Source organism: Malania oleifera, chromosome 4 (assembly GCF_029873635.1).
Source record: "Malania oleifera isolate guangnan ecotype guangnan chromosome 4, ASM2987363v1, whole genome shotgun sequence".
NCBI lineage: Eukaryota > Viridiplantae > Streptophyta > Magnoliopsida > Santalales > Ximeniaceae > Malania > Malania oleifera.
In genome coordinates, this window is record NC_080420.1 from 104,195,353 (window position 1) to 104,267,441 (window position 72,089).

General features: G+C 35.3%; 2 protein-coding genes across 2 annotated transcripts; one reads left to right on the plus strand and one right to left on the minus strand.

Moving 5' to 3' along the window:
* Positions 1-21,655: 21,655 nt before the first annotated feature.
* On the plus strand, positions 21,656-25,674 carry LOC131152649 (GDP-mannose 3,5-epimerase 2). The gene is made up of 7 exons (XM_058104434.1): positions 21,656-21,805; positions 22,957-23,367; positions 23,588-23,681; positions 23,784-23,913; positions 23,998-24,130; positions 24,539-24,746; positions 25,195-25,674. Exons 2-7 carry the CDS (start codon positions 22,958-22,960, stop codon positions 25,348-25,350), a joined length of 1,131 nt encoding a protein of 376 aa, XP_057960417.1. The 5' UTR covers positions 21,656-21,805; position 22,957; the 3' UTR covers positions 25,351-25,674.
* Positions 25,675-30,400: 4,726 nt separating this feature from the next.
* On the minus strand, positions 30,401-46,319 carry LOC131152650 (uncharacterized). The gene is made up of 4 exons (XM_058104435.1): positions 45,926-46,319; positions 45,429-45,623; positions 32,215-32,396; positions 30,401-30,949 (listed from the first exon to the last, which is right to left on the minus strand). Exons 1-4 carry the CDS (start codon positions 46,215-46,217, stop codon positions 30,635-30,637), a joined length of 984 nt encoding a protein of 327 aa, XP_057960418.1. The 5' UTR covers positions 46,218-46,319; the 3' UTR covers positions 30,401-30,634.
* Positions 46,320-72,089: the final 25,770 nt, after the last annotated feature.

Below are 72,089 nucleotides of genomic sequence, written 5' to 3' on the forward strand. Positions count from 1 at the left end.
GAGCCCGCCGTTTTCTTCTTTCTTCTTTCCGATTCCGGCGGCCAGCGTGGCCACTGACTTGCACAATTTGCCACAGCATCAGCGAATCTTCCAGCGAGTTTTCCTTAAAAATTCGTTGGACCATCAACGAATTTTGGTACGTATCAAAATAGAAAAAAAAAAAAAAAAAACCTCTTAAAAGGTGGACACCAAAAACAAAAACTTAGTGGTGAAATTAGAAGCGAAGCCAAGCGAAGCGAAGCCAAGGCCAGCACTTTCCAAGCAGCTTCTGGTGGGCCCAAACCAAAAAGGCCAGTGGCCCACGCGCTCTTTTTCTGGGAAACTTCTCACGAGTGTCAGGTCCACACGTGTGGACCCCACCGAGTCACAGCCCCATCCGTACCTGCATGAATCGGTCGATGAGTCCACGACTCGCTAGGACAAACAAACGCTATAAGTCAAAAATAAAATAAATAAAATTATCTATGTATATATGCTATTATGGTGGGGCATACTTTGCAGAAAAAATTATATAAAATTAAAACAACATAAAACATGAGGAAAAATTTTGTTGATTGCTTGAAAAAATAATAATGGATTTCTTGTATTTTTAAAGTGCATTTAAAGTATATATATATATATATATATATTAAAAGTATTATTATTCATAAAAAGTAGATTTTATAGTATAGTAATTATTTTTAAATAAATTTTTGGGAGTGTATTTTGTGAAAATTTTTGAAAGAGATAAGATTAATAAGGACAAGATTTGTAATATCATCAAAATATTCTTACAGTACCAATTCACTATTAGTATTTACTCAAATTATAAGCACAACTAATCATGCATCTAAATCCAACTTAGAGGATTTGAGCCTCCGTGTTGCTTGTCAAGTAGAAAAAATGATTGTAAAGGTAAATCTTTTCTTTAATTACTTGCAAATCAAATAATAATAATTTGAAATGAAAAATATTATGCTAGAAAAAACTTATTAGGTTTCAAAATTATTTGTCTAGGACCTATTTTTAAAATAAAAGTTATCATATTGCTAGACTTGAACGAATCTTGAAAGGGATTACGTCCAACGTGAATCATCTTTCTCGTTCCCAAATCCTGAATAACAACAAAATAAGAAAGTATGTTACATAACAATTTGATGACCTTGCAATCTTGTAGAGGTACTTAAACTGGATCTGTAGAGACCTAGAAAAATAATAGTAATAAAATAATAAAGGAAAAGAAAAGAAGGAAAAGGAATTTTATTAAGAAGCATCAGTTAGAGTTCGTCGATGAACCCAGGGTCTCGTCGATGAACGTCCTTCTAGATCTCGTTGATGAAGTACACATGTTCGTCGACGAGAAGATACCGAGAGCAAGGAATTCAGGCTATTAGGGGATAATCGACGAACTCATTATCTTTGTCGACGAAGTCACATGACCAGCCGTCTATATATATATATATATATATATATATATATATATATATGCAGAAATCACGTGTTTCAGCAAGGGTTTTAATTTTTCGCTGCTTCTCTCTCTAAACTTATAAAGCACAGTACAGAAAATACTCACAATCTTATTCCCTACATACCTACCAGATTAGAATTGAAAACCGAACCTTACCTCGATTTCGAGTCAAAACTCGAAGTGCCTGGAACAAAGATTCAATTCCTAGAACTTGTAAAGAATCCTTCACCGATCCTCGTGGTAACTTTGGATCATTGATTCCAGCAACGATCGGTGAAGAAATATAGAGAGAGAGAGAGAGAGAGAGAGAGAGAGAGAGAGAGAGAGAGAGAGAGAGAGAGAGAGAGAGAGAGAGAGAGAGAGAGTCGGACACTCTTTCAGTACCTGGAACAATTCAGAACCTAGTTCCTATTGCATTTCAACGAAAACACAACTATGCATGCTCATATAACCAAACAAACCATACCTATTTGGTAATCTAAAATCATGATTTTCAAAACACATACAGTTTAAACAAGTCAAGGCATGACCATCCTTATAACACAATATATATCACAATATATTTATGGTTTTCCAACAAAACCAGGGATGCAGCCCGTCACCCCCTTTTCCCAAAATTGTATCATGAAAAAACCATAATTTTTACCCTCTAAATTTCTCCAAATGAGTAACCAAAATGCATACAGGACTGTGAACCACAGTTCTGCCGAGTCTGATTTCAAAAATAACCAATATAAACTGAATGCCCTTACCTTTCCCCAAATGGTCAATCCTGAACTCTACGGCCCCTAAATAGCGAACCGAGTTCCCAAAACTTATAAAGCACAGTACAGAAAATACTCACAATCTTATTCCCTACATACCTACCATATTAGAATTGAAAACCGAGCCTTACCTCGATTTCGAGTCAAAACTCGAAGTGCCAGGAACAAAGATCCAATTCGTAGAACTTGTAGAGAATCTTTCACTGATCCTCGTGGTAACTTTGGATCATTGATTCCAGCAACGATTGGCGAAGAAATATATATATATATAGAGTGTGTGTGTGCGTGTGTGTGTTATTCTAGAGAGATAGAGAAAGATTTTAAGTTTTGTTAGCTGAGAAGTAATGAAAATATCTATTTATAGGCCTTTGACTCGGCCGCTCCTCGTCGACGAATGGCGTCGTCGTTAATGAGCCCATGTAGAGAGCTTGTCGATGAAACGGTGACCTCGTCGACGAGCCTGAGATTCCCGATTTCCCAAAACCTTTCGGCTTCTCCTCGTCGACGAACACCTGAAATTCGTCGCCAAGAAACTTGGGCCTTCAACGACGAACTCTGGCTCTGTCGATGAAGCCTGCTCAATTACCATTTTACCATTCTCTTAATTAATTTATTCCACATATCACTATTCGAGTTCTTACAACGTCCCCTCCTTACAAAAATTTCATCCTCGAAATTTGCTATCTCTCATTCACAAACTCATTCACACACACTCAACTCTAGAAAGAACTGGCGACTACTACAATCCAGCCCCATCACAACACATACATACCCTCACTTGTGGTGGAGGAATACCATGGTTACATACATAAACCGTCTCAGGAGTTCATATATACACACACTCCCTAAGACTAACCACCTATTCCAATACAAAGTAGGGTAATGTACACATACTCAGAACAACTGTGGATACTTCTGGCATATCTCTGCTTCTAGCTCCTAAGAAGCTTCCTCAACCTCATGATTTTGCCACAATACCTACACCAAAAGTATTTCCTTGGACCGTAATTTCTGAACTTTACGGTCCAAAATCTGAACAAGTACCTTCTCGTATGCTAAAGTATCCCTAATCTCCAAGTCCTTATAACTAACAACATGCGATGGATCCAATAAGTACCTCCTCAACATGGATACGTGAAACACATCGTGGATCCTTGAGAGTGTTGCGGGTAGTGCAATCTTGTATGCTACCGGATCCACTCGCTCAAGAACCTTGAATGGTCTGATATACCTTGGGCTTAACTTACCCTTCTTCCCAAATCTCATCACCCTTTTCATCGGAGCGATCTTAAAAAATACCTTACCCCCCACCTCGAACTCCAACTCACGGCGGCGAACATCTGCATAACTTTTCTGCCAACTCTGAGTTGACTTAATCCTATCTCGGATCAAACCTACCTTCTCAGACGCCTGCTGCACGAGTTCAAGTCCTAACACCTGACGTTCACCAACCTCATTCCAATACAGAGGGGATCAAAACCTCCGACCATATAGAGCCTCGAACAATGTCATCCCAATACTAGCTTGGAAGCCATTGTTATAGGCGAACTCTACCAGTGGCATAAACTGTATCCAGCTACCACCGAAGTTTAACACACAAGACCGTAACATATCCTCCATGATCTGTATTGTCCTCTCTAATTGTCCATCAGTCTAGGGATGGAATGTTGTACTGAAAGTAAGTTTCGTTCCCAGTATTTCCTACAAGCTCATCTGGAGTCAAGAAGTAAACCTCGGGTCTCGATCTGACACAATGGACACCGGTACCCCATGCTTTTATGCACATACATGTCTGCTAGCCTACTCAAAGGATAGCTAACCTTCATCGGTAAAAAAGTGAGCAGATTTCGTCACCCTGTCCACAATCACCCAGATAGCATTCTGCCCGTGAAGTGTTGGCGGCAATATGGTCACAAAATCCATGGAAATATGCTTCTATTTCCATTCCGGAATAGCTAAGGGTTGTAACGGTCCTGCTAGCCTTTGATTTTTAGATTTCACCTGCTGACACGTCAGCCACTGCTCCACGAACTAAGCAATCTGCCTTTTCATACCACTCCACCAGAAGGTCTGCGCAAATCCCGATACATCTTTGTACGACCTGGATGTACCGTATACAACAAACGATGCACTTCCTCCAGAATCGTCCTTCTAATCTCATCGTAATTTGGAACACATAGCCTAGTCCCAAACCTCAACACACCTCCCTCAAAGATTTTAAATTCTGCAGCCAAGCCCTGCTGTACCTTCTCCACAATCTTAGCTAACTCTACATCACTAGCCTGCGCGGCTTTAATATGCTCTGACAAAGTCGGTTAGATCACCAAACTAGCAATGAAAGCATGATGGTCACCGGCCACCAACTCTATACCCGAGCTCTCTAGATCCTGTCTGATATGATGCTGAGCTACAACTACAGATACTACTACATGATCCGACTTCCGACTTAACGCATCGGTTACCACATTAGCTTTTCCCAAGTGATAACTGATGGTGCAATCGTAGTCCTTGATCAGATCAAGCCACCATCTCTGCCTCATGTTTAACTCCTTCTACGTGAAAAAGTACCTCAGGCTTTTGTGGTTAGTAAAAATCTCGTACTGCACACCATATAAATAGTGTCGCCAGATCTTCAGTGCATAAACAACAACAGCTAGTTCTAGATCATGCGTAGGGTAGTTTTTCTCGTATTCCTTTAGTTGCTGAGAAGCATACACTACTACTTTACCCTACTGTACAAGCACACATCCCAAACCCTTCAGAGACGCGTCGCTATAAAACACAAAACCGCCATCCCTAGAAGGAATGGTCAAAACTGGAGCAGTAGCCAATAGGTGCTTCAACTCCTGAAAGCACTGCTCACAATCACTAGTCCACTCAAACTTCACCCCCTTCCTGGTCAATCAAGTCAGAGGCTCAGATAACTTTAAGAAACCCTCCACGAACCGAAAATAATAACCCGCCAATCCTAGAAAACTCTGAACCTCCTGCACACTCTTCGACCTCCCCCAGTCGACCACAACTTCGACCTTGCTAAGATCCACTGAGATACCGTCCTTAGACACCATATGGCCTAAGAATGTAACCTGATTCAACCAGAATTCACACTTCTTTAACTTAGCATACAACTTCTTTTCCTGCAGAATCTGTAATACTAACCTCAGATGATTCTCATGCTCTTCCGAACTCCTCGAGTATACCAGAATATCATCAATAAATGCTACCACAAACTGGTCCAGGTACTCATGGAAAACCCTGTTCATCATATCCATGAACACTGTTGAAGCGTTCGTTAGCCCAAAGGACATGACTAAAAACTTGTAGCGGCCATACTTGGTTCGGAAAGCAGTCTTCGTCATATCCTCATATCTAACCCTCACATGATGATACCCTGGTTGTAGGTTGATCTTCGAAAAGACCTGCGTCCCCTTCATTTGGTCAAAGAGATCATCTAAACGAGGCAAAGGGTAACGGTTCTTCACAATCACCTTATAGATCTCACGGTAGTCAATGCACATGCGCATCAACCTATCTTTCTTCTTTACAAACAAAACTGGAGCTCCCCAGGGCGAAATACTATGTCGAATGAATCCCCTGTCCAGTAAATCTTGTAATTACTCCTTCAACTTCTGAAGTTCTACTGGAGCCATCTAGTATGGGGCTTTAGACATCGGTGCCCTGCCAGGCAGCAATTCTATCGCAAACTCCACCTCGCGATCCGGAAGTAAACCGGGTAAATCCTCTAGAAACACATCCAAAAATTTGCTGATTACCCGAATATCCTCGAGCCTCAACTCATCCTGCAGCGGTTCCCTCACGCAAGTTAGGTACCCCTAACATCCGTCCAAGAGTAACCTCCTCACCTGTAGTGCCAATAGAACCTGTGGCGTCGAACGCACACACGATCCCACAAATTCATACTCTTGCTCCCCAGGAGGTCTAAACACTACCACCTTCCTACAACAGTCGATCACAGCATAACTGGAGAATAACCAATCCATCCCTAGTATGATATCAACCCCCGACATATCATACACCACAAGATTCGTCGGTAGCAACTTCCCCTAAATTACCACTAGGCTGTCTTCTAACATCCTCCTACAGAATGATACGCTCTCAGATGGTGTAGCTACAGACAATCCTTCATCCATGACTTGGGTCTCCACCCCACACAGTTTTACAAAATTAACAGATATAAAGGGGTGGGTTGCACCCAAATCAAATAAAACCACAGTTTTATTTAAAAGCAACATTATAGTACCTGTCACCACATTCCCCGCATGTTCAGCATTCGCTGGAGTAAGTGAGTATACCATTGCCGGAGTTGTGTTCGCCTGATACGTCCTCTAGGATACCTAATTACTTCCCCGATTCTGACTCGAAGAAGGCATACCCCTCTTTGGCGCGTGACAATCCCGAGCCATGTGACCTGACTGGCCATAGTTGTAGCAATTACCCCCAAACGACTGGCATTCACCGTTATGTCATTTGTGGCACCTGGTACAATAATCACCTAACTGACTCACCTGAGAACCCTGATACTCGGTATTCTGACGATAACCTGAGCCCCTATTCCTTTTCTTCCATGATCCTTGGCGAGAATTCAACTGAGAACCAGAAGGTATTGGCCTCTTCTTCGGATGCTGGTCTCGATCACCGTAGAGTTATCCACCAAGACTGAAAACTCACGGATCTGAAGCATCCCCACTAATTTGTTGATGTCCTTCCTTAGGCCCTTCTTGAACCTCCAAGTCTTCTCGTACTTGTTCGAGATCAAACACGGTGCGAACCGGGATAGCTCTATATACCGAGCAGCATACCCCTGCACCGTCATACTTCCCTGAGTTAGAGCAGAAAACGCATCCGCCTTAGCGTCACGTGTGGAAGCTAGGAAGTATCTATTGAAGAACACCTCCTTGAAACGGCTCCACGTCATCTCTGCAGAACCAGCTCTCTACTTCTCCAGCAAACTCATCATAGTCCACCATCGCCCTGCCTCCTCAAACAACTAAAATGTAGCATAAAGGACTCTCTGCCTATTCGTGCAGTGTAAGACCTCCAGAATCCTCTCGGTCTTCTCGACCCAATCCTCTACTATCATCGGGTCATATCCTCCCGAGAACGTCGGAGAATGCAAGCGTGTGAACTTCTCAATGGTGCACCCCGCAGACGTAGGAGAGCGTTCGCATCTCTTGACACTCCGCCCAATCTCCCGTAGGACCTTCCTCGTCAATCCTCGAGGCACGAAAGGAGACTCATCGCTCGCAGTCTCCTCGGAGCAACTTTCCAAATTGTTATCCTTAGGCTCCATTCTAAAAAATGATAGGAACCTATTAATATTCCTAAAACACGTACAGTTAACACAATTATCTACAATTAATCATGTTAACTACCACCTCACGGGTTCATGTCTGTCCTATCACACTGACACGAATATCATATGGTTTGTCATGTCTTTACTCAAATCGTCATTCCAGGAAAAACACAGAACACCGCCAATGAGTCCCTATCTAGCAACAAAACAACCCTTGCCCTACTTTACCATAACCAACATCTTTGTACATACAGCTATGCCTAATCAAGTCTACAAGACCTAACAACCTGGTTAGCTCTGATACCAAGCAGTCACGCCCCAAACCCGGTAATGGGACCCAGGGGTGAACTAGTAACCTAACTTGTCCCTGTGCCATACAAAACATCCATACACAGGACAATGAATGAGGGTCTGACCCCGTAGGGTTCTCAAGCACCCTCTACACATTCGTAAATAACAAAATATACGCAGTGAAAAATGGTCTTTCTATACATATCCTGTACCATACCAGAGTCTATACAAAAGGAAATCTAGGTCCATAATACAAAACACAACCCGGGTGTCAGCCAAAACCACAAAGACCACCCGATATAGTCCTAGTACTTACCCAAGTACCTCTCGCAGTACACCGACCACTATGCTCCCAACTCAAAGGAGGCTAGTTCCGATTACTCGAAGGACCTGAAAAATATGTACATACAGAAGGGGTGAGACACCTCTTAGTAAGGGCAGATACAGGTTATATCGGTGTATGGCATATGAGTGTTATCATGATACATAAAACATACACAGTTAAATGCAATTCTAGTATTTTCATAAACAGTTCCAGTACAGTGCATACATGTACGCACACATGAGCAACCCGGTGTCGTCACACCCTTTGGCCCGAAGCCGGCCTGTATTACACAGCATCCCCGGTACATGGCTACTTTCAAACTCCCATGGCATCGTACCGGTACAAACTGGTGGATCCACGCCCTTCAGTGATCAGCTAGTAAAGCTCACACCCTCAGATATAGAGTCAAACACTCTTGACAAACATGGCCAGCGATTTCATACGCCTTCGGATATAGAGCCGGACACTTTTTTAGTACCTAGAACAATTCGGAACCCAGTTTCTATTGCATTTCAACGAAAACACAACTAAGCATGCTCATATAACCAAACAAACCACACCCATTTGGTAATCTAAAATCACTATTTTCCAAAAATGTACAATTTAAACAAGTCAAGGCACGGTCATCCTTATAACACAATATATATCACAATATATTTATGGTTTTCCAACAAAACCAGGGATGCAACCTGTCGCCCCCTTTTCCCAAAACTGTAACATGAAAAAACCCATAATTTTTAACAGCTAGATTTCTCCAAATGAGTAACCAAAACGCACTCAGGACCATGAACCACAGTTTTACCGAGTCCAATTTCAAAAATAACCAACATAAACTGAATCCCCTTACCTTTCCCCAAATGGTCAATCCCGAACTCTATGACCCCTAAACAACGAATCGAGTTCCCAAAACCTATAAAGCACGGTACAAAAAATACTCACAATCCTATTCCCTACATAACTATCAGATCATAATTGAAAATCGAGCCTTACCTCGATTTCAAGTCAAAACCTGAAAGTGCCCAGAACGAAGATCCAATCCGTAGAACTTGTAGAGAATCCTTCACTAATCCTCGCGGTAATTCCAGATCATTGACTCCAACAACGATCGACGAATAAATCTAGAGAGAGAGAGTGTGTGTGTGTGTGTTGAGTTTCTAGAGAGATAAAGAGAGATTTTAAGTTTTCTGAGCTGAGAAGTAATGAAAATATCTATTTATAGCCCTTTGACTCGGCCGCTCCTCGTCGACGAATGGCGTCCTCGTTAATGAGCTCATGTAGATAGCTTGTCGACAAAACAATGACCTCATCGACGAGTCTGAGATTCTCAATTTCCCGAAACATCTCGGCTTCTCTTCATGGACAAGCACTTGAAATTCGTCGCTGAGAAACCTAGGGCCTTCGTCGACGAACTCTGGCTTCGTCGACGAAGCCTACTCAATTACCATTTTACCCTTCTCTTAATAAATTAATTCTACATATCACGATTCGAGTTCTTACAACGTTGATCTTGAGGAAATTCTCTACAACTTAATCGGAGCAGATTGTTGGTTTGGAGTTCTTGGGCTCCATACCAAAAATCAGGGTAAGTGAGTTATTTTAGGATTTATATGATAATTAGGTATTTCGGAGCCCAAAAAATGTATTAGATGATTTTATACTGGGGTTTGAGTTGATTGAACTAGAGTTAAACTGATTTCAAGATTTGGAGTTTTGGGATGTTGTACGCGTGGCTTAGGATTTTAGCAGGTTTCCCAAGAATTAGGTAAGTGGATAAACTAGGTCAGGTATTTTTGGAAAAGCATTATTCAATATATAGTATTTAATTCAGAAATTATGTATAGTTTTGGGAATACTGAAATGAAACTGAGTAAACTTTGAAAAACAGATTTAATATTATTTTTGTCAAAAAGTATATGTTTTCAGGCCAGATAATATGTTATAGAATAGTACTCGTTTATGTGTGACATGAGTATAAATTTTTACTGCAATTAATAGCATGTTAGAATATTTCATAAAAAACATAGAACAAGTATGTTTTAGCAATAGTTTTCAGAAAGGTTATAAATAGTACAGAAATTATATTTTTACGTGTATTATGAAACTTCAATCGGCGCAGATATCATAACTTTCAGTCGGTGCAGATGTTGTATTATTTAGCCGGTGCAAATGCCGGGATATTCAGCCGGCGCAGATGTCGTGATCAATTTTAATATGATAGTTTATTCAGAAATTATGAAATGACGACTTTTATTCAAAAATATGTAAAAGGTAGATTTTATTTCAAAAATATGAAAATGTTATTTAAGAACAGAATTATATTATGAGAAATGTATTATATGATAACAGAGGCCGGATGGCTTAGTTTAGATTCAGAGCACGATATCGTAGCTATCAGTTCAAGCAGTGCTACCACACATCTTAGATAGAGTGTGGAAGTTTGAATAGTCGATTGTGCATCAGCGTGGGAGTAGTTGCCCCCTGGCAGTTCGGACCGGGCTAGGCAAGCCAATCGTACTTACAGAATTATCAGTTTGACTTAGTGTGGTAGGCCAGCCATTGTTAGGTCCCACCTGCGGGCTACCTAACCCAGTTATGTGGGGGTAATACATGACATCAGCTAGCTATCCATCCAGGGTGTAACTTTAATATTATACAGATATAGTAGATGATTTTTATGTATACAGAAATTTAGTATGTTACAGTATGTTATATGAAATATGATTTATTCAGATCTTTACAGAATGGTTTTATCAGATTTATCAAATGCAATTGAATTATGTATAGGTTTCCTTATTTAATAGATATAGTATACCATGTTCAGTATATATTTATATTACAATGATACTCACGTTGTTTTTGGGGATGACTATATGTGTATTTATGGGCTTAGTAGAACTCTGGTATTGTATATATTTATGGTTGTGTAAATTATAGTTTTCGCTGCATAGATGACATGTATATGTAGACAGGTACATCCCTGGTACTTATAGGTCTGGGTGAACTTTGACTTTGTTAGTATATTATGGTATCAGAGTTATTATGATAATTATTATGTGAAAAAAAATATAGCAGAAATTTCGGGTCGTTACAGGATCAGTGATCATTTTCTAAGTTTCTTCGTAAACCTAATTGGTTACTTCCAATTACGTAAATCAATAGTTCAAATCATGCTCAAAGGTAGGGCATTTCCCATTTTTATAGAAACTTTTGTACTATAAACAATGGTATCTCCAATTAAAGCCCCTCTAAGATGTAAAACATATCTCTTCTTACCATCCCCATAGTGCATGAGACAAATGTTAATAGACATGAGATTGAAGGAGTGAGATAACCTAAAAGAGACCTTGGTATTAAACTCGACATTAACTTATGTAAGACCAAAAAATGAAAAGACGTCGAGAGATTAATGAAAAAGAGGTGATATTCATTAATTAAAACAAAGGATTAGCACACCAATCTTTACTCCCTAGTAACATATCTAAAATGTAACCCCTACAATTTATTAGTAAGGAAATCAATACGAAGGAATCCTGAATGTCTATAAAAAGGACCCCCTAAGGAAGGTAAGGTATCTCATCTCATTCTCACATACTCCTTTATTGTTGCGATCATATAATTCTTCCAAACTCCCTGATTTAGGCATTAGAGTGATCCCCCATAGTACATCCCGCGTCCTACAAACCGTATTTTTTTTTTCTTCTTCTTATTCTTAGCAGGTAATCAATGTTGTGATTGATCCAAATTCTTTCGGAAAAATTTTGGCTACAACAATTGGCATGGTCAGTGAGAAACTTGGAAGGATTTCTTTCTCTCAATCACAGTTGCATCACGCAATTTCAAGTTCGAACTTATTGTTGGGGATTAATTGCCTTAGTAGATTCACTCCCCATAACTAGACAACTCATCACACATTGTGCCTTCAGACTAATTTTTAGCCATCCAAAGGAGGGTGGAAGAAATGTTTGGTATGATCTTACAATAGAAAAAAGATCATGTAAAGCATGGTTCAGGAGTTGTTCATGTAGAAATGACACCTAAAGGTAAGACAGTGGTACCACATGATGAAAATTTCAGATTCGACAAAGAAAGTAGAAGGAGCCAATAGTTTGGGCATTAACGAGCACCGATCCCAAGAATTGAAAGATAAACTCAAGAAAAATGATTAACTGTAAAAATAGGTAAAAGAAGTTTGTAACCAACCCTTAATAGGGGAAATGTCAGCTAGATCTTTTGATCCCCCCTTTACCAAGGAAATAATGAAGATCCCTCTACCCAATAAATTCAAGATGCTCGACTTAGATGGATATGATGGGTTGTCAAATTGATGTGTCCTTAAAATGCACTATTTTAGGCTCTTATTTACCTTTGTTTTGTCTTTATTTTTTAGGTAAATACCCTTTGTTATCATAATTCAAAGTTATGCAAGGTTTGTTCATGTTTCAGGAAAACAAGTTTAAATCGAGGAGTTAGGCAATACGAGAAGCCAAAGGAGTAATTGGAGTGCACAAAGCTCAAATCGGATGCTCAATCAAACCCCTAGAGCCTCAACTCATCAAAGGAAAGAAGACTCTGCTCGATCATGTGATACGACCAGCAACACAAGGGATGACTAGGTCACAAGCTGCAGACTCTAAGGTTCGGACTGAAAGTGGATTGCTGCAAGGTTCGACCAAGTGACCTCTAAGGGGCGACCAAGTAAAAAACCTAAAGCCTACCGAGTCAAAAATACTAAGAGTCTCGACCAATAGCTCTACCAAGGAGACCTTGAGGGGCGGCCAGGTCAAGATCTTGAAGCTGAACTGAAGTTGAGATCCTGCAAGCCTCAACCATCAGCTCGACTAGCAAGACCCATTGGCGCGACCAAGTCGATGATGCTAAAGTTTGTATTCTTAATTTCCTAGGAGCTTCGACCAAGGCGCAACCAAGAAAGAACAAGGATGCGACCTGGTCGACAGCGACAATCTTCTGCGCGAGATTTGCTGCAAACTTTCCTGTTTTGAATTTTAAACCTTGTAAATCCTTTTGGGTATAAAACTAAGTTTTGTCTATGTACTTAGGGTTCCTCTTTGATCTCTTTTGGGTTAGTGACATACCTAGAAAGCCATTGAAAGCCAAGTATAGTAGATTTACTGCTTTTGATTTAAATTCCTGTTCTGATTCATGCTTAGATTCACGAAGGCCTGTGACAACCTTCTCATTCCTTGTCTTGCTGCGTAGATTAGGGTTTTCTATTGTAATATTGATTGTTAGTTACAGACTTTTGAATTTAATTGAAGCCATCTTTACATGTTTTCCTTTCTACTTTCCTTTACATGCTTTCATTTACTGCTTTCATTTCAATACCATGCAAGTTTACAACGTTAAGAGTGATGATACCCTAGGGGATAGGATAGTCTAGTTAGGGATTCAGTCACCTATACGGATTAGGATATAACTCATGTACGGGGTGAATTCATGATCATTGAGATAGAGCATACACTGGTTCCCGATCGTGCTTCGAACGATTGGTGCACCTTCTCTACTCTATGCCCTTGAATGGTTCACTTAGCCATTAGCCTAAAACGGATAGCTGACCGAACATAACTTGCGCAAAATGACAGTCTTGGATTGATTCATGATCTTAGATATGCTTTGTATGAGTAGTGATAATATAGAATTTACATGCTTTTTATTAGATTGTTAGAAAAACCTTTTCAAAATCTCTCATTTTTACTTTTTTCTACACAGTTATAGTAAATTAGGCTGGAAATAGTAAATAACTGCACTTTAGTCCCTGTGGATCAATACCCGACTTACTCACTATTCTACTGAACTTGGGAGTAGTTAGGTTTATAAATTTTATTTTTGGTAGTTGAGGACTCAAGCCTTGGCAAGCCTACCACAGATCTCCTAGCCCACCTCAACACCTTCAAAATGCTGATGCAATTGCAAAGTGCACCTAATGCCATTATGTGCCGAGCATTTGTACAACCTTGAAGGGGAAGCAAATGCTAGAGCATAGTATCCAAAATTCAAGTCTGACTTGGTTGGTTTTTTCACTGAGATAGAGTAGCAGTTTGTGGGGTATTTGGTTAGTAGCCAAAAAATGGCGAAAACCTTATAAGTCTTGCTCAAGGAAAGGAAGAGACACTGAAAGAGTTCATGCATCATTTAATCAATGCAACTCTAGAGATCATGTTGGAATTGGTGTATTTCCAAGAGGGGGGTGAATTAGGTATTAAAAAATTTCTCCAGGTCCAAATCTCAATTCAATATTTCACAACCTAAGGTCCACCTAAGCAATTGCAAAACCCAACACAATTTAACTGAGCGGATATTTAAAGCTCAGTATTTCCTAATCATTCACAGTATTTAATTCATGCACACATTCAAAATAATTTTAAATATGAGCATACATGTGCAGGAATTTAAGTGCGAAAAATAAATTGCAGAAAATAAAGAGTATAAGGAAGAGAGAGCGCAACACGATATTTGTTATCGGGGTTCGGCCAATTTTGCCTACGTCCCCGCCTCGAGCTAACAAGCAAGAGGATTCCACTATGTGCTCTCTTAATGGGTGGAGCGTCACCAATACAACACCCTCTCCTTACTAGGTAAGGCAATACCCCAGGTCAGATTCACAGGGTTGACCCCAACCTATACAACCACACCTTAGAAAGGTGTACCTAGTTTCCTTAATCGGGTCTAAACCATCTGGTGCTTTCTTAACCGGATCTAAGAAATCTAGGACTTTTCACAGGGCAAGTCTCCCTCTTTCGACCACACATCGAGAATACAACAAACATGAAATTTTGTACAAACAAATGCTTCTTAACAAGTAGATGTGTACACAATAAAGGTCAAATACACTCACGTATGACATGAAATAAAAGCTCAATGTGAGTATGTGTGGTATTTCTCAAAATGATTTTATAGCCTTTGAAAATGATGTATATGATAATGCACTTCAAAGATTTGAACCCAAATAACTTTTTCCAAAAATATTTTCAATAAAAATGATACGAGAACCTTTGGATTTACTCTCAAAATATGATTTGAAAAATGAATAAAATATGAGAGTAAAAGATATATGATTTGTAAAAAATAAATGCCCAAATGAATGCTCAAAAAGAATGCTCTCTTGTAAGATTTATCAAAAGAATAATAAAAGATAGTAAAAAATTAAGTATAAAATTTGAGAGAATTTTTAGGTTAATCAAATCTCTAATCTCATGCTAATCTAGACAAATGAAGGGGTATATATAGAATTCCCTAAATTTTGGATCGTCGGGGACACAGAGGGAATTTTGGAAAAGTTTAATTAAAATTAACCCCTAGTTAATGTGGTAAAAATATGCAAACCCGAGAGGTTCGGTCACCCGAACAGACTCAGAGATTTTGAAATAACTTTTGGGTTCGGTTTGCTGTGAGATGTGTCGGTCGACCGAGGCAGGGCGATTTTCCAAACCTTCATAAGTTCGATCCCCTGGCCAACAGTTCGGTCTATCAGTCTTTGAAGGTTGGTCGACCGTGGACGCTCAATTCAAAGTTGGGTCGGTCGACCAAGCTATGGTCAACATTTTGACTCCAAACAAACAGTGGTTTGGTCAACCGTTGGATTATAACCCAAGGGTGGTCAGTCGACCGAGGACATTTCAATTTACAATTTTGCCCTTAATTTGACCCCAAAAACCAACGTTGGTCGACTGGTTTGGTTCCCTACGGCCAGTCTATGGCCTTTGAGCTTTTAATCACATCATGCATGTCATGCATTATTACAAACCAAAACTTAAATACTAAATGCATTTACAATAAAAATAAGTGTCTTCTTCTTCTTCTTCTTCTTCTTCTTTTGCTCTTCCCTTCTCCATGGAATGCGTAAGTTGATATGAGCTTTAAGTTTCCACTGGCTTCCATTTTTCAGTATCTTATTTCTGTGCTGAAATGAAAATCTATTCACGTACTAAATGCACACATAAGACACTTGTATTTTATCAGCATTAAAATAGGGATCAGACTAAAAAAGTCAACAAATTAGAAACTTGGACAACATAATATATAACAGTAGCTACCTTGACAACAACTTTGCATCCTTGTGACTTCTTGAATTCCATCGAAAAAAAAATCCCCAATCGATACGGGAACATTAATGGCATGAGCCCAAAAATATATCAACCTGGAGGAGGTTATCACCATAAAAGAAGCAGATCATATTTAAAGAGAAAACATACTAGAGACACTAATGAAATCGTCAAGGAAGGAGTAAGGAAGCATACCTAAAGGCTTTATGAGATGTGAATAATGTTGGGAAAATCTACCAAGAAATTGGACACTACTCGACAAAAAAATTTGTCAATCTTTTAAGAACCGCTTATGAGGCCCAAAAATGTCCATCTCGCGAACACTGCTCATGAGGCAACAATAAATGGGCACTACTTAGCTAAAAGTTGACTCCTATAATGAGCATTTCTCATGAGGTCTAAAAATGTCGATGTGATGAACACTGCTTATGAGACAATAAGAAATATGCACTATTGAAAAAAAAAAATGTTGCCTATCTGATTAGGACCACTTGTGAGGTACAAAAATGCCCATATAATGAGCACCCCTAATGAGGCAACAAGAAATGGTCACTACTCGACAAAAAAAATTGGTCCATCTAATAAGCACTACTTATGAGGCCCAAAAATTTTCATCTGATAAGCACCATTCATGAAGTAACAATATACAGACACTATTTAGCAAAAATTTGGCCCATGTGATGAGCACCGCTTATGAGGCAATAATAAAGACACTACTAGAAAAAAATTGGCCCATCTGATTAGCACAACTCATGAGGTCTAGAAAATGCCCATTTGGTGATAACCACTCATGAGGCAACAAGAAAAAAACACTACTCAGCAACATATTGGCCCACTTGATGAGCACCACTCATAAGGCCCAAAAATGCATATTTTATGAGCATTGCTCATGAGGCAACAAGGACGAGCACTATTCGATAAAAAATTCCCATCTGATGAGTATTGCTCATGAGGCCCAAAAATTTCATTTCATGAGCACTGCTCATGAGGCAACAAGAAACTGGCACTGCCACTACTTAGTAAAGTATTGGCTCATCTAATGAGCAATACTTATAAGGCCCAAAGATGCCCATCTGATGACTTAATCTGAATCATCTGATGATTTAATCTAAATCTCATGATAATAAAAGGACTTATAGTAAAGGCAATATACTCTCAAGTCAAAAAGGTAACTCTAAGACTTGAGAGTAGGGGAAAACCGATATGACCTAAAAGAGACATTGGCATTAAACTTGGAATTAACTTATGTAAGACTGAAAAATGAAAAGACATCAAGCGATTAATGGAAAAAGAGGTAAAATTAGCTAATTAAAGTAGGGGGTTAGCACACCAATCTTTACTCCCTAATAACATATCCAAAATGTAACCCCCATAATCCATTGGCAGGGAAATCAATAGGGAGGTACGTACCCCAATACCTATAAAAAAGACCCTCTAAGGAAGGTAAGACATCTTATCTTATTCTTACTCACTCCTTTACTATTACGATCATATAATCCTTCCAAATTCCCTGACTTAGGCATCGAAGTGATCCCATGGAGTACAACTTGGATCCTCCAAGCCATTTCTCTCTTATTCTTGGCATGCAATCAAAGTCGTAATTGATCCAAATTCTCTCGGATAAATTTTGATTGCAATAAGGGGATTTAAGAATATACAATAGAAGAAAAGAGATTAAAGGAGTAGGATTTACTATTCCTATCCCTTTAACTATGGTAGTAGACCCATTAGTACAAGTAACTAATGGCAAGAAAAAGAAAAATAGTTGGTTACATCTATCATATGGTCAGTGCAATAGAAACGGTGACCTAAGGACTAGTGGGAGAGGCACTTGATGACATGCAGGTTATAGGATTTTTAAGCAAAAGATGTAGTGTGATGATATGCTTGTTGTGATTTCTGATATTGTAAGAACCTTGATTACTACTCAATAATCACCAATGGTTGAATAAGTGAATAAAAAGGCAAACATATACTTGGGATTTATGGACTCCATCACAACGCACACAACCTTAACATTGGAGCAAATCACAAACAAACAATAAACAAGATAAACAATAAGAACTAATCATAAACACATCAATATAACACTGTCTCAGGCCAATGAACTCAATAAACTCTAACATGCAGCCTTAAGCAGTGCCACATAATCATTCATGGAGTGCTACATATGAACAACTAAAAGGTGAGATATTTGGACAAAAATCCATTGTTCAAAACAATAATATGGTTTATTAAGGGATTTGAACAATATAGGATCAAATCATGAAGCTTGACGTGCTACACATGGGGTCGGCAATGCCAACCTTCAACTAGTATAAGAGGGTGTGTGAGGGCAAATTCAGCAATATAATTTCATGGGTTTGTAGGTCTACTGTGTTTGTGAGTGTCTACGGTGTTGGTTTTGCAAGATATAAAGGGTTTTAGTGTTCTAAACTAGCAATGTCATCCAAGAATTTCTAGCTGCTTTGTTTTTCGGCAACTGCTTTAATAAAAAGTTTTCAAGTTTTGCAAAGTTTCCAATCAATTTTTGGAGTCATACATTCATGAAGTGTCTTTTAGATATTCTCCAAATCTTTTATAAACATATTTCAAGGTGGGCTTGTGGTTCTCCCACCAAAAATCCACACTTTTTCAAATTAGATTTTATGATTTTCCTTCCAAAAAATCAAAACATGTTTTTAGAAAATATAACTTTTTAATAAAACATCCATCCATGATGTGGCTATAGATGGATTAAAAATTTTCTTTCCTAAAAGACAAAAATCACAGCTTTCAAGTTAGGTTTAATGGTTTTCCTCTCAAAGAAACTAAATCATTCAAATTCAATAGTTTTCATAAATCAATCCTAAAAAATATTTTGAACTTTGAAATTTAAAAATATTTTTTTTGAAAAAAGCTACAGATGACTTGATTCCTCTTGACAAGATATGTAAGTAGTTTACTTTCAAGATCCAACCATACCAATTGAAACCCAATAAAGTCTCTTTCTTTATTCTTCTCTTTATTTTCAAGTTTGTGTGATTGTATGTTCGTTTTAAAAAGACATTAAGTAATGGGATTTTCATGAAGTTAAGTCCTATATATAGACCATACAAAAACATTTTCAAAACGAGTCAAGAGTTGAAAATTTTCTAAAAGTAATAAACAAAAGAGAAGAAAGATTGTAGGGGGGGGGGGGGGTAGTCTGCATGTAGTTGACCAGCTGATGTTGCAAGTTGACTTTTTTCATGTTAACTATTTTTTTAGAAAATTGCTTTCAAAAAATGGGGAGATATACACACGTAAGATAAATACAATAGTCATTCATAGAATGGGTACTATAGGGTGCTAGTGCTAGTTCTTTAAGTCCTATATATAGACCCTACAAAAACATTTTCAAAAAGAGTTCAAAGCTGAAAATTTTCTAAAAATAATAAACAAAAGAGAAGAAAGATTGTTGGGGGCAGTTGACTGACCTCTGCAGGTAGTTGACCACATGATGTTGCAAGTCGACTTTTTTCATGTTTAACTATTTTTTTAGAAAATTGCTTTCAAAAATGGGGAGATATACACACGTAAGATGAATACAATAGCCATTCATAGAATGGGTACTATAGGGTGCTAGTGCTAGTTCTTTGAGTACCAACAAAAAGGAATTTAAAGAATTACCTTTCTTATTCACAAAAGTACTCTCGAACTAATATCTTCAAAAAGAAGTTTTCCTTTATTTTTCCTTTTCAAAACTAAAATGAAGTTGCAACTCTATTTTCTAAAATAAATGGACAAATTAGGGAACTAATGGTTTGGTTATCTATACTTATTTGATTTGTAAACTATCATCAAAATATTGATAGCTAAAACGAACCATCTAAACCCAATGTCAACAGCTTCCTATTATTTATATTATTATTTGTTATTATTAATTTTTTTTTTACCTTTCGGCTATGAAGAATATTACGATACCTTCATTGTCTACTTGGTACAGAGTAATTTCTTGATCGATCATATTAGTTGCAAATGATGCCTCCCAAGCATATTGGACTTATAACTTATTTTGACTGACAAAGAGTGGAAGATAGATGATGGTCACCTGTACTAAATTTAAGCCAAGATAAATGATGGTTCTCACCTAACTTAATAATTTATTCGATGAATTCATTGATATCCAGATCATGTTAAAGACCATTTTCATTCTAAAGATTGCTAAAGCTTTCATCATTAATAGACTTTAAAACCTCGACCGACATGGAGTTTTTGGAGTCTTCATATTTAGTTGGGTCAAAATTATCCTCCTCAATATAATCGGCCAATAAGCAGTCCTCAAAATTTTTGGGCTTTGCCTCTTCATCTTCTTCTATATAATCGGCCAAAATATTGTTCTCATGATATTTATAACCAATATTTTTTGTATTGTAAATTATTTTCATTTACATTAAATATTTTTTGTATTGTAAATTATTTTCATTTACATTGGATGTGTGACATATAAGAGAATTAGCTTCACGTCTCGAATTTTACAATGTCGCTCACCTAGAGTTATGAACTATCGGCTCTGATACCACTAGTTAGCACCGGAGGAGTTCTTGGGTGGGCTTGATACACATGGATGAACACCAACTTGATCCAAAAGTTTAAATCTATTGGGTTTTGAGCCCAACCATGTATATAAGTACCCATCATCCACTCAATTTTTTCAATGTGGGACAAACTCAGAAGTGAAATTCATTACAATGTTTATGTGTGAGTGTATATAGTTCAAACTCCATAATATATTTAGTATTAGCTCCTTCCCACCTTTTTGCCGAACAAAACATTAAGAACCTCTCAACTTTAAGAGTGAAATGCTACAAAAGAATTAATCTATTAGTAAATATATCAGTAATGCGACTCAGTGAGGGATCATAAACTCGTTTATTTATATAATAAATAAGTTTGAACAAGTATATTAAAGTTTAGTTTAAACTTCATTTGAGTTTATATTCGATTAAAAATTTAATAAACATGATTAATCATTTTCTTATTGAAGGAGAAGACCTAATCTAACCCATATAGTAAATTATAATAGGACAAGATAATACAATAGGCTATTATCATTTAATATTTATTCAGTGATACATTAAAATATAATACAATATTCCACCATGTATAAAAAGACAAGCAACAATTTATAGATATTTTATTTATAATTGGTACCAAACCTAAATTTAAAAATGTATATATTAATCTCGAAATAATAATAATTGACTGAAAAACAAAATTCTGAATTTGTTCCCAAAAAAAATGTCATAATATAATTACACTCATGTGTTCAGATTTGGATCCAGATTCTCAAGAATCTGCCAATTTTTAAAATTTAATTGCTTTTTTTCAGGAATTTTTTTAAAGAGAAAACTGTTTGTGGTATTATCGTCTCTCTCTCTCTCTCTTCATTTTTCACGCTGTGATTAATAAATCAATAAGTGGGGTTTAATGGCCGCGGTGGGTCTATATATAGAGACAGGAGAGGGTCATTGGTTCTCGCCACTCAGTAGTCAGTACTCCCTTTTTCGTCTCCCAGCCACAGCCCTTGCGTTATCTTCGTCACATTTCTCGTTTCAAGAACTCAAATTCCAGGTTCTGAAGGTAACAATCCAATCTGGGTCTCGTTACTTTTTAGTTTCTGTCTTTCACTTTATCTTCGATGCTCTGTTTCACATCTCAATGTCTCGCCTAGCATTTTCTGATAATTTGCTTGTGGATCTCTGGTTTCTCTCTCTTGTGCTTTTACTTTTCGTGGTCGCCGTTCAGATTGTTCTGTTGATGATTGTATACGTCACATTAGCGTCATCTTCCTGCTCTTCGTGTTCTACGCTCTCTGCTTTAATGGGTTCATGCCCTTGGCTTTTGTAAAGACATGTTCTTAGTCTTAGATGTGTTTCTTGCGTTGCCTGGAGTCATTTTTGCGGCATTAAAAGGTCTTTTTTTTTTTTATATAAATGTTTTTCTGTTTCTACTTTTGGTTGTCGTTTGGAAAGTTAGTCTGGTTTGGTTTGTTTAAATTAGATTACTTGTGAAATTTACTTAATTTTGCTGCTTGAATCTTCTCCTTTTGTGATTTAATTGCAGAATTATTCCGTGTTATCGAGCCTTAAATTTTCAGTTTACAATTTCTTAGTCAAAATATATATAAATTTTGGTTCTCTGCCCTCGTTTATGCTTGTTTTCCAGCTAGATTTATTATTTTTATTATCAAGGCTATCTCCTATTGATGCTTCTGGTCCATAATTATGATTTGTCTGCTTTAATTTGTTCTAACTGTTTCAAAGAAATGCATGCAGCTACTCTCCTCTGTATTTCATTAGTGGGTTTGCTTCCATTTTGATTTTTGTCTTTATTGCTTCGATTTTGTGTTGGGTTTGTAGTTCTGTAGTTTTGACAAGTTTGGCACAGGACCTAGGTTAAATCCGGATGGCTATTATTATTAATTTTTTCCCCAGTTTAGATCTTATTAGTATTACTACTATTGCTGAGATCCAATTTACTGGTGTAACCAAAAGTCATGCTTGTGATTCCTTTTTGCTGGCATCTGTTTGTCCTTTATTTTTCTACTCACATACATATAATTTTTTTCAAAGAAAGAACATCACTTTATCATTTTTTGTATTGGAGTTAATAATTGTTATGTATCTCAATTGTTTTCTCTGCCTGAAATAATGCGTTTTGTAATATTTAGTGCCTGGTTGAGACTCAGATGATAATCCTTGCAATGCTCATAAGCTCTTGATGTTCTGCAGAATGGGAAGCACTGATGGAACCAGCTATGGTGCATACACCTATGAGAGCCTTGAGAGGGAACCGTACTGGCCATCTGAAAAGCTCCGGATTTCCATAACAGGGGCAGGTGGATTTATCGCCTCTCATATTGCACGGCGTTTGAAGGCTGAAGGCCATTATATTGTTGCATCTGACTGGAAGAAGAACGAGCACATGACAGAAGATATGTTCTGTAATGAATTCCATCTTGTTGATCTGAGGGTCATGGATAATTGTTTGAAGGTCACCAAGGGAGTTGACCATGTCTTCAACCTTGCAGCAGACATGGGTGGGATGGGTTTCATTCAGTCCAATCACTCTGTCATCATGTACAATAACACAATGATCAGCTTTAACATGCTTGAGGCTGCAAGGATCAATGGAGTCAAGAGGTGTGTTTTCTTCAGTTTAGCCTGTTTTGGTCTTTGTTTATTTAGCTTGCCCGTGTGATTTAGAAATGGGGTTCTTGGCCTAGACTATCTGTCTTGGAATAGTTTAGTGATGATTTATCATATTTTCTCAAGGAACCTTTTGGATTCTAGAGCAGAAAATTCTTTCATTGATTATCATTTTGGAAAATGTTCAAATCTAATATTTGACCACCACCTGCAGATTGTTTTATGCCTCGAGTGCTTGCATTTACCCTGAATTTAAGCAATTGGAGACTAATGTGAGCTTGAAGGAATCTGATGCATGGCCTGCAGAGGTGTGTGCATCTTCCTTGGTCTACAGTGATCAATCTACTTGCATTTTATTCACAACAGTTTAGAAATAGTTGATGAATTTCTTTTGGCTGATTTGCTTATAGCCTCAAGATGCTTATGGCTTGGAGAAACTTGCAACAGAGGAGTTATGCAAGCATTATACCAAGGACTTCGGCATTGAGTGTCGGATTGGAAGGTTCCATAATATTTATGGTCCTTTTGGAACATGGAAAGGTATATGTTTGATTGCAGTAAAACTTGGGCATGCATCATAAATTTTAAATTTAACTCACATTTGTAACTTCTTATTCATCATAGGTGGCAGGGAGAAGGCTCCTGCTGCTTTTTGCAGGAAGGCTATCACGTCTGTAGACAAGTTTGAGATGTGGGGTGATGGACTTCAAACCCGATCTTTCACTTTCATTGATGAGTGTGTAGAAGGTGTACTTAGGTAAGCATTTTATGTTTCTAATGCTCATGTATGTTGTAAGATTCTTACTCTTTCTCTATTTTGTTTTGGGGAGCGACCCAGGGGGTGGGGGGTGGGGGGAGGAAGTGGAGAGGTTGTGGTTGTGGGGGAGCTGAATAATGGAAGAAATTTTAAGGCAATTTACTGACCGACTTTCTTTCACCCTGATGCTAGAAATTTTGTTAAGGCGGAAGGTGTTCATCCTAAATATTTTTGGTTTAAGAGAACAAGTAAAAGTCTTACTGTATTTCACTGTTTCAGCTATTGTCATTTATCATTCCCCTTTATGTATTGACCTTGTTGGAATCAAATTAAGCATAATTATTTTAATTTTGAAGCACTCTGTACCATTCTTATTGATTTACCATGTTGGAATGAAATTCTGCTTAGATTGACAAAGTCAGACTTCCGAGAGCCAGTGAACATTGGAAGCGATGAAATGGTCAGCATGAATGAGATGGCTGAGATAGTTCTTAGCTTTGAGAACCAGAAACTCCCTATCCACCACATTCCTGGGCCTGAGGGTGTCCGAGGTCGTAATTCTGATAATACTCTAATTAAAGAGAAGCTTGGTTGGGCTCCCACAATGAAATTAAAGGTACGTGGGTGCATGTGTGGGTGTAGCAAGATCTGGCCTGTTTGTTTATCAGAAGCAAGATGTAACTTGTTTTGCATGGTTCTATTGCCATATTTGTTTTAACTTAAAAGTGATTTCGAAAGTGCAATGAACATGCATAACATATCATTATTCAAAACCAGAATCTGAACCCTACCCTTTGAAACATAAGAGTTGTAGACTTCCAATTTCAGCTTGATTATCATTCACTCATGCTGAACTAATGCATGAACTTAATGGAAATTCAGAGAAGTTTATAAGCATGCCTTTTTCAGGATTGTTGACGACTTGACTTCTTGTTTATGACCTAGCTGTTCTACTAATTAATGGATATGCCTTTTGATCAATCAAATCTCTCTCTCTCTCTCTCTCTGGGGGGTATCAACTAGCTGCCTGACTTACTGTTGTATCTGAATTGTCCATTTTGTAGGATGGGCTGAGAATTACCTACTTCTGGATCAAAGAACAGATCGAGAAAGAGAAGGGTGAAGGTGTTGATCTGTCGCTTTATGGATCATCCAAGGTGGTGGGAACCCAAGCTCCTGTTCAACTAGGATCGCTCCGTGCTGCTGACGGTAAAGAATAAGGCAGTTGAAGCCTAGTGACTATTCTACTTGCATTGAAGAAATAGACGTCCTATTTTTGACATGCTACTATCTTGCATTCCTTAGGAGGATATCTATGGGTGTTGACTATATTATTAGTCTATTTGGATCAACGTCTGCTATTTTGGCAGCCTCATGTACCATGCGGAGTGTTTGTAAGAGAGGCTTTTATGCTCCCTCTGTATTTGCTTTGTGTTGGGTGGATATCTGCGAGTCTTTTAGGCTCCCCGTTGTGCTTCTAGCTCTTTCCCCTGCAAAAACTGTTTGTATGATGTAATTGTTTAATGAATTCCATTTTCCTTCCAGTGCATTGATCCAGAATGACTTGGTTTCTCGTTTGCTTGTGGTGTTTGATACTAAAATTTTAGATTATCCTGTGATGTTCGTAAATTTTGAACCAGGGTGCCTTGGATGCGAGTACCGCATTCTTAATGAAGTTTGGTATTTTCTCAGAAAGAAAATTTGGAATTTTCCCAGCAAAAAAAAAAAAGAGAAATTTTTTTCTCTTAGAATTCAGCTTAATTCTACAAGGGTGGTTGGACAATACTTGTACTCCACCAGTGTATGTGGGGCTTTTATTAAAATATTAATGGAGTTGGATGGTAGAAGTTTTTTGTTTTCTTAAAGAAAGCTAATAGAAGTTTTTTGTTTTCTTAAAGAAAGCTAAGGGAGAAGATAGAGAAAAATTAGAAAATACTGCAGTCAGAGCAAAGAACAAAAATCAACTAAGCCAAGTTTATGCTGAGGCAGCAAAGAAGGAAAGCTTTTAAGGAAAGAAAATCAGAGACCTTATGATTTGTTTGGCCCATGAGAAAAACTTTCCTTTTCTTCTTAAGCATACAACCCACAATCAAAGGATTGTTTGGGAATATGATGCTTAGGCTAAAGGGTAACATGTCATTGAACTTCTGATTTTCTTGCCCTAATGTGATCTTAGGCAGTGAAAAAAGAGAGAAGATTATTTTTTGTTAGAGCTCATCTTATCATTCTTGCATGGTGGTTGAGATGTGAACAAATAAAAAAGGTAAATGATGAATAAAATTAAATTTTTATTTATTGATTTACTAAATATAAATTTTTTAATTGATAATTAAACACAAAAAATTAATTTTTTTTTAAATATATTTTCCTTTAGGGTCAGTTTGGATCAAAGATTTTGCTTGGCAAAAGAAAAGAAAAAGAAAATAAGGAAATCAATTTCCCGCTATATTTTCTCTCTATATCAAATACCATTATAAATGATTGAGAATTAAGAAAAATTAAATATTAACAATGTGTAAAATTAAAATTTTATTCATTGATTTGGTATATTTCTTATCTTCTTTCTTACTTTTCTTGAAAACCAAACATAAAAAAATAAAAATCCTTCATATTTCCTTTTTTTAGCCTAATACTTCCCAAGTTCCAAACGGACCATTAGGGTCAGTTTGGATCAAGGATTTTGTTAGGAAAAGCATAAAAAGAGAGGAAACAAAAGTCGAGAATTCATTTTTCACTATATTATTTATTTATATCAAATATCATTTAAAATGAAAAATTGCTCTAACACGATTAAATATAAAGAAATGTCAAATGATAAAATGTGTAAAACTAAAATTTCGTTCATTAATTTGGTATATTTTTTATTTTTTTTTTATCACTTTTCTTGATAACAAAATAAGAAAAAAGTGAAAATTTTCCTATTTCCCTTTCCTTTTCCCAATATTTTTCAAGTTCCAAATGAATCAAATAATATTTATCATTTAACCTCTAGGAGCATAGGTTTACCTAGATTTGTATGAATATGACCGGATACTTATACTTAGGTTTTGTTTGGAAGCATGGATTTGAGTTCAAAATTTGAACTTGGATTTACTTTAAATTTTGAAAAAAAAATTTAAAATAAGTTTATACTACAAATTATCTAGATTTAATGTAATTTCAAATCTAAGGTCCATACTTCAACCATAAAATTATAATTTTATATTTATACTTGGTTGAATTCTAAACACCTAAACTTAAGAATAACCTCAAAACTCTTAAACACGAAAGAAGATCAGACACTGAAATCTTGTATTTGTGTCCCACAAGATTCATGGTGAGGCTGGAAGGGCCCACTTGTTATTTTCATGCGGTCCGCATGTTACTGTCTTTCAAGATCACAGCCATGCCCATCACCACAAATAAATATATAAAATTTTAAAATTAAATTAAATTTAAAAATTTTATTTAAATTTGCATAATTTAAAATTATTATTTCCAAATACTACATATAATATAGAATTTGTTAATGATACGGCAGCTTTCCTTTTCACATTAACAAATGAATTCTATGGGGAATATTTTAGCTACTAGAATATTTTCATTTCATATTATATGGTCACGGAGAATATGTGTGAGATACTACTTGTCAAACATGTACCCCATTTTCTACTAAATACAAATTCACCTTTTTCAAAGGATATGATTAGGGCACATTTATTTTTTGGGTTAAATTTTTTTAGAATTCATTAACTGAGTAGTATTGGATTGAAACTCAGTAGTATAATCATCCTGCTTCCATCGCCTATTTGATGAAAAAAAATACTATAATAAGTCAACTAATGCTCAATTAACCTGAGTTGAGTTCTTCAAAGAGACAAAGGTGAGTGATTTTTATATCTTGGAGTTGAGTTTTTAGAAATTAGCCAACCCTAGGACGTAAAAAGAGGTTAAGAAGTCTCTTTCGAACTTGTTCTACGCCAAGGGGTACTTAACTAAAACCCTAATGCACGAAACAAATGCACTACCTTAATCGAAGTTGAGTTATTCAAAATCGGCCAATCCTATCACGTATAAAGAGGTTAGGAAGTCTCTTTTCGAACCTGTCCTACACTACACTAAGGGATACTTTAACTAAAACCCTAATACATGAAACAAATGCACTGCCTTAATCGAAGTTGAGTTTTTCGAAATCGGCCAACCCTACCACGTATAGAGAGAGGCTAAGAAGTCTCTTTTCGAATCTCTCCTACACCAAAGCGTACTTAACTAAAACCGTAGTGGGTGAAACAAATGCAACTTCAGGCAATTGATGTCATGTGGTGGAGAGAAATAAAATAAGGATAAAGAAAGGCTGTTGGTGGGAAGGGGCAGAGGATGATCAAAAGGGAGAGCTGGGCGGAAAAGCCCTCAGCCCCTTAACATTGTACCCTCTTGTGTACTACGATGAGCTCATCCTTAACCATATCTCGGCACACAGATACTGAGTTGGCATTCTGCAATTTGCATTTCAGTAGGACACATGACCATGTGAAGATGTGGTCCTTCATGAAAATGTACCTTATGCAACCAACCAGGCAGGTGGTAATTCATTATTTACTTTTTTCATAATTATTTTTATGATTAGAAAAAACAAAATTATGTCTGAGATTTTAAACTTTATTAGTAGAATTCGAGGCGGGTATATATATATATATATATATATATATCAAAAATTAATTTGAATAAAAATATCATAATTTAACACATTATTTTATATTATTTGTTCAACATATTGACAAGTATAGATAAATTTATATGAATAATATAATATTTATAAAAAAAATGCATGTAGTGCATAAAATTTTAAAAATATTATGAACACATACATTTGATGTAGGGGGTGAAAATAGAATAAGTTTGGCAAATAAAAATATCAAGCCAGCCAGTTTTCCAATCCCTATTTAAATCTTGAAAGCTAATCCTGAAAGTTCCAAATCAAACCGACCATAAAGAGGTAAAAGATTAATATTTCCCCACACCAAAGATGAATTCAACTTCTTCCCAAAAATATCTGCCACATTATATGTTTGCAGCACTTCAATAGAGCTGCCCTATCCCTCCTCCTTCCAAATCCAGCAAAAGAAGTCACTAACAAGTCTTCCACTAAACAGGGGCATAACCAATTCCCTTCCATAATACCGCACAATTTATTTCCAATCCTCCATGCAAACTCAGAATTGAAAAAAGAGATGATGGGTTGTTTCAGAATCCCAACAAAGAAGCATGCAAACATCTATAAAGAGAGCTTTCAAAGGTCTCCTAATCTGCAACAGATTATTGGTATTAACTTTGGTAAGCAACAAAAATCAAGCAGTCAGCTGTAATTTTTGGACAAACTTTAACCTTTCAAATAACAGGATAAAGAGGAAAAGGAGAGTTTGAATAAGTCTTAAAAGAATGATTTGCAATCAGACACCCCCAAAGATAATTTGCAATTGTTCAAAATGAACGAGGAAGACAACTCCACTATCTTCCTATCATTTAGGATCTCCTAAAATGAAGAATCCAAGAGACCAAAAAGCTACTTCATTGTCCACATAGAAATCTTTTCAACTCGAAGCACAATCTAAAAAGAAACGGAAAAGTGAGGGAAAATAAATAAATTATTCACACGTAATGAGTCTTTCCAAAAACAAATCCGGGAATCCCTCCCCACTTCAAATAGGATAAGTTTGGCAAACAGACCTCCACGAACTCCCCAAAGAACTTCTCAAGCTGGCATTGATTTCCTAGCCATTCTCAGTCAACCCACATACAAATACAGGATTTCTATTTATCATACAAATTAAAATCTATGATCAGCTCCCAAATAAAAAGACAGACAGCTAATTACTTCCTCTTGTTTGGGTGCTTTGTATAATTTCTAAAGACATTACTTATTCTCTTTTTTATTTGGGAGTTTGGAAGGTGCGAATAACTTAAGACAATTATAAAACTCATTCTGTTTCCTTTGAAATAAGCAAGCATTTTAAGGAAATGGCAGAAACTACACAAACACAATATCCTTTCTCATTTCCTTTCACTATTCAAAAGCACCCCCAAATTCAAATGGTAACCGCACATCAAAAATCAGTAATTGGTAAGTCTAAAATGCTACTCTAGCCACGGCACTTTGGAGTCCACCAGTACCCACTTTGATGGGTACCATTCCTATTCTATGGAACTATTCAATGTGATAGACATATACTTAATATCACATTGAAAAAACATCATTAAATAACACAGCCAATATTGGATTGAACATCAAAATGCACCTAAAAATTGTTCAAGTTTTATTTAAGGGACAAATCGACGTAATATTTTTTTTTTTTGGGGGCGGGGGGGGGGGGGGGGAGGCAGTGTAGTGCTGTAAAAAAACCAAAGAAAAAAATTCATAAAACATAGAAAATAAAACAGAAAAACAAGAACAGGGACAGAAACAGTAACAAAAAAGCTCGCTGAGCAGGTAAATATAATAAAATATGCCACATTAACTTGCCTCCCTCAATTTTCAAGATCATGAAAAATTGGATTGGCTTCAAGCTGCTCTGCAAATTTTTGAAGGATCTCCTTCACAAGAACTGCAAATTCAGCCTTCTCTAATTCTCCACTTTTTTTATTATCAATTTCTGCAAATACAGCATCATAAAGGAGAACCACTGCTTCATTGGCTTCCAATGGTGGCAAACCCAGCTCCCTACCCTTTTTCTCTAGGAAACCCCTAATCAGCTGTGTACTCTGTTGTGCATCCACTCCATTATGCTCTTCGCGCAATATACTCTCTACAACATCATCCAATTTCTTCTCATCTGCTAAAAGCTGCATTAATGTAGAGACTTCAGAAATTGTAGAAAACAAAAGCTACATTTTAGCATTGAATTTTTCTATGTTCCATTGACGCCCAATGAGTAAGTTATCAGATTTCCTAGAGAAAGTTCCAAACTATACCCCAATTTTAATTTGAAAAACTAATGTAGCTTTTTTTTTCCCTACAATTTAATAGTTAATGAATCAACAACCATAAATATTGTAAATATTTACCAAACAAAACACAAAATTTCTTGGATCATTCCAAATAATTCAAGAATGACAGCATATTCTTTCTTTACAAAAATAAATAAACACTGATACCCTTTCAGACTTGTGTTGGAATTTTACACTAACAAGTTACATCATCATTATTCCCAGTTTATATAAAGGAGCTACAATTGCAATTTTCCTAAATCCTCAACAGATCTCCATCAATAAAAGTGAAGTAGCAAGGAAAGATAAAAAAGAAGGGGGAAAACAAGAAACGCAACACATTATCAAATATCAAGTATAATAATAATAACAACAACAACAAAACAAGAAACTCAACATATTATCAAACATCAAGTGTAATAATAATAATAACAACAACAACAATAATAATAATAATAATGCAGCATCCAATGCAAAAGAATAATAACAACAACAACAATAATTATAATAATAATGCAACATCCAATGCAATAGTAGTAACAACAATAATAATAATAATACAACATCCAATGCAAAAGAATAACAACAACAACAACAATAATAATAATGCAACATCCAATGCACTAGTAATAGTAGTAGTAGTAGTAGTAATGCCCCAATGCACAATTTTGTGCATCATTAATCAGGGGTGTGGGGAGCATATGCACAAAACCTTACCACCAGATTTGGGAAGGATGTTTCCTTTAACTCTTCAGGTTAGGGCATAATGCCCTCACTAGTAGTAGTAGTAGTAGTAGCAGCAGCAGCAGTAGTAGTAGTAGTGTAATAATGCAATGCCCTAATGAACAAGTTTTGCATCCCGTATCGGGGGTGTGGGGAGCATATGCACAAAACCTTGCCACCAGATTTGGGAAGGATGTTTCCTAAATTCTTCAGGTTTGGGCATAATGCCCTCACTAGTGGGTTAAGGCTCACCATCGAGATATCATCAAGTGTACTATTTAAAAAATTACAGTTAATTAGCTCACAAAACAAAGTGCACTTCAAGGAACAGGTTGCCCAAATTGATATTTGAATATAGATAATTACTTAAGAGACCAAAATAAAGATAGAAAAACTACCTTTCTCAGCTTAGAGCCATTAATGATCTTGAGGTTCTGGATGACAAGAATGCGCTTCACGGACAAAGTGTCTGCTAATTCTTGTAGAATAGGCTGAAGCAATTGTGCAAATTGTGCTTGACCTAATTCTCCTCCTTCATCAGCTCCATGTTTCTTTATTATGTCATTTAACAGAGGAAATTCTGTTCCACCACACATTGCATGTCATAAACTTCATATCACAGACTACACTTTTGAACAACAATGGAATTTAAAACACGCTGAAGTATCAAGTAACCATCGAGGGTTGAAGGGCTAAGCTCTATGCAGGTATCTAGATCTTGGAACAACAGGTAGGGAAATTGACAATGGAACTGAACCTGATTCTAAAGAAAAGTAAAAAGAAAGGGATACTGAGCCTTTAGTTTTAGTTCATGGTTGAACTCAAAGGGCGTCCTCCGGCCACAAGACTTCCCGCTTTGCAAGGGTAGGGGGAGGATTGTCACAGTGTATGCAGCCTTACCCCTGATTTTATGCAAAGAGGTTTTTTCCTTGGACTTGGACCTATGACCAACTGGTCATAAAGGAGCAACCTAACCGCTCATGGTTTAACTTAGACACCTGAAAATCATTTAAGACTAACAATTTCTTGATGAAAACCAAAATATTCATGGGAAGCAGTGAATGCAAGACGTATTAAAAATAAAGACATCATCTTCAATGACGAAAAAAGAGGAAGAGAAATAACAGAAGGTAAAAATTCAATTTTGAGAATCTTTATTTCTCAAGCCTTCACAGCCACATAAAATCAATGCAACCAATAACTGCAAACATAGATGAAGCACATGCAGCTAGAAAACTACAATGATGTAAATGAGTTTGATATGCATGCATGGTAAAGACAGAAGCGATTCATCGAGCATAATCACACTGCAGGCCTGACGTGCCCACATACTAGGAGTGGACCTAGGCGACAGTGCAAGAGGATAGAAGAGTCCTGATTCTATGGGCTTGGCCTGTGGTTATTAGCATTTGTCCCTGACTGGCATGTTTTGAAGAACATTAATTTTGATAACATCCTGCACTGCATGCATAGTTGGTATTGGTATGAAATGTGCCACATCAGGGACCTATAATTTTTTTCTCTATCAGCAAAAGGGCAATTTAATAATGAAGGAAAAAGGCATCAAGGGATGCCATCCAAGCACAAAGCAGAATGGAAAAAATGAAAACAATACAACATCAATGTATGGTGTCAAGAAAACCAAGATTACATAAATGTCCCTCCCAATCATCTTAGTGTGTCAATTAGAAATCATAGCTAACCAACAATCTTTGATACCTGCAGAGGGAAAAATGTTTCCTCAAAAGCACTACCATTCCTTTCCCTCCAGACCATCCAGAAACAGCAAGGGGGATGAGGGAAAGGGACCTATAGTGATCCTCTTTAACAGTTGCAACCAACCCCCCCCCCCCCTCCCAAAAAAAAAAAACCATTGTCCGAAGACAGACACAAAACTTCCATAGATCTATTTGAACATTTGATTTTAGAGATACTAATACCCACTTAACAAGTTTTATTATCAAGTAGCCAAACAAAATCTGAATTATGCATTAAAAAAAATTGACTATTTAGCACTCTTGTGCCCTTGACACTGTTAAGGTTAAAGAGAAGGCACTTAATTAGGCTTTCATGGAGTGCCACAGTTGTCCCACCTCTCTATCTCAAAAGTGTGGCCATAACTTGCACAACTATTCCAACATGCTAAAACACGCTAATTAATAACATATGTTTTACCATGCCATGATATGTTACCATGCTTGCTCCAGGTGCTTTACTTTTGGATTTGGTGGGGACTCTCAAATGCAACATGAACAAATTGTTAGTACCATGCTTACCAGTGGTGTTTACAACCGCCAACCATGCCCCATTAGCAAGCATGGTACCTGTTAGATTACCACTTTACCTAAAAGCTCAAGCTATTAAGTTGTGGGCCAACAATGTATATCAAGCTTTTAACACTCCCCTGCACATGCAACCCAACAGCAATGGAGAGATAAACACATAATAAATAATACCCATGATAGGTAACACAATAATTTTTTTAAACACCAAGCAATAAACGCGAGCAACAAAACTAGAACCCAGGACCTCATGGTGATCAGCTTTGATACCATGTTAGATTACTACTTTACCTTAAAGCTTAATTTGTGGGCCAACAATGTATATCAAGCTTTTAACAGTACCATATAATTTTCATGGTACCAACATTATATTAGACGCATACAACACTAATCAATGTATTATTTTTGCTGGAAACCTCATTTACATATATGTGCAGAATGCAGATCAAGAAGAAATTCCTGACTGTTCAAAGTGAATAATTGATTATGGAATATAGTTTGGAATAAAAAATGGACTTTCATTTTCTGCATGAACAGATCTGGATTATGCAGTATAATCTGCATGAACAATTATGGGCATATAGATAGAAATGGACTTGAAAATTGGGATGTAAGAACAAGTTACGGAAATATTATGAATAGAATATAGATAGGTCATAAGTCAATTGCTGTTGTTTGAGAAAAAAATAACCCTTGGATTGTTCAAGGAAGCAGCCATTATTGGAAGCCATCTTCTCTACTAAAGGGAGCACTGTCAAATCCAAAGCACTTGAAAATTGTTATTTAAGAACAACTTAGGAACATAATTATGAATAGATTATAGATAGATGATAAGTTAATCACTGTTGTTTGAGAAAAAAAAAACCCTTGAAAATTGTTCAAGGAAGCAGCCATTATTGGAAGCCATCTTTTCTATTAAAGGGAGCATTGTCAAATTCAAAGCCAGTCGCTGAACCACCAACCTTAGTCCTTGTGATTCAAATTGTTCTCATAGTATATGTAATCTAGCACTAGTTCTGTCTGGAGATTATTCCTTCAATATTGCACTGCCTTCAGATTTGGGTCCACTGTTGGGCACTAGTATTTTAGCTATTCAGCATATATAATCTATGTTCAGAAATATTGTTCTTTTCTAGGGGTGTAATCGGTTCTCATCAGTTTCGTTTGACCCTAAACCAATAACTAAACCGAATTATCGGTTCTAAAAATTTCCAAACCAATATCCGCAGTTCGGTTATAAACAGTTAACCTGTTTTACCGATTTGGTTTGGTTTTGCAACCATTTAATAAAGTATTTTTAACTCAGAAATTGAAAAAGATAAATAATAACTTTGGGCTTGAAGGGGAATTCTAACTTCCCCTTAAAACACAGTTCCACAGCCCAGCTGAAATTGTTACCTCCACCCAACCCCATGCAGATGAAAGAAGCGTGCTCAAGTTTTCTATTCACTCAATGTGGGACAAAAGAGGATTGCTGCAGTGCACAGCTTACACTGCCTCGTGGGTTGTGGTTTGTGAAGATTGAAGACACACGGGAATGGGAAAGGGAACTAGGAGTCTAGAAAGTATGGAACCACTTTTGCCACATCGTTTATGGAAGAGGAAATGGCCCTCATCCACATCTATAAATAGTTAAATGCTCCTTTTCAAATTTTAAAAATTGTTGAATGCAATTAATTATATTAATAATACGAATGCAAAAAATAATCTATTTTAGTGAATAATGTTCAGAACTAACAGAAATAATTAAGTATTATTGTACTAATATAGAACATAATATTTGAAATATAACTAGTACATTAATATTTTGGTTTTTGGTTTTTTTAGTTCGGTTTACTAGTAAAAAAGAAACTGAAAACTGATTTTCAAAAATTGACAAACCCAAACCAAAAACTGTAACCAGAAAACCGAACCAAAATATCAAATGGTTCAGTTTCAGTCCAGTTTTCAGTTTTTTGGTAATTTTTGTACACCCTTATTCTTTCCTGAAATAAAGAAATGGAGGTAGGAAGATCTATGGGCCGTGGGAGCTCCCACGTCTTTCCAGCAAATCATAGGGAATGTCAGTTTCTTTTATTGGCTGCTTGACAGTGAACCGGTAAACGGGTTATAAGTGTCCGGGAAATTATATGCCCAAGGAGGTCTCTAGAATTTTTAAAATGCTAGGGGTGGTTTGCATCTTTTTGGCAAACCATAGAGGAGGTTAATGTCTTTCAAAACCCACCCCCCCCCCCCCCCCTTTCACCCCCCAAAATAATTAATAAATAAATATTAAAAAAAAAGTTACAAATGCCCACAAGAAAACATAAAATTGAATTGTGCCCTCCATTCCCATAGAATGGCCTTACTCTATAATTTTGTGCTTGAGTTTGATCTTGCCTCATTTGAATTAAAAATCCTAGATCCATCATTGCCATCCATATGCATCATCTTATGCAAGTGCAAGTAGAGCATGGACTTGATAGAAACCCTTTTTTCACATGCATAATGTCAGGAATGATGCAGCAAAAAACTGCAGTAACCTTATGTTTGGTTCATGGAATAAAGACTGGAATGGAATCGAAATTCAAACCCTGATTCAATTTCCAATCTTTGGTTTACATAAACAATGGAAAAATCGCATTCGAGCTGGGGAACTAATTCTGCCATTAAAAAGAGCAGTGATTCCATCTCTTACCGTCTCTTTAGTGTGCCACTATCAATGGCAACAATGAACAACAACAATAATAATAATAACAGCAGCAGCAACAACAGTAAGAATAAGAATAAGAATAATAACAATAATTAATTATTATTATTTAAAAAAATTACAATGCAAAATTTTTCAAAAAAAAAATAGTTGAATTGAAGTCATACACTTGAAAGATTACAAAATTTAATAATTCTGCAATACGGGAATTTTGAGAAATGGCTTATTTTTCATTCCATTACAGCCATTAACAGAAAAAAAAACATTGGAATGGAAAGGACTAACAAAATGCATTATTCAAATTATTATTGTTATTATTACGTTTCTTAAAAAAATTATAAATCAGAAAATGCAGAAACTTTCAATAAAAGGTAGAATTGAAATCAAATACTTCAACAAAAATTAAAAAATTATACAATTCTGCTAAGGGGCATTTTTGAAAAATGATTTCATTTGAATCGTTCCATTGTAACCATCATTGAAAATATCAGAAGTTGGAAAACAATTGAAACTGTGATTCTGACAATCATTCTGTATCAGTACAGTAATTGCAATCCCATTGCTATTCCATCCCTACCTCATTTCCTTTTCTACTTCAATTCAATTACATAGATCAAACATAATGTAAGTTCTTGAGAGCAAATTACAGGTGTCTAGAATTTGAAGGAAAAAGAAAACACCTATATCCTCATGCAAATTCAGTTTAAAACAATGCAGTGTAGCCCAATAAATCAGATGTTTGCCAGCACTGTAAAAAGCATACTCCACACACCAATGATTTTAAATGAATTCCTTAAGTGCAACAATCCCACTGCAAGTTCTAAACAGGATCAGAGTAGTCAAAGGCGCAAGGCACATTGAGGCGCAAAGGATACTTGGAGCCAAGGCGAGAGGCGAAGGCACTCGCCTCACAAAGGTGAGGCGCAAAATGATTAAATTTGTGCACAATGCCTCTTTGATGGTTAATTGATTTATGAAAACACATCAATAGTAATATTATAATTTAAAATGCCAAATATTCAATACCAAAACATTAACACATAGAAATTATGACAATTAGTACCAAGTTCCAAGTGAAACAAACATAGTTCAACATAAGTAATCACACATGCAAGAGTACAAGCTTCAAATTAGAAAGGAAACAAAAATGTCAGGCCGAAGGCCCAAAAGCATCAACATAGTGGCTTAATGCAAGTTAATCTATAACTTGCCAAGTGCAGTGGCAGCCTGCTAGCCACCAGCAAGCAGCAGCAGCAAGAAGAAGAACTGAAAAGGAATTAGCAGAAAAAGAACTGAAGAAGAAGGAGAAGAAGCAGAATAGGAACTGAAAAAGAAGAAGCAGAGCTGAAGAAGAAGAAGAAGAAGAAGGCAACAACAATAGCAAAATACTAAAGAAGAAGAAAAAGAAGAAGAAGACTTATTAGTTTGAAGCAGCCTGACGAATCATAAAGACTGACGATGACGACTCAATGGCTCGAAGCCTCTCGCTTGTTCAAAGGCTTTGGCAAAGGCTCTCGTGCTGGCGAAAGGCTCGAAGACTCAAAAACAAAGGTCATGCTGGTTTGAAGGCTTGAACCTCAAAGACAAAGGGCTCTTGCGAAGGCTTGAAGATGAAAGTGTTTCGTGCTGGTTCGAAGGCTTGAGGAAGAAGATTGTGCTGGTTTGAAGGCTCGAACCTTGAACACAAAGCCTAGACCGCTGGTTTCATGTTGGTTCAAAGGCTCAAAGACGAAGCCTGGACCTGCTGGTTTGAGTCGAAGCCTCTGGCTAGGGCTAGGGCTGGTTTGAGTCAGGCTATGTTTTCTTTCTTAAAAGGTTAAAAAAAAAAAAAGAAGTTAAAGGGTCAGATATCTGAGACGTGACTCACTGCGCCTGGAGCCTCAGTGGCCAGTGCACCTCTTGAAGGTTGCCTCGCCTCAGCCCTGATGAGGCGCTAGCCCTGTCACCCCATTGCGCCTCGCGCCTAGGCATGCCTCAGGCGCACTTTTGACTACTATGAACAGGATCAAGCCAAAATTATTGGATATTTGCGGTTAAAAAACCAGCATTCTAAAGGACAGTCATGTACATCTGAAAAAATTTACTGATATGATAAAATCTTGGAATCTACATCAATTTCGTTTTTTTACTTACTACACAGCACATAGGAATGGAATAGAATTGAGCAGAATGGAACCGAGTTTATCACTTGATTTTGTCATGCCTGCCCATTCAAATTTTCATTCTATTCGTCTCCTAAGCCATCCTATTCCGCAAACCAAACATGACATTAAAAGCTACCTCCCATCTTACTCTGAGCAAGTGAATCAATTACTTAAAATATGTACAGACACATTCAAGTCATAACATTTTAATAATACTGCCACATATTATAGGTGGCTTAATATGAAAAAAGATGCAGTAGCTTTAGAATTTACAAAGCAGATGCATGCTCATCGATAACATCACGAAAAACGAAAAAAGTAAATTAAATCCATTTTGAATGATAGTTTGTCATTGTGTGTAATGATGGATAAGTTAATGCTGCAAAAATTTGTGAGAAAATTAAGGCTCACAGAATTTAAACATTTCGAGTAATGGTATTATAATAAAGCAGAATGATTGATATGTTCATTTTCTCCACAAGATATAGATATGCTTGTAAGGTAATTTATGAACCTTAAACAGCATACAACCTTGACTAGCATGCAGCGGCCATTCCTAATATGAACATGATGCTTCGTTAAAAAATTGCTCTTGTTTTGGACGCAGAAGACCTGCAGCATTTGATAAGGACCATGATGGTGTTGCATTGAACTAACATGACAAATGCAGGTAATATGCAAGACACAAGGAAAACTAAGATTCAAGCACATTGTTGTACTAGTGAATTAGTCGAAAGTTATGGTGAGATATACACCTAGGGTGTCTGTCAAATTCATGGTTGGTAGACGTGCAATGTGTCTATCCAGAATTCCAAATGAATTAGAGATACAGACAATGTAGTTTAACCATAGTTGATACAGTTCAGTGCATTTTCTTACACCATATTTAACATAACTATTCAACTAACTAGAAGGCATTGTACACAAAAAAAATTCTAAGTAAAAAATCTAGACATAAAACCAAGTTGAAAGGAGGTATAAAAATCTATGAGCCAGGATTAGCCACTGCATGAGGCCCCCAGACCACTGGGGACAGGGGTTACAGGACCAGCTTGAATCTAGGTGAAAAATTAAAAGGTAGTTTGCACTTTGATGCAAATACTAAAGAAATTCGAGTTCAAGATATGTATACCCATGCACATAGTTGTCAAATAAAGATTCATATCGTGAATCAGAATCCTAATTTCATGAATTGAGAACCAAATTGAATCATAAGATTCGGTACAAAATTTGAAATTTTGATTCCAAATGACATGCATATGTGTACAACAAACAGCAGCAACAACAACAACGACAACAAAACCAAGCCTCAAGTCCCACTAGGTGGGGTCGGCTATATGAATCCTTTTCTGCCAATTTATGCAATCATGGACCATTACTTTTGACAAATTCAAGGCTATTAAATCCTTACTATCTCATTCCAAGTTATTTTAGGTCTATCCCTACCCCTTTTACTGCCCCCCACAGTAACTAACTCTTCCTCACTGGCGCACAATGTGGCCTACGTTGCAAGTGCCCAAACCATCTGAGTTGCCCCTCCCTTATCTTATCTTCCATAGGAGCTACACCTAACTTATCGCGAATATGTTCATTCTTTAATTTATCTTTCAGTGTTGTACGACTCGTCCATCTAAGCATTCTCATCTCAGAAACTTTTACTTTTTGGATATTTTGTTTCTTCATTGCCCAACATTCTGATTCATATAGCATAAGTTGGTCTTATAGCAGTCCTAAAAAACTTCCCTTTTAATTTTAAGGATATTCTATCACCACAAAGCACACTTGAAACACTTCTCCATTTTACCCAACCTGCTTTAACTCTATGCATTACATCATCTTCAAATTCTCCTTCAGCTTGAATAATAAATCCAAGGTATCAAAGTCTAAAAGTACTATTTATTTCTTCATCATCAAGTTTAACTTTGAAATATATTAAAATTTCAACAAATATGGATTGATAAACTAGAAGCTTAACAGTCAAAACTAAGCACCAAGTCTAAGAGAGTATAAGATACACTAGAGAAAGATGGGATTCAAGAAAAAAAATTGAAAAAAAATGAAATTTTAAGTGTGGTGCAAGTCTAACATGTTTTTAACAATAAAGAAAATATGTATATGCTTTTTTGGAAAAAAAGAAATAATAAGGGGAGGAATCAAGAAATAACAATAAAATTTGAACTTTATGGTTTTTAAGGGAATGAATAAAAAAAACGAACTTCATGGTGCTTAATAAAAAAAATTTTAAAAAAAAAACCATTTTTAATACATAGGCCTTCTCTAACACTAAAAGAACAAGAAGAAAATGTAAATAAAAAAGATAAACAAAACTGATAAAAATTTTTAAAAATTAAAATTAAAAAATTTAAGCACTATAGAAGGCAACTAGAAGCTCACCCACCCTGATCAACCAGCTTTCTTCTCAATGGCAAATGGGTAGGCTGGTTTTTCTTCTACTGATACAGGTTTTCTTCTCAAACATCTCAGCAGAAAATAGAGGCGCAAAATGAGAAGGTCAACAGACTCTTTTCTTCTCTTCTGAACTCGCATAAACAACAAATGGAATGTCATCATCCAAAAAAAAACATGTTTGAAGGCTTTGAGTGGGTTTTGATGCGGTAGGATCCAACTAGATCAAGGACAAACTCAATCTTAAGATTTGTACGATTCTAGGATTCACCCACTATTCACATCATTCAATGATTCACCCACGAGATTCAAATAAATTTTAGCCCTACTCAATACGAATCATACAATTTGAATCGAGAATCATACAATTCAAACAACTATGCCCACATACAAAAATCTACAAAACCTATTTAATAAAAATATTTATTTGTAAGTGGAACGAACACGTTATGACAAGCAATATTCAAGTACTGAATACATTTAAAGGAAAAAACTAAGAATGGCAAGATTCACAAGGTTATCAAGGAGATCATGCAAATAAACTAATATTACGAAAGGAAAATTCATGAAGGCAAGAAGGTGAGCAATTATGAGAAATGAAAAGTTAAAACTGGAAACACAAGCTAAAAATTGTAAATAGCAACAAATTTGGTTATATCCAAAAAACTGAAACATAGTTTAACTTGATTGAACTAATGTTCATTTTGTGCTTCAATAAATAACAATTAATTATCATACTATACTTCAATCACCATTCATTATCAAGTGGTAAGCAACTGATTGGTACCATTAAGCTTAATAAATCAAATGTTAGGAATATTAAAAGCTTGAACCATTAAAATATGATCAAGATAATAAAGGCATTAAAGAGTGCAAATATAAGATATAAGAATAAAAATAAGAATTACTTAATAATTATATTTTTAAACTCTCTTACTCTAAAACAATCTTACTATCTATGAAGGTTGAAAATGATGAAAGTATTTTTTGAATATTTTAAAAAAAATTATAATTTTTTAGAAATTTTAAAGATATATTTATTTTCATTTTATTTTATTTTAAATTTTCACAAGAAAATTTTATTTTAAATTTTCATCATTTAAAAAACTATGTACACAATGATTTAACCCATGGAAGTCTTTCAACAATTTTGTCTATTGAAGAATTCTCACAAGTACAACAAGTGAAAAACTGAAAAATCTAATTTTCAATTGTTGCCACAACAATGAAGAGCCATCAACAAGATTTAAAACTAGCAATGCAGATAAACAAATTATCATCACTTATTTTTTCACTGTAAAATAAATAGAAATAATACCAAATCGCCTCAAAGAAAAGAACTCGTGTGCATGTGAGGAAGTTATAATTATAGCAATGTGATTTTATTCCTTTAAGGAGAAATAGTGCTTTATTTTATAAAATCTGTCTTTAGGATATACCCCTTACACAATTACAGCACTAGAACTCCAAGTTGTATTTTTTAATGTTTAAAGCAACTATTTAGAAAGTATCCTACAATTTAAGGAAGCTTGGGGTACAAACGTTTCTGAACGCAAAATATGCTTTAAGTAGTTAGTAGGATCTACAATTTAAGGAAGCTTGGGGTCAAATGTTTCTTAAAGTAAATGTGCTTGAGAAAGCAGGATTGCATTGCATTGTCTGTGGAACCTAATGCCAGAAACGCATACTTGAAGACCTCTTATACTTCCATTTTAGTGGAAAAGTTTGAATGTGACTCTCACTTTTTATATTTTCCTTAATAGAAAAAGGCTAAATATTCCTCCAAGTTCTTAAAAATTCCTGAAGCACTTGACATAATTTTATGCTTAGCATCACTAAAATTGTTTATTTCTTTGACATTTAAACATTCTGAGCAAAAAATAAAATGCATAGGGAACAGCAGCTTTTCATTCACATAAATAGGCATCAACAGAATGATGATCCTCACATTTTAACAATGTATATCAGAAATAAAACAAAGCATTTTTCCACCATATTCAACAGGGAAAAGGAGAAGCACAACTGCACAATCAGTAGCTGAAACACGACAAGAATGTTCAAATCAATTGAACTTGGATCTGAAATATACACATGCAGGCCAAGTGAATAGCTAAAAATATAGGACAAATTATATATACACTCAACTTTGGGACAAGATAAAAACGTGGAACTTTGATCCCTCCATGTTTTATTTTGTCAAAACTACACTCATTTCTTTATTGGCAGTCTTAACCTATGAAAAATTGCATGTTATGCTGACAATCCATGTTGGTTCTGTAAACTTTAAATCAACCACTGTACATTTTCTTTCAAGATTTTAAACTTTAAATGCTGTTATACTTCATTTTACAATTTTTTTTCTTCAACTCTTCATACTTCATATGATCACAAGGCACAACCAATCATCTAGTGGGGCATTGGCAACATCACTTGGTGCATAAAAGGAATAGTAGGATTACTTCATTTTAATCATTACTTGCGTTGAAAAGATCATGTTCAACCATAAGCTGTATATTCTTCATTTTAATATTATTTACCATTTCATTGAAGCTTAAGTAAGTGAAACGGCCAAATTAATTAGATAAAAAAATTTGCTTATAATTTCATCTAATCAATATGAAAAGTAAAATGTGGTACTTAATACGTGTTCGGAGCAAACATAGCATGATTATAGCAATTCTAGTATTCTTAATTCATTTATTAATTTATGAATTTTCAGTGCGTAATTTCCATAAAGTAAAAGATCAGAATCAAACCCCACTTTTTACTTATTTTCAATTAGTCAAACACATTAGCAAAATATTATATTGATTGGATTGTCTTTGAGCATTAGAAAAAATATACTATTATCCAAATGGCAATTTTATTGCCACATAAAAACTGTTATGGTAATATCAAAAGAAGATCAAAGGATAAGAGTCACCCTCTTCCAAAAACATTCATTATTATTTACCAAAAGATATTAAGATCAATGTCAAAAACTAGGACCTAGGATTGATAGCTGCTAACTAGTATTTGGTTAGTAAAGAATCAGCATGAATTGACTACATTTAGTCATCTGATTTGTATGTTTCAAACATTATTAACCATTTAACTAAGGATAAAACTGGAATTTTCCTATTTCAATTAGCTCCCTTAGTTGAGAGGTAAGGATGCAAAGACTTTGTTTTTTAAACTTGAGGGAATTAATGTAGTGCCTTGGTCTTGAGCAATGTTTTAAAGATGCTATTGGGTCTCACCTTGAGACTTGCTTCGAGACAACGTGCCTAAAATTCCACGATGCTTAGCCTAAAGTACCAAAGCCCTGAAATACATTATTGCTTACACAGTTGGGTGAAATGTATGTTTTCTGCTTTTTTGAGGGTGAGGCTTATGTATTTTGGGCATTTGGGTTTTAAGTTAGATTTGGTTAGTAAATTAGGGCCATCAAAATTAGTTGGATTTTTCATATGAATAGATTAAGGAATGTTCTAATATGAGTGAATCTCTAAACCCCTTAACCTAAACCTTACCAAACAATTGAGAGTATATCTTGGATCATGGACACAATTTGGTCTTTGTAAGTTTATTGCTTAGCATGGTTTACTTGAGTGAACTTAATATTGCATGCTTAAAATGATCAACAAGTAGGTTAAAATTGTAATTGAATTTCTTTTTTTTTTTTCTTTTTAAATTTTGTTTTTGATTTTCCAAAATTTTTCTTATTTTTTCAATATATGAAATTTATAAAATAAAACTCCCAATAGACTTATGCCTTAACACCCCGCAGCTTATGCCTCATCTCATTAGGATTAAAACGCCTGACATTATGCATTTGTCTTTTAAAACAATTGTCTTGAGTGTTCAGGTTCCACAATCTATTGCTTCATCAGCTCACCTTGAAAAATTTTGGAATTAAAGTAAATCGGAAAAAGCTGAAGAGTTCAATATGCATATGGAATCTTAAATATCAAAACAGAACAAGAAGATAAAAAAAAAATCAGAATGCATGTAGATCATGCGGAAGTCCATAGGCCATTCGCCATTAATTCAAATAAATAAATTCGTGATGATCTATTAATTTCAAAAATGGAAATGAAAATGAAGCAAACCTGAAAACGGAGGAACGCCCATTTCAACACCCATATGAACAAGAGCATTCCGTATCTCTCTCCTACTGATCTTTCCCTTATCTTCAACATCTAAGTCCGTAAACAGATTTTCTGCTAACATAGCAAAATCGTCCTCGTCCTCTAGAAAGAGTCTAAGAGCATTTCCATCCAAAATAGACACAACAAGTGGATCATCTGAACATAAAACAAAAGCATAAGCAGGTGCTATGTCCGATTCATCAAAAGATAATCCAAAACTACATAGCTCGAAAGAGCGTCAGGGAAAATGAACTTTATCGCCAAATTCTAGATTGCCCACATCACAAACAATGGATTCACCAAACACGATTGCGGATACTTACATCAAGTGCTTAGTTCCATCGATTCTCAAACAAATTTTTAAAAAAAATTTGAGAGAGAAAATAAAAAAGAAAAACCATTCCCCCGCATTTCCCCAGCAACCAAAAAAAGCTAAAGAAAAGAAAAACACTGGATACCGTTTAATTCATCGGCGATGGCCGAGAGGTACTGCCGGAGAAAAGAAGCAGCTTGAGGCGGGTCGAGGAGAGACTGATGGAAAGCGATGGCATCGTCCAGGTGGAGGCGATTGAGGGCGGAGGACTTGAGGCTTTGGGGCAATGAGAGGCCGAGCAAGGCGGAGGAGGCTAGGGAGTCGGCGAGGCCGAGGAGGTGGGCTCCGGAGAGAGGGGTGTCGGAGTCCGAGATGGCGGGGTCGATGGCTCGGACGGCAGTTCCGTCGAGCACGGTCAAGCCTCCTCCCTCCGACATTGTGTAGTTTATGAATTGTTGTAATGAGTCAAGATGAAAGAGAGGACTTGGAATTTATGCCTTTGGAAGTTCATGAACCTTAGACGTATACATTTCATATTTGAATTTCATTCAAGTTTTTTATTAGTATTTGAGGGTATAAATTTTATATTTTAATTTAAATTTGTGTTTATTTTATAAAAAAAAAATTATATAGTTTTATATTATATTTTATGCAAATTTACATAAATTTAAATTTAAATTTAAATTTTAAAAATATGTTTCCAAGACCAAATGTGAATATTATTATCTTGAGGGTATGCTTTATTTTTTATTTTTTTATCTTTTTTTTGTATATATAACGAAAGATATATTATAATTTTTTTGGGCACTAACTTCTAAGCCCTAATGTAGTAATTTTTGAAGATGCAATCAAGCAAATCAATACTCAAGTAAAATAAATAAATAAAAACTGATCAACTAAAAATAAGTCAATAATATTTCTATTCTTACTTCTTCTCTTTTTCAACTCAAAGGAATACTTTTCACACTTGATGAAAATGGTGAGGATAATTGGATTGTGCTTCTGAAGTAGGAGAATGGAGGAGGACATGTAGGTCCATGTGTTTATTTTTTCTTGCAGCCACGTAACTTACGATAGTCATAATTTTAGGGCTCGAAATGAAAAACACGATCCTCTTTCTTAAGGCAATCAATCGAAAAAGAAGGAAAAAAAATAACTATTTTCTAATACACTCAAACTTCGTTTAGATAAATGATTTTATTTAAGGTTTATTTGGAGTAAGGATTTTGTTTGGATTAAAGGAAAGGAAAGGAAAGAAAAGAAAAAAAATAAAAAAGAAATTCATTTTTCATTGAATTTTCTATCTAAGAAACACATTTTAAAAATAGGCAAATTTCTATATTGTTTATAGAAGTATTGATAGTGTAAATCATTTTATTGACAAAAAATATTTTTGATGATCAAACATTTTTAAAAGAAATAATTTTTTATGATATATACAGAAAGTAAATTTAATCAAAATCAGATAAATTTTTTATTTAGAATGTCGTGAAGGTTAATGTTTAAACTTAAATAAAAACTTTGATTTGGTTAAAAAAAATAAACAAACATTATATTTAGATATCTACATCTATGCCCGCACTATAATAATAAATTAAGCAAAGTATAAATAAAGTAAATCATATATAAAAGTACAATTAATAGAAATAATTTTGTAGACAAAAATTATTTTAATAGATAAAGATTTGGACCTCAAAATTTTCAATAACATTAGATAAATCAACATTTGAAAATTTTATTTTAAATTGATAAAGAGTTACGCCTAAAAAGATCCATTTCATTAAAAATAAAATAAAATAAATGCAATAGTATTACAAATGTTAAACAAAACATGCATCCATAAATGAAGCATATATTAAAAAATAGAATATATAAAATATTCCTCTTATGGGCATTACCCTAGATAATAACGCTCCGGGCTTTGTGAGGATATGCAAAGAATCGTCAAAGTGTATGCTACCTTACTTCTAATTTTTTTTATGCAAAGAGACTATTTTCTTGAACTCAAACTTACGATCAATCGTCATAAAGAGGAGCAACCTTACCATTTATCTAAGGCCCGTCCTCTACGTAAACTCCTTTGACGTGCTCTAAAATTATTGTTAAGTGTCTAGTATCACTTAGATTAATAATTATATAACTTCTAAAGAATAAATTTTAAAAATGAAACTATAAACCTAGAAGTATATACCCTCTAAATAATAAATTTTAATAGCAGAGATTTTAGGTAGCAAATTACAATTTATAAGTAATAAAGTTATTAATATTTTCAGGGGAAGAGGTCAAATTGAGATTTTTTTTATAATAAAAAATATACTTATTATTTTTTATCTAAAGCATTATGTAAATACTTTTCTTAATTTTAAATAAAATATTTGTGTCGTATCATGTCTTATATATATATATATATATATATATATATATATTTTTAATTGTTATTACAATTTATTACTATTTTTTTAAATATATATATATCTAAAATTTATTACAATATATTCACATAAAATTACAGCATGTAACATATTTACTAGTGTGTATGTGTGTGTGGAATAATTTTTTTTTTTAATTTAGCTATCCCATACTAATAGAGACATTATAAAAAAAAAATTATGATATGTGGCCCTATATGATATATTATAATAATAAGAGAGATCAAAACTTATATTACAGTTTGAGTGGGGACTATAAGAGTTTTAACTTTTATAAGTTGTAATATAAAGAGATGGAAAAGTTTGTCACATATCAAAAAGTTTGAAAGAATTGGAAGTTGTAAAATATTTTTCATCTTATTAGTTAAAATCAAATTTATAGGGAATTAAGAAATTTATATATATATATATATATATATATATATATATATATATATATATGTTGTGGGGAAAAATCGGTGACGACCAATAAGGGTGCTCCTAGATCTCTGGTGACCTAAAAAGGATAGAAAACAGAAAGGCTTAGAGGACCTGGGGTGTATTCCGGGGGATCACTCCAATGCCTAAGTAAGAGGGATGCTCTAGAGAGGCTAAATATAATAGTAGAATAGGTTAAATGACTTACCTTAGCTTCTTCCCTAGATCCCTTCTTATAGGAGCTCGAATTGACCCTTGGTTGATTCGTTTTTATTGTGCGGGGGCGTGAATCGCTTCCAGGTCATAAAGTGTTTGCGCCCATCACTCGGTTATTTAAGCCGCTGGCGTGGATCTCTCCTCTTCTTTATTGGGTTGGAGCTAATTGCTCGTCAGAATGTTTGACTCGAAGGAGGCGCAGGGCAGGTGTTGACCTACTCTTCTTGGCTAGACTATTTTGGGTGTATTAGTTGTCCCCCCCCCCCCTCAATTTCAAATCTTTGGACGGAATTTTGAACAATCGTTGTATCTGCACTTTCCCCCTTGTCTCCAGAATATGTAATGCTCCTTTTTTTTTTTTGTAAGTTAGTGTTCTAACCCAACTAACGAGCAACGCTTGTGAGGCCAAAAGACTACCCAAAAAATGAGCACAACTCATTAGGCAAAGAAGAATTGGCCCAACTGATTAGCAACGCTTATGAAGCTAGAAGATTGTCCAAAAAATGAGCACAGCACATTAGACAAGGAAGAATCGGCTCAACTGACGAGCAATGCTCGTGAGACCAGAAGACTGCCCAAAAAATGAGCACAACTCATTAGGTAAGGAAGAATCGGCCCAACTGACGAGCAACGCTCGTGAGGCTAGAAAACTGCCCAAAAAATGAGCACAACTCATTAGGTAAAGAAGAATTGACCCAACTGATGAGTAACACTCGTGAGGTCCAGAAACAACCCAAAATATGAGCACAACTCATTAGGCCAGAAGTGACAAAAAAAGAAGAGCATGACTCATTAAGCCACAAGCAGCCCAAAATGCGTCGAGAAGAACTGCTCGACAAAAAAATAAAAAAAATAAAAAAAAACAACAACAACAACTTTCGAACTTTGGAAACAAGTTTCAAAAATTCGAAACTGAAGGGGGGACAATTGATATACCCCAAATATATTACCTACCATAAGTTCAAAAGAAACTAGAGCCCAACATTGATGAGGGCAGTTACTACTCAAGTCAACTGCTCAACTAGAGCAATTGACGCCAGAGTCATGATGACCAGAGTAATCTACGCCAATGCTGTAATAATCGGAGTGATTCACACTCGCACCATAATTCGCCAATAAATGGCATATCACCCTTGAGTTAAACTCCATCGCTATAAATAGGGATTCAAAGAAGAGGCTAAGGTATCTCATTCTAAACTCTACTTTACTATTGCATAAAAAAATTCTCAACCAATCCCTGACTTAGGCATCAGAGAGATCCCTCGGAGTACACTCCAGGTCCTCCAAGTCTTGCTTATTTATCTTTTTTCAAGTGGACATGATCAGAGATCGTGAAAGTTGTTCAATTTTTGGCTGCAACAATATATATATATATATATATATATATATATATATATATATATATATATATACACTTGGCACTTTGGCATGTACGCACATGATTTATTAAGACCTATAATTTGAAATTATTTTTTTGAATTATTAGTTGTTATTACTTATTTTTGTCCAACTAACTCTTAACCTCAATATTCGAATTTTAAGAAGTGAACATATTTTTGTGAGCTTCTATAGCTTAAGTTAGACTGATTTTAGATTTAATTTAATTAGCTTTGGGTTTTATTTCATTATTATTGCAATTTGGTGAAAATGGGCCTTTTGAGGATATTTTGAAATGCTCGAGTTCTTGACTTAAAACCCTAACTCTTTGCTTATAAAAAGAAATGAAGGAGCTTGGAGTGGAGGACTCTCACATTGATGATAAGAGAGTTCACACGTTCAAAGAGAAGGTTAGAGAGAATACATGATCACAATAATTATGATTCATCCATTGTTAAAACTTGGCATACATTATTGGCCTACAACCTAATAGTTTAAATTTTTAAGTAACGTGGCAATCTAATGTAGTGTTCCCAAAAAATAATTAATTAATTAATTAATTAATTAATTAATTGAATAATAATAATTATTAATTTAATAATATAATATAATAATATATTAATATAATATTTATACATATATATAAACTTACTCCTGAAGGTTACAGAAACAAAAACAGAAAGCCCCCCTATGCGCCATTATCACTCTCTCTCCTCATTGACTCCCTCTCTCATCGCCTTCCTTCTCTCTCTCCTAATTTTCTTGATGAATACTCAGTCGATTGAAGAATGGAAAGTACAACTGGATTCCTATCTCGACCACTGGCATTTTAACCGGAGTAGATTTGTGATCAGGGCATCGTAGGCACCACTCTTGGGGTAAGGTAAACTCTCACTCTTTCCTCAAATTTTTCTCAATCTTTAGTCAAATCGATGAAAAGATACCACCACGGGGTCCTAATTTCGATCCTCGTCATTTTAATCAAAGCATATTTTTAATTTGGATTTTCTAAGCACCACTCCAAGGTTAGGGTAAGGGATAGTGGAATTATATCTATTAAATATTTTTAAAGTTTAATTAGTATTAGGAGTGTGCGAGCCTAGGAAATGTTAAAATAATTATAATTCTAGGGTTGAGTTAATTGAATTGGGAAAAATGTTATTTCAGGGTGTTGAGTTCCGAACGCCGTGAGTGTGGATTTAGGGATTTTAGCAGGCCTCTTAGTAAGCAAGTAAGAAGAATAAATTATAACAATTATTTTTGAAAACTGTTGATTGAGTAAATGTGTGAAAATGAGATTATGATATATTCATTGTGATAATTATAATATTAATATCAGGTTAAAAATTGTGGGGCATGAGGAATTTTGAAATAATAAATTTATACTGGGAAAGTGTTAAAAATTGAAAAATGTGTTTTGCACTGATACTACGTTATAGTATGGAAATATTTTACTCAAATGTGAAAATATGAGAAACCCAGTATTGTTATATATATATATATATATATACATACATGTGTATTTTATTGAGAAATGATGAAAGTAATATACTGATGAGTATTTTCTGAGAAATGATAAATTGTGAAACAGAGGTGCATTTTACTGGGTAATGATAAATGTGTTATATAGATATGTTTTCATTAAGAAACGATAAAATGGGATACATATATATATATATATATATATATATATATATATGTTTAAATGAAATGATGAGAGATGTGTTATACAAATTTGCGAAATGAAATATACTGATATGAGATGAGAATTATGTAGAAATGATGAAATTATACAGGAATGATAGAATGATATAGAAATGATGTGAACTATACTAACGTGTTGAGATATATTGATATAATGAAATGTGAATACAGAAATGTGGAATTAAGAACCCTGATGAATCAGAGTAATTCTGAGAGCATGGTACCATTGCTAGCATTGTGTTAGTGCAGCCACACAGCTTGTACAGCTTGTGGCGTGGCAGTCGATTGGGCTAGTGAGAAGGGTAGTGTTGTCCCCTGAAGTCCGGACTAGGTGTGGACAGGTCAATCGTACTACATATTTGTTTACTATTTTGATCTAACCGGGTAGGCCAACCACAGTTAGATCCAGCCTTTGGGCCGCACAACCCAGTCATGTGAGGTGAATACATAACGATGTGAATATCCTCAGGGCAACCATGAGCTATAGACACGACGTGTATTATATACTGGTGGATGCTCATGAGTTAGGAAATGTTATGAAAGTGAAAAGCAGAATGAATAGCCATGGGTTACAAACATGATGTGATATATGTTAGTGGATACCCATGGGCTGGAAAGAATGTGAATTGATATGAGAAATGAACAGCCGTGAGTTACAGACACGACGTGCTATATGCTGATGGACACCCACAGACCAGGAAATGTGAAAACAAATATAGGAAATGAAAGAATATGAATACGATATGAGAAATGAGAAAGTATGTATATGATATGAGAATGAATGATTAGGTATATGATATGAGAAAGAGAAGAGTATATAAATGATATGAAAACTTATGAAACTATGTTTTACATATGTATATGATTTTGAGTACATATCTGTATAAATTCTCCCAGTTGATATATTTATTAAAATGGAATGTGATATGATGTAGTTTAACTCATGTACCACACACTGCAAATAATTTATTCTAATTTACTGAGAGGTGTCTCACCCAAATATCTAAACTTTTCAGGGAATTGTAACTGACTAGTAGATAAAGCTCTGAGATAGAAGGGAAGCTGGTACCCTGATAGCCAGGGTAAGTGTTTGAGTTGGGGAGTGAGTTTTGTGAAATTTACTGGGATATTTTGTGGAGTTGTGGAGATGTATATGTGTATGTATAGATATATAGTACTCTGGTATTTGTATTCAGAATGGTATGTTGATATCAACTTCCGCTGTTAGGTATGGTTGTATGAAATAGACTGAATACTTGGTACCCCACTTCGGGTCGAGCTATGTTAATATGGTGTCAGAGTTTGTGATGTGGCAGATGCTTGTTTATTGTGGAAAAAAAAAATGGTATGAAAAAAAAAAATCAGGGCGTTACAAACATGATATCAAAGCTAGTTACCAGGGGATCTCAAGTTCTAGTTTTGTTGTCTGCATTTATTATTCTGTTGTACGTGCAGGGGGAGTGTCAAAGTTTGATGTACATTGTTGGCCCACAACCTAACTGTAACACCCCAGAAAATATCTGCTTATATGATAATACTATTCATTATAATGCACCATCGTGACATCTCTAATACCATACTTTTACATTCCCATTTATTTTTTCTTTCATTTTAGTCACAACACACACACACACACACACACACACACACACACACACACACACACACACACACATATATATATATATATATATATATATGATAATATAAATATTACATCTGCCCATTCACTGCCCGTGGCAACAAAAATAGACCTATCCATAATTGTACATACTAGAGTATTACCTCTCAACCATTACTATATCATCTCCTCAGACAAAACTATAATCCAAAACTCTAAACATTTATATACACAAATCCAAATTAACACTTACCTTATCTGTAATATCTACACACCGTCCCTAAGCTCCTAGGTGTAGGTATCGGGTGATCCTGAAATGTTGAAATATTAACGGGGTGAGACATCTCTCAGTAAGACGGAATAAATTAGTGCTAGTGTATGACAATGAGTTTATATATATATACGTATAATTCTATACTCATACCTTTACAATTTCATAGCACATATTTTTTTTTTTTTTTTTCAGTTCATAACTCGACTCAAAAGCCCTATACATATAAAACCACAAGTTATATGAAATGCACTCATATAATTCATTTGCTGAGATTGAGGTGTTTTGTACCACCGTACCCCAATCCAGCCATTCATAATCAGTTCACAATTCGACTCAAAAGCCCTATGCATAAATCCACAAGTTACATAATCTACACACATATTAACATTTATTGCATGATTGAGACGTTTCATGCCGTCATCCCTCAACCAGCTATTCATACATTCATTTACCATGATTGAGGCGTTTCGTACCGCCGTTCCTCAATCAACATTCATACTATACCCTCGCTGAGTTTGAGGCGTTTCGTACCGCTATTCCTCAATCAGCATTCATACTATACCCTTGCTGAGTTTGAGGCGTTTCGTACTATCGTCCCCTAAACCAACCATATTCATACCATCACTCTAACAAACACCAATATGTTTCGGTGAACGTTTTCGTCGTGTGGTTTTATTCGCAAGTTTCGGTTATCTTAAGCGTAATTTGTGTGTTATTGTTATTATTAAATATATGTTTCATGGTTTAAGATTATATGTTTCATGTTTTATAATTTTTCTAATTTATGTTATATAATTTGCGTGTAAGGTGAAGGTTTCTAAATATATTCGTACGTGGTAATGGTACAGTGTCCAATCATTCACATGAATACAACATATTATCATACTCTAACTCTGTATAAACTACTGTCATTCCATAGTTTTGTATAGAATAATATCATGTCATTACTCTGTCATACAACTACTATGTGTTAAATACAATCAAATCATTATTCTACATTAAACACTGTCATGTCATATCAAGCTACCACATCTACCATACTCCCTACATTCCCTGAATTCGATATAAAACATACTTTGCCCCATATCATCATAAAATGACCTAACAAGCTTACTTATGTAGTAACACGATTATTTCTCATGCCACACATAATAGATGATTATTCATATTATAATTTATGCACTGCCTTATATTCTATGTTAATCTCATTGCCACACAATATGGGAATTACATCACAATATAATATTCTGCCTGGGAAACACATATTTTATTCACCTATTAATTAAATTCCATTATATTCCAAAAATCTAATTTAATCAAATACCTGTAGTTTAACTTAATTTCAAAATATTCTTAAAATTTTAATTTAATAAAATCCCTACTGTTTAACTTAATTCCAAAATATTTCCAAAAATTTAATTTAATCAAATACCTACAGTTTAACTTAATTCCAAAATATTTTCAAAAATCTAATTTAATCAAATCCCTGCATTTTAACTTAATTCCAAAATATTCCCAAAAATATAATTTAATCAAATGCATGCAATTTAACTTAATTCCAAACTATTTTTAAAAATATAATTTAATCAAATCCCTGCAGTTTAACTTTATTTCAAAATTATTTTCAAAAACCTAATTTAATCAAATACTTGCACTTAAACTTAATTCCAAAATATTCTCAAAAATCTAATTTAATCAAATCCCTGCAATTTAACTTAATTCTAAAATTATTCCCAAAAATCTAATTTAATCAAATACCTGCAGTTTAACGTAATTCAAAAAATAGTCCCAAAAACCCAATCTGATCAAATCCCTACAATTTGATTTAATTCCAAAATATTCCCAAAATCATATACTCAAATTTAAACGATTAAATTTCAAAAATAAGCTGACCTAATTTATTTCCCTTCTCTTATCCCAGGAGTGGTGCCTATGACGCCCAAATGATGAATCCACTTCGATTAAAATGTTGGTGGTCGAATTTGCAACCCAATGGTATTTTTCGTTCTTCAATCAGAACATGATTTGCCGAAAAAATTGAGGAGAGAGAAAGGGGTTGAGGAGAGAGAGAGAGAGCATGCATTCGGTCAGCAGGGGGAAGAATTGAATTTCCAATTCAATTGAATCTCCTTAAGCCTCTACAAATATATATATATATATATATATATATATATATATAATATTATAATCTTATATAATTATATTATATTATATTATTTAATTAATAATTAATTAATTAATTAATTAATTTAATTTTTTAATTTTTTTAATTTTTAATTTTTTAAGAATCATAATTCTAATAAAGTATAACTATTTTTGGGGTCATTACACTACCAGCTTAAACTTTTAGGTAAAGTGCTAACATCCCTTTAGCCAATTTCACTCTTAATACAAGATCATTTGGGTTCCAATACACAAAGAAAAATCAATTATAGACACTAAGACAATTAGATCCACTCTTTATGGACAAACTTGAGATTTGCGATCGTAAATAGGATGGATCACAATGAGAGATACATACTAAACATTGGGGGCTTTGTTAGATTACCACTTTACCTAAAAGTTTAACGTGCAACCCGATAGCACGCAGAGAGATAAATAAATGAAAAATAATGCCATAGAATAACGGCGTGGGACAAGATTAGAACTCAAGACCCGTTGATAACCAGAGTTCTGATACCATGTTAGATTACCACTTTATCAAAAAACTTAAACTATTAGGTTGTGAGTCAACAAGGTATATCAAGCTTTAACAAGCTCTCGTGTTAGAATTCCTTATAAGCTTTGGGAGAGAGAAAAAAAAAAATACACACATGTTGGGAGGATTGAATGATTACATGCTCACCTTATTGAAAGAGCATTTGAACGTGAAGAACCAGAGAGACCAGTGGTCAGCTAACTCTTGGAGAATATCCAAGAACCCTTGTTCAGGAGAGGATGATAGGAGAGAAACCAGATGCTTGAAACCCTGAGAATAGAATTAGTTTGAAGGAAAGGTAAACTTTTTATTGATATTTTGAGTATTCTTTGGTATATTCTTTTGTTTGATTTTCATTTGCCTCAGTATCTTTTTCATCTCACACACACTAATCATGCATGTAATTTTTACTGTATTTGATTATTGTTTTGGCGGTTAGATTTGAGTTAAAAAATTTGTTTATGGCTGCTTTTTAGTGGCCAGGCGCTAGTCGCCACTAGATAGTTGTGGAGTTCTGCAGCATGCCTGAAAAAGAATGAGGTGACCATGTTCTGTGTGGGGAAGGGATTCACATGCCTAGCACGTTTCATTTAAATGAGGCAAACCGATCGACCGCTCCGCTTAAACCAATCGACCGTTTCATTTAACTAGTTGCCTTTTATTAAAAAAAATTTTGTCTATTTTAAATTTGAAAAAAAATTTAAAACGTTTTTTTGTGTAATAAATTTTTTAAAAAATAGGAAAATCATAAAAATATGTTTTTTTTTTTTTATAAAAAATTTAGGATAAACTTTTATAGGTTTTTCTTTTTATTTTCCATTTTATTTGTTTTTATCTTATATTTAATTCCTTTGATACATATACATATTCCTTAAATAAAATTTGTTTTCTTTAAGATAAACAAGGTTTTGTGTTTGTTTCTTTTTAAGACTTTAAGTATCAATTTTTTTAATTTAATTTAATTTATTTATAATTGTGATTTTTTTACTCTATATTAAATAATTAAAAATCCAATTTTTTTCCATAAAATTATAGGAAAATCGTTGAATGTTTCTAAGTTATTTTTTAAAAAGTTTTTACAAAGTTTTACGGCCTTCTTTTCATAGATTAGGATTTCCAATCTAGGCAATTTTTTTTAAGAGAGAATGAAGAAAGAATATATAAAAAATTTAATTTCTTTGTACATAAAATTTTGAATTTTATTTTGTTTCTAAATTTATAAAATTAAGGCCCTTTGTTGAGAATACATGCATGAATTAAATTGAATGAAAAACCAAAAACACTCTAATTAATTAATCTAATGATAAAGGACAGAAGTGGCATGATAAAATTGGTATTCTTGAGGCGAGGGAGACCTTATAATAGTCATAGGGTGGAACGATATTTAAAGGGAGATAATTCAAAATCAAATGAAGAATTGAAATCCTTAATTTATCTTGGTTATGTTATAAAAAAGAGGTGAGTAGGGATGACAATACCTTCCCCTCATGCAACTATATCCCGGAATTTGACTTTGGTATCACAAACCATGACTATCGATTTCTTGGACGTAGGTTAAGTTAAAGACCAACTAATTGAGAGTAAGTAGGTGAACTTAACTGCAACTAAGTAATAAAAAGGTTAGTAATAACTCCATAAAACCCTTAACACAGTTAAACCCACACGTTCGTCATTTTTAGGGTTGTCATGCCTGTTAAGGCATCATATCCCAATCTACACATGTTGACATTAGTCTTGACATCATATTTATCATTCCAAAATTGTCTCTTTCTCTCTTCCCTGTAATTTTCCATAGGCAAGCACTCTTTTTTCAAGGGAAGTTCTATAGAGAAATCTTCAAGAATACTGCTTGCAGATTTCTAGTGGTTTTTTAATATTTTGGATGTCAAATGTACTATTTTTCCAACTCCTAACTCATTCAAGTTGGAACAAATATCACCTTAAATAAAGTGATATTTCAAGCTTCAAAATCATATAATTTATTTCTAAATTTGTTCTTCTAATATCCTACTACCATAACAATTTTAAGGTGATATTTAATAAAGTCAGATTTAGAATGTGCATTCAAAGTTCTAAATCAAGACTTATCAAATTGGATATATTTGATGGAACAAATTTCAGCATTGAAAAGATAAAATGATGTTTCTATCGATAACTTTTATCCTACATTCTCGATTCAATTTTACTAGAAATTTTAGACCAAAATTCACTTAGAACCTCATTTAAACTTGTTTTCTTCCTCTTAAGACTCAAACTTGGAAACTATTGGCTCATTTTCCACACAACTTGATCCTACACATCATTTTACACAAGATAGTTATGTCGGCACATGTTTTTTTTTAATCTAAGTATGCATATTCTAAGTTTCGGGGTACTAAAATATCATTTTGAATTTTTTTTCTTTTATCTTAAGATTAGTACTTGAGCTACTAAGGCATAGAGACAAATAAGTCTTGGGATCATATTCAAAGAATGAAATCAGTTTCTCTCTTTTTGTCTACCTGATTGAGTCTACCAACCAAAAGGTAACTATTGGCTCATTTTTCACATGACTTGTTCCTATGCATCATTTTGCTTATGAAAGTTGTGACGGTACATGGTTTTTGACCTAAATATGCATATTCTAAGTTTTGAACACTTATAACCCCATTTTTACATCTATTCTACATTCATTATGATGATTTGAACTCTAGATATAATTTTAAAAAGATAATTATGCTAGTCATCCCAGCCCAGGAGTATATAGTCCAAAGGAGAGGGGGGGGGTGCAGGGACTCTTTTTGTGGAATTCGTATTTTTTTCTATAAAATAAAACTTTTGGCAAGATTACAAGCAATTATATCACAATATATATAATGTAAATCAAGCACAAGACAAATAAAATAAAAAGTGAAGGGAGAGAAAGCTTAACACCGATATTTTAACGTGGTTCGACACCAAGCCTACATCCACACCTTAACACTAAGCCAAGGATTCCAAAATCTACTAAGGATACTCCTTCACCGACGAAGAAACCTTACGACTCAGGAACAAATACCTACCTACTCACAAAGAGCCTTCAGTTCACAAAGAACCTTCACCAACAACGGTTCACAAAGAACCTTACAACAATGGTTCACAAAGAACCTTACAACAATGGTTTTCAAAGAACCTTGCAAGAAGATAGAAATACAAACAATGCTCCTCACAATGAGCTAATATCAATTACAACACAATCCTCACACTACTCTCTCAAGAATTGAATCAAAGACAGTGAACAAGAGAGAATAAGTACATGTAATGAAGAACTAATATGCAATGTCTTATGTTTTGTATAAAAAGATGTTTTTCATTAAGAATGATCAAAAGGCTTCAAAACCATCCTAAACAAGTCTATGAACTTGTATTTATAGTCAAAATACCCAACTAGCTAGTATTTGACCGTTGGGAGCAACTCTCAAATAAAACTAGCCGTTTTCTAGCCATTATGGCGTCGAGCACGAGACCCTTGCTCGACTTGTCCCCTGCACTGGTCAACTAGTCACTGGCAGAAAGATATGTTTAGCTACTTGCTATCACTAGTCAACTAGTACCCTACTCTGGTCGACAAGACCCCCGAATCATAAAAAGTCATCAACATAAAAGTTGTTGGATTTTTTCTTAACTTTCCATAGACACTAAGATCATGCTTTTTGGACTTTTCTAGCAAACGTTATGCCCCAAACACAAAGTGGCTTATAGACTCCGTAGCCTCCCACAATATCACTGGTGATTTGACTAATTTATCTGTCCATACTGAATACGATGGCACTGACGAGGTTGTCATCGGTGATGGTTCAGGTTTGTATGTCTCTCACATTGGTTCATTGGTTTTTCACTCACCCACACGCTTTTTTCATTTAAATGATACCCTTTGTGTTCCTAGTATTCGAAAAAATCTTATTTCTGTTCATCATTTTACCACTCACAATCATGTTTTTGTTGAATTTCATCCCTTTTTTTTTCTTGTTAAGGATCAGACCACGGGGTTTGTTCTACTCGAAGGTGAGTGTGAAAATGGTGTTTACACTCTTCCAGAGCAATGGTAAAGTTTTCTCCACCTATGGTTGCAAATGTACTTGAACGGACCTTTGTTGAAGGGTGGCACAAACGTCATGGACATCCATCTTATGAAATTGTCCAACACCTTGTCAACTCTTTTTCTCTTTTAATAAAAAAAGAAAAAAATTGTCTCTCATCTATGTACTTCTTGTTCCATTAATAAAGCTCACAAGCTCCCATTTCGGCAAAATAGTCTTCAAAGTCATGCCCATCTTGACTTAATCTATACTCATGTTTGGGGACACTCCAATACTATTGGCATTGATGGATCCCGTTATTATCTCATTTTGGTTGATCGTTTCACGAAATATATTTAGTTTTACCCTATGGAAACGAAATCTAGTGTCAGCACAATATTTCCCCAATTTAAACATCTTGTTGAAACCATATTTCAATCCAAAATCAAAACCTTATATTAAAATAACGGTGGTGAGTATACGACTTTAAAAAAAGTATTTCTCCATTCATGGAAAAGCCACTTCACAACCACTCCTCATACATCGCAACAAAATGGTATTTCTGAGCGTCGTCACCGTCACTTAGTGGAAATGGGCCTTACTTTATTACATGATGCTTCTCTACCCTTGACATTTTGGCCCTATGCCTTTTCCACTGCGACATACCTTATTAACTGTCAACCAACCCCTCTCCTTCAAAACATATCTCCATTTGAAGCATTATTTAAACAACCACCAAACTATTTGAAGCTAAAAAAATTTGGTTGTTTATGCTTTCCACTCACTCGGCCGTATAACACCAACAAAATGCAACCCAAAGTAGTTCCTTGTCTCTTCGTGGGCTATTCTTTGACCCAAAATGCCTACAAGTGCCTTGATCCATCTACCATGTATCACTTCAGGCATGTTCTGTTTAATGAAACCCGAAATGGTCTCTCTAAAAAACCAGCATCATCGTTGTCCTCCGCAAGTGCTTCACCCCTTCCCAACGCGCCTCCATTCATTCAGCAGCCTCCACCAGTGACTACGGCAGAAGCGAACACCTTCGCATCACCCCTAGGTATCACCTCTCTCACTTCTTCTCTTCATTCCCAGCATCTTAACTCTATTTTCTCATGCCCTAACTCCCTTGCATCGCATGACATTGCAACATCATCCTCACATTTGCATGAACCCACTGGTTTGAACCTTGGTCACATACCAACTACCTGTGACTCGTTTGCACAACAACCTACACGAACCCACTGCATAACCACTCGATCTATGAATAACATCCATAAACCCAAACAACTCAATTCCACAACCAAATATCTTGTTGGCCTAATAAGGTTTACAATTCTTATTTTGATGATAACAAATCAATGATGTGTTTAATATGATTCAAATGAAAGTTTTTCAAGAAAGTGACAAAGCTCAAGTGCATAAGTAAAGCCTATGGATTACAAAGAATTCTTGAAGAACATAGTAAAGCTTATGAATTACAAAGAGCATGAGGAATAAAGTTATACTAGTGAAAAGCTCAAAGAAAAGATTGAAACTACAAAGATAATGGAAGAACAAGATTGAAGATCAAAGAATTATATTTTTAAAGGATGTTCTAAATGTAAGTACTTCAAAGTTAATTTTAAGTATAAAATTGGTTTGAAGCTCTTAGTGTAACGACCTAAATTTAAAATGAAATTTAAATAATAAGGAAAGGGAAATGGAAATCGGAAACAGAAGGAGGCCGTAGACTTTGTCGACGAACGCAGAGCATTTGTCGATGACATTGCATTTCGGAAGAGAAAAACAAAAAGGGGGAGTTTCAGGACTTCGTCGACGAACACAGGGCTTCGTTGACGAGAAAATACTGAGAGAGATTCTGAGGCAGCCTGAATTTCATCAAAGAATACAGGGTCTCGTCGACGAAATTTGTGAAGGGCTCGTCGACGAAGGTCGGGCTCGTCGACGAAATCCTGTTTTATAAGAATGAAAAATTCGGGAGAAATATCATTCTGTACGAAGCCTCTCCCTTTCCTCTCTTTCTCTACTGTTCTCTCTCCCTTCTCTCTACGTTTTCGACCCCACTAGTCATCAGATCGACGATCCAAAGTCACAACGACGCTCCTGGCGGAGTTCTCTCCAAATCTGCTGGAGCGGATCGTGGGAGAAAGCTAGTTGGAAATCATCCCAAAGTTGAAGTAAGGCTTTTTAAGCCATATTTGGTCTTGCGCTAGTTAGAAGAAATGTTGTGCGTAAAAAAATACTGAAATTTAATACTGGGGGTTTTCAGTTTCAGAGTATTGGTTAGGGAACCCCTCAAGTATTAAACTTGAATGCTTTTGGGTGAAAACTTTCTACTCAATATGCGAGTTTTTGACAGTTGAGGAAAATATTGTATGCTTAGAAATATTGAACTTTAATTCTGAGATTTTTCATTTTCAGGGTGTTGAGTTAGGAACCCTGCGGGTGTGGAGCAGTTTTATTAGGGGCTTTCCAGGAATCAGGTAAGGGGATAAACTAAACTAGTATTGTTTTGGAAAATGTTTATATATATATATATATATATATATATATATATATATATATAGTTATCATTTGATTTATGGAAAATGTATATGATTATATATATATGTCTTATATTTGCAAAATACTATGAAAATGATCGTATATTGAATATGTGGAAAATCTACTGTGTGGCATGAGTAAAAATGTTGTGAAATGCTGTTTTCTGGGAATGTGGATATGATGGATTTTTAAGATGGAAAACTGGCGTATGGGCCGAGATGTTTTCATATATATATATATATGGATGTGATTTGCTGGCGTACGGACCGTGCTATATGATTAATGTTTGCCAGCATATGGGTTGTGCTATGTGTAGCTGGCGTACGGGCCGAGCTATGATAAAATGTGTAATACTGACATACGGGCCGATGATTTTAATAATACATGTATATATGTGAAATGATATGATTGATGTGAAAATAAATGATATGAGATATTTATGTATCACGGTTTCAGTATATGTATATGATATTAGAACCTGGTTGGTTTGGTTTAGACTAACACTTGCACGGTACCGTTGCTATGTGTCAATGGTCCTCGTGATCATGATATCTATGTTAACGTCGCTGTATGGAGTGGTGTGAGATTGGATGGTCGATGTGGTTATTTTAAGAAGTGTGCTGTTATCGCCCCTGGTGTACGGACCAGTCTAGGTAGACCCATCGGACCTACAGACTAGACTATTGACTTGGCAGTGGTCGGCTAACCATTGTTAGGTCCTGCCTTCGGGCCACACAACCCAGTCATGTGGGGGTAACACATAACAACAGTCAGCTAACCTACCAGGAATGATTTTATGTTATTATTATTATGATATGAGATGAGATATGTTATGAAAATGTCGTATGTTCTGCCATGTTGATTTATATATATATGTTTTCCTAGATTGATGAAACAGTACTAAATGTGTTATATATGATATATGTTGAACACGAATTACTCATGTTGCCACACACTAGTATTAGTTTATTTCCCTTACTGAGAGGTATCTCACCCTTAAATCTTATACATTTTTCAGGAGCCCCTGATAGGAGATCGGGAAAAGCCCCGCTGATCTAGAGCAGTGATTGCCTTCTTTGGAAGGGTAAGTTTTTGGTAGGGACAGTTAGGATTTTTGTGGGAATTGTCCCTAGATTTATTTTTGGGATGTATATATATTGAGAGATAGTGTTGATAGTACTCTGGTATGATGTATTGCACCTTATGACGAGATGTATATGATTTTATACTTTTTGCTGCGTAGGCTTCTGCTGTATGTTCTGATGTATCCCTAGTACCCATGGGTCCAAGTGGATTGTGACCTACTGAGTTGTGATGTTTGATGTTGATATTATTATGTATATAAAAAAATATATGTGAAAAATGAGCGGGTCGTGACACTTAGAAATTCAAAAATATCTTTTTATATATATACCCTAAAGAATATTTTTATAATCAATGAAAAGAAAAGTTTTTGAAAAAGAAAATATTTTCAAATATTGAAGGGCCAGGCGACTGCCACATTAAGAAAGAGTTTTTTTCAAAAAGTCAATAACTAGACAGGCGACTGCCTAAACTTGTCAGGCGCTTGCGTGAATAAGCCAGGCGACTGCCTTAGTTCTAGTAGGCGACTGTCAGCATTCTGTGTTGAGAGTTTGCTCTGTGACAGGTGACTGCCAAGTCGTGGTAGGCGACTACCACTCGAACATTGGCATTAAATCTCTCAACGGGAAGATTTTTCAAACCACATTTTTGGACATAATTAATTAAAATAATTGGAAACGATTTTTGGGAATCTTTGGGAGTAATGAATGACTTCTAAACATCTATAAATAGCTCAAATCTTCAAAGGTTTGTTTGAATGATTAAGTAATATTCAAAGGTTTTTGAAATTAAGCAATCTTCAAGGGTTTTTCAGATCCAGCAATCTTCAAAAGGTTTTTAGATTAAGCAACCTTCAAAGGTTTTTAGATTAAGCAACCTTCAAAGGTTTTTAGATCAAGCAACCTTCAAAGGTTTTTAGATCAAGCAATCTTCAAGCATTCAAAATTCTCAAAGGATCTAAAACTCTCTTGTGTTCAAATTACTGATTTGCTACTGATTTATACTTTGAGGCAAAGTTTTCAAAAGTCAGAATCTCTTATCTTTTGAAAATTATATTGGCGATTCATACTAAGTATTGAGCTTCAAATTCTTTTATATTTGAATTACCTTGAAGTATCATTATGTTGATTATTGTACTAATCTACTCTACTGTAAGAGTTTTTATTTTGTACACAAAATCTCTTTATCTTCATTCTTAGATAATTCAGAACTGTTGAATCGTTGAACCAAACAAGGGATTGTTGTTTGGAGAGGCGAGCTCTAGCCTAATAGAAGGAGTGGTTGTAAACATGTGTTGTTCCACCAAGTAACGGAACTGATATAGTGGAACCCTTTGGTGTTTTTGCCAAGGGCGAGGACATAGGCTGTGTTGAAGCCGAACCTCGTAAAAATCTTGTGGCTTTCTCTCTGTTTTACTTTATATTCTTTACTTGCTATTGTTGTATGGTTTAAAAGTGCAGGTTGCAGGTTTTTAAGTGAGAAAGAAACAAAGATACTTGATATTTAGAAAGTACATTTTGATTAATCATTTGCGGAAACCCAAAAGGGAGTACGTTGGTTAATCTGCAGAAATCTTGATAAAGAGAAGTGCATACTAAAAGCTTACAGGGAAATCAAGCTCTAATATTCTTGGTTGGGTGATTGAATTACTTTGATTTCATTAATCGACTTGTGAATTTAAATTTCAGTATTTTTTAAGTGTGATTATCATTTATATATTTTGTTTCTGGATATTAAAATCAAAAGCTTAAAAATTATTAAAATATAAAAGAATCCAATTCACCCCCCCTCTTGGGAAGCTATTCCTTATTTCACATCCCATTACTAGCACCATTGAAACAACTTGTGTGGGACAAGTTGTTTTTGAACCACACTGGAGAACAACCATGTTAGAAGAACTCATTGCCCTTATGTGCTAACATGGGAACTAGTCCCTCCCCTACCTAATTGTCAACCCGTAGGGTGCAAATGGATATTCTGGGTTAAGCGAAAACTTGATGGGTCTATAGATGCTATAATCAACGTCCTGGGTTGGATTACAAGGAAACCTTTAGCCCTGTTGTGAAACCTGTAACAATTCGAATTGTTCTAACAATTGTTGTAATGCAAGGATGACCCTTAAGACAACTTGATGTTAACAATGCCTTTTTGCATGGCTAATTAACTAAAACAGTTTATATGGCCTAACCCCCAGGATTCAAAGATACATCAACACCTAATTATGTTTGCAGGTTAGATAAGGCAATTTATGGCCTAAAACAGCAACACTGAAAATGGCTATCGTGAGTCTCAGGTTTCAGAATTCAAAGGCATTGTAACGAGCTGCTAATAAAATAAAAACCTTTCCCCCATTTTAATATCAAACATTAACCTAAACAGCGGAAAACCAATCATATAAAATAAATCCACACAAAATACAATACCAGAGTATCAAATCAACCCATGATATACAATCATCACTGTTCTCTTGAAACTACCCTTGCTAATACCAAGGGTTTACAAAAACATGCCACCCAAAAATACTCACTCTCAAAAAGGACAGTACAACAGCCCCTCTACCTGCGAGCCTGCTCCGCTCGCCTAGCTGGTTCACTTGAAAAACAATTCAATACTGGGATGAGCCAACGCTCAGTAAGACGAAACATGCTATTACTAGTGTGTGGCTATTGAGTTTGTATTAATAATCTGATTTAGAAATAATATCATGGATAACTGAAATTGTAAATGCTAGGATAAATAACATATATTAAAACTATATAAGTTTACTTTTCATACTACTACTACTATTTCTGGAAATCTACTTATACTTATAATATCTAAGAAACTTTCCCTGGATGACTGTATGTCATGATTTAACCCCTCATGACAGGGTTGTGCGGCCCGAAGGCGTACCCTGGCAAGCCTATTAGGGTAAGTCAATTGAACTCCGACAGTCTGATCGGCCCCCTCAATCCATATATGATGGAGAGCCAGTCCCGACTTGGGCACAATCGACCTCATACCACTTACTATCTGAGTAAAGTGGTTGTACTCTGAACTGAATGACTGTAGCTATGGTACTGTGCTCTGCTGTTTGATCCATCAGGGTCTGATACTATATAGGTAACTGATATTTGTAATATACTGTTTTTACTGTGGTTTCTAAAATAACCATAACCCCGTAGAATTTATCTGAAATTCTAAATAAACTAACTGAAAATCTGATTTCTGTATAACTGAACTGCTATCTAAATATCTGTATATTGGGGCGTTATGGTACTGATAAACGTGTTATTCTGAAATTTTTGAAAATGCATATTTCTGAGTATACTGTACACTGAAAAATTCGTCATTCTATAAACATGTAAATATCATGATACTTCTGTTAATAACTATAAACATGATATTCACAAATTCTATAAATATAGTACTGTTCTGTTATCAAATCAAGCCACACAAATAAATATTAATATTATCAAGTTTTGGAAACTATAAATATATATAATCTGAATAATAATTTGATAAAAGCATATAGTTCGTACTGAAATCGTAAAAAGGGTTTCCTAGCATAGCATATTTCCTTTACCTAACTATTGGAAAGCCCCTATGTTATACTGGTCCAACACCCACAGGGCTTCCTACTCAGCACTCTGAAAACAACATTCGCTAGAACAGAATATCATTATTTCTTTGTCTCCATCATTTCCTACAACTTCCAAAAGGCCAAAAACTGACTAAAAGACCTTACCCTGATTCTGGGAAGAAATTCAACTCGATCCCACCAATGATTTGCCCCGGTAAACTTGGAGAGAACTTCGTCAGGAGCGTCGTGGTGGCCTTAGATCATCAATCCGATGACTAACGGGGCCAGAATCGAAGAGAGAAGAGGGAAGGATCGTAGAGGAGAGAAGAGAGAGGATTTTGTTGAATTTTTTGCATAAAAATTCGAGGTTTACACTATTTATATTGCGGTCTTTGTCAACGAGCCATGTCATCTCATCGACGAGTCTAATAGGTAATTCGTCGACGAACTCTCCTCTTTGTCGATGAAATTCAGAATTGCCTAGAACATTCTCTCGGTATCTTCTCGTCGAAGAAACATGTCCTCGTCGATGTGACTCTCTTGTACCCTCGTCGACGAATCCCCTGTGTTCGTCAACAAGGTCATGAGAAAATTCCTTAGGTTATTACATCCAAAGTGCAATGTCGTCGATGAACGCTTTGCGTTTGTCGACGAATTCGGCTACCTCTTTCTGTTACTGTTTCCATTTCCCTCCCTCTTTATCATTTGAATATCATTATTCTTCGGATTGTTACAGACATACTCATCCTTATTTATCTACCAACAAAACTCTATTTTGTGCTATTTATTGGTATATGTGGATGACTTGGTCATCACTGGCAGCGATCCAATTTTTTTTTTTTTATATCTCATATCATTAAATAACTTGGAATTCAATTCTCCATAAAAGACATGGGCCAACTTCATTTCTTCTTAGGCATGGAAGTCATTCCAACAACATCCAGTCTCTTCCTATCCTAGCACAAATACATTCAAGACCTTCTTTCAAAAACAAATATGATGGGTGCAAAGGAAGTATCTACTCCGATGTCTACAAGCATGGTTCTGAAGCTGGTTGATGGAACAACATCAATTGATAGTACCGAGTTTCGAAGTGTTATTGGAGGCATTCAGTTTTTATCCTTCACACGCCCAGACATTTGTTTTTCAATAAATAAATTGTCACAATTTATGCATAAACCCATCGTAACTCACTAGGCCACAACAAAGCGACTTCTCTGGTACTTGAAACAAACCATTTTCCATGGCATTCATATTAAACAAAATTCCATCTTTGCTATTACCACATATTCTGACGCTCATTGGGCAGACAACTTTAATGATCATACATCCACATCAACATACATAAGTTTCCTTGGTTCTAATCCCATTTCATGGAGTTCAAAAAAACAGAAAGCTGTTGCAAGATCATCAACTAAGACTGAGTATAGATCTCTTGCCACTGCTGCCTCTGAAATCGTGTGGCTTCCATTGTTTTTCAAAGAACTTGGGCTATCAATAAAACATACACCAACATTTTTATGTGATAATCTGGGTACGACACATCTTAGTTTCAATCTTATTTAGCACTCTCAGATGAAACACATACAGATTGATCTACATTTTGTTCGTGATATGGTTCAAAACAAAATTCTCAATGTTCAACATGTCAACACTCAAGATCAGTTAGCAGATTTAATGACCAAGCCATTATCAAGACAACGCATGAAGACTCTAAAAATCAAGATTGGCTTAGCCGATGGCTACTCCATCTTGCGGGGGTATATAAGGAAAAACTCCTCAAATTAAGCTCCCAATCACAAGTCCTGATTTATAGGCTGACATTATGTTTGTAATAAATATCAAATATTCTGTGCTGTAAATATGAGGCTTGATTTTAGTTCTCTTGCCTAGAATAGAGTTTTTATACGTGTATATATGCTGATACAACAAAGTGAAAAAGTGTGGAAGATTTTTCCATTGACAGCAATAAGAATCTTTGTTCATATTGCTCAAAACTTCATCAAAGTTAACATACCATACATGTGAAGACTAAGGAGAAGCTATCTTTCTTTTTACAGAAGGCATTGAACTATCTTTTGTAGTTATTTGTGAATCATGCTCAATTCTTTAATTCAAACATCTTTTTTCACATCTTTTTCTAAAAGAAAGCACTTAAATATGGATGTCATCTTGAGTTTGGCTAATGATGATTTTCTAGATTACTTGTTAGATGCTCTAGGAGCAACCAACACATCACCCATCCCCTTTATATAAATTGATTTCTTCCTAAGAACGTACTCCGTAATCTCCTCTTCAGTCATATTCGGTTCACCCTCGAGTGATACTTGCTCCTCCAACATCTTTACCATTTCTCTCTAAAAGACAAAGTATTTTAAAGTATAACTATAGTAAAAATTTAAACTAAAACTATCCCAATAAATGGAATTGAACTAACACAAAAACTGGTCTTTTTCATTAGTTGCTTCTAACATCCACTCACTCTACTTAGTTTTATGGTTGATTGAAAAAAATTCTATCGGACTCTGCTTTTAATGTGTTTCAGGGTCCTTATTAAAAACACATACTTCACACACTTATAATGGTCAAATTAAAAATGACTTGGAATGACATACTATTATGAAGGTGAAACACAATAGCATTACTTACAAGTTGATTAGCAACATCATGGAATGACTTCGAACCAAATGAATGATTGCAAAGAAACTTTGAATGATTACCATTATTGGTTTCAGAGCAAGCCAATAATATTAAATTAATGACGTTAGTACATGCAAATATGAAAAATGTGTTTGCATGGTATATTATTGAAACAACATATTGTCACAAAGTTTGAATCTTCAAAATTGCCACAAATAAACCGTGTCGCCTCCTTTTCAAGGTGACTTTGCCGATTGATCTTGTCCGCTTCTCATAACTTTTTTAAGAGGTCGGGTAATATGTTCTTTCATGATCTATAATGACCAAAAATATTGTCTTTCTTTCATTGTACCACGAAATTCTTATGAAAGTCTTCAATTTCAAATTGGTGCTAGAGATAAAATAATAAAAAAGAATTAAATTACTAAAAAAACAACTATCATAATTCTTACCTACATATAGAATTACTTAAAATAAAAAGGAAAATTGGTATTACTTGTAAAAAGTGGTGCAACCAAGATCTCTTTATCCTCATCATGGGTATTACTCCACTCAAGACATTGAATGCAGGCAAAATTACGAATAATATGCCCAACAGGTAAGCAAAAAATATTAGATTGCTGCGTTGGTTTATTTATTCTCTCCTAGTTTTGTATATATTTGTCTGTCAGTGTTTTGCAAACCCACTGCACTCTCTCAATTTTTGAGTTGAACCTTCTCTCTCTCTCTCTCTCAACATATGAATTGAAGCTTGCAGAATCACAACCAAATACAATTGGGTGTTGTTGAAAACTCCTCAACTTGCTAAGAATTGAGAGCCAGATAATGGATTTTTCAGCTTTTGAATAAGGGCGATTTTCCTACAATCTTTCTCTCTCTCCTCATATTGCTTTCACCCAACATTATTGGAAATTTTCTAGCAGGGGAAATCTTGATCTAGGAGGAAATTATGAAATGGTAAAACATGTGAAAATGAAATGAAACCCATAACCCTGGTTCTTAATGGTTTGCTGGTTCATCTCAGTGGTTTGATTGATTTATTAGTTCTAACCAAATTCAGATAAGAACTGGAATGGAGAGCGAGCCGAGTCCCGGTTCACCTGGTTCGGTTCAATTCGATTTTTAATATTTTGGTATCAATTTGGTCAAACTTGGTTGACTCGGTTTTATTGTGTTAACTTGAGTTTCAATAAAATTTAAAAATATGATGTTTTTAGATGCATCTGGGATAGGCCCTGAAACCAAAAACCTCAAGCGTGTGAGATAAGGGCCTTACCACAAAATAAATGTCACATTATTTTTTCATCTTTACAATATTTATATGAAATAAATAAATAATAATGCCTCACTGGCATGACGTGGTGAAAATACATCAGCAAGTAAGAAGGAGCATCGGAAGTTCAATTCCAGGTAGATACACTCACGGAACCAACGATACTTGTGGATGGTGAGAGTTTACTCTGTGAGCCAGCATGGACCGTGGATGGTGAGAGTTCTCTGTGAGTTAGTGGCGACCGTGGATGATAATGAAGATGTATCCCGGGGATTGAGTTGGCCGAACGTCCAACTGATGCACAGAAGTCGTGTCCGTATTTTGAACTTTACTTTGATTAGTGAGACCTGAGGGCGGAGGATGCTGATCCGTAAGTTTGGTGCCGCACCAGGGGGTCCACAAGACTCATTAGTGGTTGGAGTTCCTGTATA

Bases quoted from the DNA above. Each gene is read 5' to 3' on its own strand.
- LOC131152649 (XM_058104434.1), top strand. From the start codon at position 22,958: ATGGGAAGCACTGATGGAACCAGCTATGGTGCATACACCTATGAGAGC. The intron at 23,682-23,783 runs GTGTGTGCATCT...ATTTGCTTATAG, and splicing joins CTGATGCATGGCCTGCAGAG to CCTCAAGATGCTTATGGCTT. The intron at 24,747-25,194 runs GTACGTGGGTGC...TCCATTTTGTAG, and splicing joins CTCCCACAATGAAATTAAAG to GATGGGCTGAGAATTACCTA.
- LOC131152650 (XM_058104435.1), bottom strand. From the start codon at position 46,217: ATGTCGGAGGGAGGAGGCTTGACCGTGCTCGACGGAACTGCCGTCCGA. The intron at 32,397-45,428 runs GTTTGCTTCATT...GTGGTGGAACAG, and splicing joins GGGCGTTCCTCCGTTTTCAG to AATTTCCTCTGTTAAATGAC. The intron at 30,950-32,214 runs GTAGTTTTTCTA...ACATTAATGCAG, and splicing joins ATGGCTCTAAGCTGAGAAAG to CTTTTAGCAGATGAGAAGAA.